This window comes from Saccostrea echinata, unplaced genomic scaffold (genome assembly GCF_033153115.1).
Source record: "Saccostrea echinata isolate AGI-Se365-2 ecotype Australia unplaced genomic scaffold, CSIRO_AGI_Sech_v1 ptg000032l, whole genome shotgun sequence".
In the NCBI taxonomy this organism is placed as follows: Eukaryota; Metazoa; Mollusca; class Bivalvia; order Ostreida; family Ostreidae; genus Saccostrea; species Saccostrea echinata.
This window is the reverse complement of record NW_026889781.1, coordinates 533,550-605,638: the sequence shown is the minus strand read 5'-3', so window position 1 is coordinate 605,638 and position 72,089 is coordinate 533,550. Positions and strand designations below refer to the sequence as shown.

The following is a 72,089-nucleotide window of genomic DNA, read 5'->3' as shown; positions in this document are numbered from 1 at the left end:
TTGCTTAAAAGTTCCTTTATTACATATAACAGAATGAAGACCAACTATTCTCATAAATCCATTCATTAATTTCAGGATATCCGATCCTCAGCCAGGAAGGATAACTCTAAAATTTATTATTTTATTCAAAAAGTCTCAAAACGAAGCTTGAAATTGAGATCTTTTCGTGCAACAATTTTCATTTTATGCATTTTAATATGAATCAATGTTCTTAGTCTTAGAAACGGTCTTGTAAAAGGTTGACATTTGTACCCCATAAAAGAAAAAAAAATGAATTATTTTTAGAGAAATCGAATTTCCTTTAGTCTAGCATTAAATATCATTGCTTATTAGTATGATGCGAAATTAGATATGATATGTGACGTCGAGCAATGACAGCACAAGATCTCTACCCTATGCATTATTTGAAAATTGAAGTAAAAAGAACTTAAATACTGTATAGACATAAAAAAGATGCAATTTTCTCCAAATGCCTTGATACCTATATTTTTCTATCCTAAATTATATTTGTTGATCAATTTTCAATTAGAAAATGCTTAGCTGATGTTTTTATTCGCATTTCCTGAAGATATATTTGAGATTTGATAATTTTCCCCATAAAAGATGATTAAATATAATGATGAACTTTGAAGAAATTACATGCGTAAATTCACGTTACTATATGAAATCAGAGACATTTTTGTAAGCATTTTCAATTACTTAAAAGCTGATTTTCAGAACCTTAGGATCGGACTACCTTAAGGATAGAAAACAATTCCTTACTTTTGTATTATTTTAAAATAAAGTATAATAAAATGTTACTTAACCCAAAATTAATTTAAACTGTTCATAATATGATTAGCTTTATTTTTAATCTTCAGCGTATCAAATGAAAGAGATAATGAGAAAGGTGAAGATAACTATAACAGTGATCGATCTATAAAAAAATCTTTATTTTAAACAATACAAATATCTGAAGAGGGTATTAAACACGGAACCCCTGGAAATTCCATAGGTGGGATCAGGTGCCTAGGAAGGAGTAAGCATCGCCTGTTGACTGGTCAGACCCGCAGTGAGTCCTATGTATTAATCAGGTAGACGGAACATCCCGTAGTTAAATTCAGAATAAAAACAAAGGTGTAACAATGTTTTTATGTTAAAACAAAGTATGTATAATTAAATGCCCAAGTTCGGTTTATTTACTTCAAGGAATATTCTTTTAAATTTAGAAGAAAATGACTCTATTTTACAATATTTTTTAAGAATTCAGCAGCGAAACGAGACTCTCCACTAACGGAAGAAAATGCAACATGATACTTTTCTTTTAAATTATAAATTAATTGTTTATTTATTGATAAAAAAAAAACAACAATTTATAAACAAGTACTTAAAGAAACTGATTTTTTGTTAGCAAAAATTGTTTTAATGCATTTGCAGGAGCATTTGTAAGTGCCCCAGCTTCACAACTAGGTTATGGACTCCCGTATTCACGTCAGCTTATGCAGAGGATTCTGGAAAACTATTTTTAAAAAGCAATACAAATGAATCTTGATGAATAAATACTATATGTTCTTTTTTATACACACTCAAATGCTTTCGTTTCTCATTGACATTGTAAAGATAAATGAATGTGCAACTTATGTTGCCATAAGAGTATTTAGCAATTATGCTCTTTTTGCAGATTTACCGAGAGACGAACCTTTGACATTTTGAAACTAGAAAGATAACGCTGTTAATTAGGTATATCACTGCATATTTAATACATTGAAAATTATGGGGTATAATTTTACATTTAAATCCTGCAAGCTCAATTAATAAATAACATCAAATTGATTCTACATGACTAGCTTCCTAAGTTAGGTATCTCTGACATTTTCCATAATACAACCGTCGTTAGAATCGCTGTATATAAATAAGTCAATTCCATGTTACATGTGTCAATATACACATAAGAGACAATGATCAAGATATATGCAAGATCCATAGTGCCATGTCTATTAGAAAATTTAGTCTTACTGTTATTGTCATTTGGGTGTTGATTGATAAGGGTCATTGGGAAAGTTTATTTTTACTTTTACTTTTTTCATATAATAATCTTTTTAAAATGCATTATTTTACAAGTACAACCGTAGGAAAGACATGTTAATGAGCTTCGTCATTAATTAAAACATATTTATTTCTTTAGGCCCATTTGCTTATTACATAAAACAATAAAGTAAAAAAGTAACTTATTGCATTTTTAGCAATATCAACGTAGGTATAAAACTTGGTTAATACTTCAAAAGATTAGTGGGATTTTTTTTTAAATTTAGAATTGTTGATATTTGCTTTTTAACAAAATGGAAATACATGCAGATCAACTGTAGATCACCAAATTTTGCCGACACCTTATTTTTACAAGAAAAAAAAATGTTATTTATTAGCGATAACAATTTTTTGCTTATTTTTGTACAGCATTTAATGTTAAAAATATACGCGAGCAGGAAATTTTCGAGAGCACTCCGTCTCACGTGTTCACGCAAAAAATGTTCTTGCGAATCAATAAAATAACACGAAAAATACCAGATTTCGTTCCTCTAGTTGATTACATCCTACAAAAAAGACGTGAAATAAAAGATATACCTCTCTGGCGAGTTCTAACAGTTTTCTGCCGTAGACGTTAACTTGCTTTAATTAATCTAATGACAGGCTTCAAAAACTATGCTGATTCTTGAGACACCAATCTTCTTTTCTTGTGTGTATACTATTCAAAGACGGAAAGCAGAGTAACTGTGTATGGACGATCTCAATGCCGCAAAGAAACAACAGCAGAAATTGACAATCGTCAAATTTGAAAAAAAAAATGTAAAGTTTGTATAACTTTTATTTTTCAATCAATAGACTGGTTACACATGTAAAGTGGATGGCAATTTGATTGAGAAATATTATTTTATTATTATGATTTAAGGCAATTCATATCATTAAAGCATATGTATAATTTTACCACAGAATTAAGACAGATGCCTATGTTTACAATGTAAAAGGGTCTTCATAAGGATAATATCACGTGATATAAATAAATTATTTTCTAAAAAAAGGATTTTGTTCTACAAAAAGGTCTAAACCTGATTCACTCTATGTGATATGCTGAAAAATTTACATAGTCCATTTACCAAACAAGCATGTTAAATAGATAATGGGAAAAAAATTCCAAAGCAAGTTTGTGGCCTTCAAATTTGAAGCTTCTAAAGAAAATTTAAGACTGATAAAAGAGCATACCAGCAAAACAAATTTCATTATTAATATGAATGAAAGGCCTGGAATGACTTAATTTGACGCTCGATATCAAACTCTATGAATCACTCCTTTTCATTGCATGAAAGTTGTTGAAAACTGTTAGAATTTTATTCACTATATGATTTTCTTCATATGTAAATGGTTTTCTGCACATCTTCAGCATTTCAATAGGCATATTGGCCGAAATTGCTGCAATTTTTTTTTTTTTTTTATTAATAAGATTTTTTTTCTAGCTAAAATCTAGGGGTTAAAATCTTGATATTTTCATAATCAGCCTTTGGTTTATCATATCAAAATTCTACTTAGCAAGCGCCTTTATCTTCGGAAGCTGATCACTTAAATGATCATGGTTCTATTTTTTTTTATACATGTACCAGACACATGAAATCTCTAAAGGTTAAATAAAGGTAAAGTTTTTTGTTTGTTTGTTCGTTGTGTATCGTCCCTCTCGAGAATTTTTCACTCATATGGAGACGCCACCATTTGCCGTCGGAGGGGTTCAGATTTATACAGTCCCTGAAGCGTTCTACATTCCCACTTGAGCGGTGAGCGAACGCAGAGCGAACGGTGAGTGAACGATGTGTGAACGCTGAACGCAATTTGGAGAACGGTTGGTGAACGGTGAGCGAACGCAGAACTCGAACGGAGCGCAAACGCGAGCGCACAGTGATCTGTGAACGAACGGTGAACGCAAGATGAACGATTTATTCGGAATGTCTCCGATCTTTTACCTGCATTGTATGCATTCTAGTTTATTCTATTGTTAGGTGCAAAAACATCAATTAATTTTGGAGTGCCGACATTAGCGTACCATATTAAAAATTATTCTGTACAATTCCAGAACAAACAAACAAAAAAAAAAATAGATAAATAAATGAATAAATAAATAAACGTTTCCACATTTTTGTAAGAAAATGCACATTAAGTACGCCTATTAATTTTGTTTCTCACAATATTTTCCGCATACATATATCATGTTTGAATTCAGCTGTTTAGTCACAAAATATTTATCCCTGTTAAACGTTACTAATATAAAACTCTGTAGTCAAAGTAGAGTAAATTACAAGGATACGTGCGTTTCCATACAGAGGCGATTCCGTGTAAAATAATAAAAGAAAAAGTTCACAATTAAAATATTTTGCAAAGGTGTGTGGCTGTGTTACATAAATACACAGGTATTCAATACTTCTTGCAATTATATTTTTACGTGATATTTTTATTTTTAATAATTTTTTAGCAAACTTCTGCTTTAGACACCCCCTTCCCCGTTGTGACATGTGGACTCCAAGAGGCATTCCAAGAGGCATTCATATTATTTGTTATAGATTTGAATTTCAGTAATTGATATTTTAGTAATATGCTGCCATACTTAAATCAGACAAATGAGAGAGAGAGAGAGAGAGATTCCGTCTTAGCCCCCCCCCCCCCCCTCAAATGCATGTACCTGTATCAAGCAAAATTTCCTAAGAGTTTTTTTAATATATCAGACAGTGAAAAACACAATTCTTTATCAACAAATCAATTTGTTTAGCAGTCATACTCGGTTTTTTTCCTGTTTCAGGAGTTCGCTCGAAGTCCACGTGCTTGTCCTATCAATCAAAATCATTTGACACTGTGCTGCTGTAAAAGTCTTGTCACGCCCAAAGCAAAAGATCTAGTGTTCCCAACGAGTTTAAAACACTTTTTTGATCATTTCTAAATCTGATTCAAAACATTGCTCAAGAAATAAATAAATAAAATGCATTGGACATAAACGCTTTGAAAAATTAAGCCGCATGAAATGATCCTTGCTAATTCAAATACCACTGTCGGCACGAGTATTTTGAACCACCATTGCTTAAGGAATATCTTAGATGCATGATCATTTATAAACTGAAATTCTAATGTCACAAAATGCATTGACTTCCTTTTTAATGTGAACTAAAATATACTGAATTCGAAAATACTGACAAAGTGGCAGATTCAGGAGGGGGGTTGTCTCTTAACTGTATCGTATGGTAAACATATATACAGTTACAGTGATGAAGGGTTTTTTCCTCTCTTACAATAGAGTAGACTTTGACTATATCTGTTAAGAAGAAAATCTTGTACCCTTCCAGCTCCACCAAAAACTGTTTTTATTTACTTATTTTTAATGTATTTTAGTGTATTAGAATTTAAATAAATATTTTTTTTAACCACAACAACAATGTACATCGCTCCGTAGATATTTATTCCGTAATACTTTCTTTAATTCTCAGAAATAGTTGTAACGTGTACATCTATTTCTATAGTAATAAAACGAGAAAAAAATGTGTTAAAATGATATTTCGGTAATTATTCAGCAGTTGGTTAATAAAGCGAGTTGGATTATCATCTATCTATCAATGATTTGTGGTCTTTGACATAATATTAAAATGTTGCAGCGCCGTATCCCTGTATGCATGTTGCTTGTATTTAAATTTTGTAGCATGGTTGTAAAAGAAAATACTTCCAACAACATTTATTTTCAAAATTAATTTAATAAACAATCAACAGGTTAAAAAATAATAATAAAGATTGGATATTATTTCTCCCAGAAAATAATGATACTTTAAACCAGTAAACCCTTACTTTCAAGCTCTTTTTCCCTTTAAAAAGATAAGTCCTTTCGCTTTGGAGTTTCGAATGACAATGACGACTGAACGATGAGTGAACGTTGAACGCAAGGTGAAGGTAAAGTGAACGAACGGTGAGTGAACGGTGAAAGCTTTGTGAACGGTGCATGCGAGCGCACGGTGAACGCTGAACGCAAATCTGTGAATGAAGAGTGAACGGTGAACCCACGCTGAACGAATAGTGAACGCACACCGAACGAACTGTGAACGAACGGGGAGCGAACGGAAAAATGGGAAAGAAGAACGTTTCAAGGACTTTACCTATACACGGCACTCAGGGCCATTGAGTATTATATTGAGGGACTTTTTTTCCTGCCATCACCAACTGCGACACGGAGTAGATTCGTACCTGCGACGTAATGATAAACTCTTTACTGCGCGACTCTAGAACAGACGCTCTAATCACTGTCCCACGCGGGCGACTTTAAACGTTAAGAATAACGAATAGTGATCAGTCACTTATATCCAAAAAAAAAAGAACGACATATCGTGAACAAAGCAAAAACACGGACCTCCCACATACCAAAGATGGGATGAAGTGTCTAGATGGAGTAAGCATTCCCTGTTGACAAGTGAGCCGATCAAATTAAAACAATTAACTGATTCTTTTATTTTCTTTTGATGCTTTTCACCACATTCCATTCCCTTTTATTATTTACATTATTCGCAAAAGTGCACATTTCTAAAAGGCCCCTTTCTTACAAAATATTCACCACTCACATCCAAACAATAGAAAACAGCTGTTTATAAAAGGCGATATCATTAAACATTCCTATCTCGACTGTCAATGATTCTTAATTATGATTCAATACTGAAAAGAATGTACAATTAATTGATAATCATTCTACCTATAATATTTAAATTATTGGTAAAAATACAATTCAATAACAAAGTGAAAGAGAAAATACCAATGCAATAGCGTCAATTTTCAAAGCTTGAGTCGGCAAAACGAATTTGCCTCAGTATGAAATTAACGCTCGAAAGGTAAATATCTAAGCCTTGTTGCTGTCATTGAAACATAAATCATTTTCATATGGTTTAATTTATTCCTACATGTTAGAGGTAACGTAATCTCTAAAACTTTCAATTTTTTGTGTATACCGCTGAGACTAACTGATTAAGCAGTTAAGTTTTGAGTCGAGGAAAGAATGATTCCGATCCTGATTGCACCCAACTCAATATTTAGATTAAAAAAAGAACAATGAAGTTAAACTATCGAATATGAATTTTATCGTTTTTTTAAATTGTATTTCTGAACCGGTCATGATAGCCTAGTGGTGGGTCCTTCCCTTCGTGATCTGGAGGCCCGGGTTCGATTCTCCTTTGCCTTGTTGCATCAAATCTAAGACGTTCACATAGGTAGTGACTGTTCCTTCCCTAAGCATCAGGTATTTGAGATGGAAGGCACGAAACTTTCGGATGAGACCGAGGTCCCGTGTAACGGCATGCACCTTGCACGATAAGGAACCCTAACTGTTCAGTGGCCCTGGGTACCGAGAAAACTAATTCTGAAGCTCTTCACCGGTATATGGTGATTTCTCAATATGAATGAAAACTTCTCATATGGAACATAAACAACATACAATCATTCTATCAATTATCTTTATAGCAATATAAAAATTACGAAAAAGAAGTTAGAATGAATACCAATATTCAATCAGCAGGGTAGCAAATGACATTGATCTGGCTGTAAATTATCTCTTTTTTGTTACACTTAAAAGCGAGTTAAAATATCCCCGCCATTGCAAGGTTATAAATAGACTTTAGAAAGTGCGATATACTTGGATTTTATTTTATATATAATCTTAATCACGAAACTAAGTCATACATACATGTACAGTCCTTCTCCCATAGCAGTGTGAAAACATGTGGAATGTTTGATTTTGAGGAGCAAGTGTTTGTATGAATGTGTATTCTAAGTAATCCATTCATCTTGCTTGTTTACTGTTGATTAAATCTAAAATGAATTTAGCAATGCTACCGTATGATTGATATTAATATTTATATAACCAGTGGAAATCAGAATGCAGAAACCTTTATTTTGATTTGATTCCCCTAATAAGTCGTGTCCAAATTAAATGGAAATCAAATGCTTTCCTCTTACTGTAATCTTTTCTTCAGCCTTCTTTTCCGTTTCATTATATCCATGTCAGTTTTTCAACAATAAAATTGTTTCTTATTCACTTCCTTTCATAAAATCATGTAAAAGATTTAATAAGTCTTAATATAATCTACTTGTGTGCAAAGTTGTATTGAAATCAGACAAAAACTGCAGGAAGTAGCATTTTGAAAAATTGTGAACAGACAGACGGACAACTAGACAGCTAGACGGACGGACGACGGACACCTTACTATTGCAAAAGCTCTTCTGGTCTCTGACCAGTAGAGCTAAAATTGAATGTGTAGACCTCCCCATCGTAAAGCAAACGAGTTTTTTACCAAGCAAGACAAAATATTCGTTCTCAATTAGACAGTTCTAGAAAATGTTCTTTTTTTTAGATACTTATTGAGACTGTCAACACATCAATTGGCAATAGAAACAATCCGATACAGTAACAAAAAACAGAAAACATAGCAATTTAATATGTTCGAGTTATGTTGATGACGAATATCATTCTACTTAAATCTGTCCTGCTTATGAAATCCATCGTAAAAAATAAATATAATCTTACACAAGAGAAAAAATGTTAATTTTTTGAAAGTTTTTGATGTTAAAAATGTGAACGAATTATTATTTAGGTAAATTGTTGAAGTAAGCATTTATTGTATATGTAGACCTACCTGTAGTCATGCTTATTTGTAATTATTTGCACTGGTGAGCTGCAAAGCTTATAAATAATAAAGACCTGGGAATAGCATCTCGTTCAGGATCATTGTTATTACATATCAAGTGTGAACACTTAAAAGGCTCCTGCATGTATTTAACATTTATTGTCAAATAACACGCTAAAATTATGGGAAATCATCGTAAAAGAATGTATCTTCAAACATTTTTGAGTTACCATTAATGACCCAATCTGCCGAAAGCAAGTATTTGAACAGGGAAAACCTGATCTGTTCTCAGGTTAATTTAATTTCTGACACATGGAGGTCGCAATACAAAAGGCTACCGGTTACAGAGATGAATGGTTAACTAATTTACTGAAGCTTGAAAAAAAAAGTTTAGCTGGAAAATGTCGGAAGAAAAAGGCCATTTTTCGAAGATTTCTGAAAGAATTCTAGCTGTAAGTATTTTCTTATCTGTTATTCTTCTAAACATTGTTTTTTAAAGATTTTGATATGAATATCAAATCAAATAGTCGGCAATGTGATGAATAATATGTAAATATGAAATTATATATCATTGTGAAAATAATATCTTTTTTTTCCCTATACATTGAGAATATTATAAAAAAAGATGACAAAATTCAGATTTTTCTTCAAAGGAATGCTTAGCTTTTTAGAAAATCCACTCTAACTATTGTATTTATTTTTTGTGAAGAATTTTTATCTATTAGATCAGTTTCATTCAATGTCGCCCGCGTGGCGCATTGGTTAGAGCGTCTGCTCTAGAGTCGCGACGTAAGGAGTTGATCCTTATGTCGCGGGTTCGAATCCCTATGTGGGACGTGGAGACCGGTCCTTCGGATAAGACCGTATAAACCGAGGTCACGTGTCGCAGTAGGTGCTGGCACGAAAAAGATCCCTCACTGCTCAATGGCCGTAAGTGCCGAGTATAGGACAAAATTTGCAGCTCTCCACCGGCAAGTGGTGGCGTCTCCATATGAGTGAAAAATTCTCGAGAGGGACGTTAAACAACATACAAACAAACGAACAAACAGTTTCATTCAAAGTGGAACGCAAAAAAAATCGATGTTTTGAATAACGAATAGCTAATAAAAAATCATGTTCTTCATTCATGTTCCTTAGCTAAAAATAATGTCCCATGTTCATTAATTCCTTAATTTTAAAACCTGTCAATCCTGTTAATTATTTCAGTCACCAAAATATTGTTGAAATATTGCCGACTCGGCCTTAAACAATTATAATCAATCAATTGATTCAAAACAAAATAATTTGATGTTTAAATCAGACTTTATTATTAAGGTTGAGTGATTTGCAAATATAAATGCACGGATAATGCAATGTAGGAAATAGAATTTGTTAGTAGATATGGTAGATATTTAAAGCAAGTTTTTCTTCAATTTTCAGCAAAATGATGTTACTTGTCCATGGTTTTCAACTTTTATTTATTTGTCTTATATTATCAACTTACAGTTGAAACCCATATTTTTGAATTACATTTTGTGCTAGCATTTTTTTAAAGAAACTATTAAGTCCTTAAGTATATTGCACATATTTAAAATGAAATGAGACACAAAAAGTAATGCATTTACGCTTTTAAGCATTTGAAAATCAAACTGTTAGTAAAGACAGGGGATTTGAAGTTGAACAAATACATGAGATCTTTTTGTGAACGGCTGAAAATATTAAACAAGGTTTGACACAAAAAAATGCCTTTGTTAAATTTTGATATGGATGTACACATTTTGCATGTTAAAATGTTTTCTATTCTTTTATGTTTTTTTTAACGTTTGAGGCAAAAGATTTTTTTTTTCATTTTAAAGTTATTCCATTAAGAAAAGCGTTTCTTAAAAAAAAAAAAATTAGTACATGTATATTACATGTGTTAGGGGAAATGCTAATTAGTACTTAGTGTATTCGACATTAACGTGTATTACTAAGTACTTTCTTACGTATAATAAATGTCTAGAATTTGCGCTCCCAAATTTTCTCACAGAAATTTAGCTTCAAAATTTAATTGATCTGTGTTAAAATATATATCCTGAAAGAAAACGAAATCCAAGGAAAATGTAGCATAATGTAACGAGAGTCCAATCGGAGGGTAATACAGGCTCGCCCTAGCTTGCTAAACTAGCCTGAAATAGATTGGGAATCTACCAAATGCAATTCAATTTATTCGCTCAAAACCATGTAAATGGTACATGAGTTACATAAAGATATAAAAACGTATGAAATCAAAAACGTATTACATTCCTTATGACCACCGTTTAGGCAATTTTGTATATTTACTGCGGATGTACCGCGGTAATTTACCATTCTTTGACTCAAATGAACACACTTGAATTAAAAATCCAAGTAAATTAGATAGCGATCACGTGACCAAGTGACGTCAAAGGCGACCATGTCTGATCAGCTCTTTCCATTAATCATACAGAAATATATGCGATACAACCTGAATTTTCTGCATTATGGACTACCAAATCACTGATTTTGACGAAATGAAATTGAATATTAAACCATATATGTTTGATTTGTCGATCAGCAAGAAAAAAGTCTGAAAAATCTGTAAACATTGTAAAAAAGCAGCGACGATAGCGAAGGAGACGCGACGAAGACGAAGAAACTCGCCATCACAATATATTTGATTTGTCATCTTATCACATGTATTAAGTTAATTCACAAATTTAACATTATATAACTTTGTTATTCGTCGGTTTTAACCTATAATTATTTTATGCAAGTATACTTTCATATATTTTGTAAAGGATGGCGGTCTTTAAAACTAATTTCCTGATCGACAAACATTTCCGTAATCAGATCCCAGATTCTAAATGTTTGCAGTAAAAACGAAAATATCTCAAAGGCTTTATGCCTTACAACTAGCTGATATTTCTATGGTATGTTACAACGCGAAATGTAATAACAACGCAAAATGTAATAAACCGGGATTATTACATTTTGCGTTATTACATTTTGCGTCGAGATCAACGCAGAATGTAATAACGCAAAATGTAATAACACGATTTTTTGATTATTACATTTTGCGTTATTACATTTTGCGTTGGGATTAACGCAAAATGTAATAATACACTTTTTGGTTGTTACATTTTGTGTTAATTAATTTTTGCTTTGGGGACAACGCAAAATGTAATAAAACAAAATATAATTATTTTTTTGCATTGTGTTCAACGCGAAACATAAGAAAATTGATTTAAACGTATAACAATAGGGAAAGTCGCTTTACTAAATAAACAGACAGACCTATGACTATGAGACAAATGTTTCGGCTTTTACGGACATTACTAAATCTAATTGTTTATTTTTGTTTACTCTGTTTCTAACATTTTTATTGAATACTGATAAAACATTAACTTAACTTTGAATGACATGTCTATTTATAAATCATTTTGTATTTTATATCCATTACTGACATTCTAAATTACCAAAGATTGACCATGGGTCCATGAAAAGCTCTTGATATGCATGTGCGACGTGCATGTGTACATTGGTTAGCAATTAGGAGTGTATGTGTATGTGTCTGGCGAGGAGAAGCGGGGGGTAAGGGGTTACTTCGTTTGTTGATCATTGCATTTTTATACGCATGCAGAAATCTAGAAACTATCCATTTTTTATTGAAGAGAGAGAGAGGGAGAAAAAAAATATTTTTGCTGGTCTGCAATGCACATGGTTTGTAAAACAGTATGAAATCTTAATAGTCAAGAAACCCCCTTCCCGCTAAATTTACACTTGCCAATGAAATTAGGTTTCTTTTTCTAAATATCATGCACGTGCCTTTCAAAAGTAAAGCAAACTGATACACTTGATCAACGAAATAACCCCCCCCCCCACACACACACACACACTTGTGCACGCACGTTACTAATTTGCCACACCAATGATTTGAATATCAACTGATTTTAGATGGCTTATGAAATCAATATATGATGAAATCAGATCTAATGGAAGAATTAGCATATATTTATTTTTCCTTTTGTTTTATTTTCTTTCCGTACATTTTCTTCATCCACTACTCAATTGAAAATTAGTCTCAGCCTCACTGACCAAAAAGTGTGTTATTACATTTTGCGTTGTTGCATTTTGCTTAATCTCGACGCAAAATGTAACAACGCAAAACGTAATAATCCAAAAATCGTGTTATTACATTTTGCGTTATTACATTTTGCGTTGACCTCGACGCAAAATGTAATAACGCAAAATGTAATAACCCTAAAACATTTGTTATTACATTTTGCGTTATTACATTCTGCGTTGATATTGACGCAAAATGTAATAACGCAAAATGCAATAATCCGGGTTTATTACATTTTGCGTTGTTATTACATTTCGCGTTGTCACAATGGTAATTAAAATTCACTTTATGCATACCCTTTTCAGCATTTTCCGTAATTAAGCTGCATTTGTAGTTGAAAAATCCGTTAAAAGTGTGCAAATTCTCATCGCTCTATCACTGAATTTTCACTTTTGATGTCAGAGCAGTATTTCGCCGAAATCCGATTGAAATATGCCTATTGCTGTAATTAAATTTCAACTTTCAATATCTCTTAAGATATGCTTTCAAAAACGTTTATTGTATTCAGTATTTTAATAAATAAGGTTGTGGGTAATATTTTTTTATAAAATTACGATTTTTGAAAAATCATGCGATAAGTCTTTAAGGTTGTGATCGATGAGCAAGGGAGGCATAGGAAAATAATGACTGGACATTTGATATCTCTTCTGGCGAATTGGGGGGGGGGGGGTGGTAATATGTCAAAATCAAATGAAATTTCATTTGTAGATCAACCTTAGATAATGATTTTGAAAAATACATTTTAACAAGGAAAAGAATTATCAATTTCTCTCAATTACAACTCGCTGCACGTTTTGTCCTTAACCTAGCTGCAATAATGTAGCCTTCTCCGATTTTTTTTTATCTGATATTTTCTGGAGAGGGCTACAATTCCACAGCATCTCTGTAATGGTGCAAATATATTTTTTAAATACAGGCGACTGCAAGCAAAATAAATTGTTTTTACATTCAACTTACTTCTAAAAAGGCGAAATTTTTATTCACTGTCAACAACATAGCCCGTTAAAGGCGAAAACCAGATAAAATAAATCTACTTGTTTACCAGTCGCTCTCATCAGAAGCCATGGCAGTTCTCGCGTGATGCACTGAGACTTGCGATTAAAAATTATAAATTACTTTGTAAAGTAGATTTTCAGGGTTACTAAATGATTGTGCTGTATGGCATCACTAAATATTGATAAATAAAACTATTCCATGTGACATTTTTTCGTAAACAGCGATATTTATGCCTAAAATAAGGTAATTCGTACAGAGATCCGCTCCCTAGAGATCCCTAGTCTCATTGGCTGTCCCAAAATAAAATCGATCAAGGTCAGTAAACATGGCGGATAAATTCAAGTTGTGATGTTGACATACACGAAAAATAACCGATATATGGATTGTTCTGTGTATGTTTGGACTGATTTATGTTTTGCATAACTACATTTTTGGAGTTCAGGTAAGAAATGTTAATTAAATAGCCATTTACTGATAATTTAAGCCGAAATCCGTGCGGGAGTGAATCACTCCCGCACTTGCACCATTACGGAGATCCTAAGGAGTTGTAGCCCTCTCCCCCCAAAAAAAGGGAGAGGGCTACATTCTTGCAGCTATCCTTAACCCTATATCTTGCTTGAAGCATAAAAAAAGAGATTTTGCAAGTGCATGTCCTGTGGAAGAAATAAAGGAGATTAACATGTATTACAATCCTGTGATCCGTTAGATAGATGCGCGAATTTGCACAAAACGACCGTAAAAAACATGGACATTATTTTTGGTCAATGTATTTCCGTGCCCAATGACCCTGGATCTTTTTTTTTACTTTGATTTTATTATTATATATATATTTTTTTACCATTATTATTATTTTTTGTATGAAACCTTTCGTCTTCTTTTTAATTTCTAGACCGTTACTTGTTTGTTGTACAAAAAAAATAGAGCTGATAAAAATTTCGCATTTAGGCTCAGACAAAGAACTAGGAACGATAGTATTGTTCTGCCGCCTACCCCCAAGTCAATTTTCAAAAGTTGCTATATTTGAATGATTTCTCATCATTATGTAGATATTTATGTGAATTTTCATAACAGATGATTTACTTGGGTAAACAAGGAGAGATAACTCCACAATTTTGGTAAAACTTATGTTTTTCTCTATAGAAATCAACGGAAAACGGAAATTATTTTTAAACCAACCCCCCCCCCCGTGAAACAAAAATTCCTGTTTTTACAGGTATTGTGAATTGTTATTTCTCAAATTCATATCAACACGTTTAACGGGGGTGGGGGGGGGGGGGGGCATATGATTCAGGACCAAAACAGCAAACCTGGTGTTTTTTTTAACAATTTCAAATGAGATTACAAATAAACAAATGTAATTTATGAAACATATTTGTTGAATTTTACATAGATTAAACATACAGAAAGATTAAAAGGTTATTTATCCATTTTTACAAGTATCTGAAAACCTAGTGATGTTAAAAATCCCGATTTTAATGGATAAAATTTTCGAACCCCCTTCTGAAAAACCTGTAAAAAAGAGCAATTTACTTTTTGAAACTCCTTTGAAAATTATTAATCAATGACTAATGAACTCTTCTTTGCATTCAAATAAATTTTAATGACTAAATTGCCATTTATATTGAATTTAATGGGTTTAAAATGTAGGCGAGAATCGAGAGTTAGCGTTCTTAGTTCTTTCAGTTTCCTTCTTTTTTTTTCTTGTATGGGGGGAGGGAGGGACTTATCAGGGTCAGACCTAATTGCTTAAGAGGTTGTTTCAGATTTGTAAAAAAATTTATGAGCTATAAATAAAATTTACACATAAAGGTAAAAAAGGAAATATTGTTTTAATTGCTTAAGCGTAATTACAATAATAATTCATGAAATGCTTTACAGAAAAGAAACTCACCTGCAGATTTGGTGAATTTATTAATACTATCATTTTATTTTATTTTTATTCAATTTATCTTAGCAGATTTTATATTTTAAGGGGGAAAAATATTAAAATTGTAAGCACCAATTTTCTAGGCCCTTTAAAAAATAATATCACACATTATACTCTTTGCCTGTTTGGACATAAAGAACATTTAATGATTTTTTTTTAAAATATGATAGATATATACTGCACGTACAAGTATATGCTGATTTAAAACATGAAACTATACGTGCAATACTCAAATCCAAATCACTTAATATAAGTGTACATACCAAGATTATCTTCACTGCACGCGCATGAAAGATGTAGATCATGTACATGTATTTTCCTGTTTCATATAGTTGTTCGCCAGAAAAATGCCTAAATATGATTATTTAAGATGACAAAATACAATGTACAAGTAGTGTGGTATATTGGTAATAGAATATTAGTTTACGTGTTTCACAAGCTCTTCATAAAAATGTACTTTTTATTGCCAAATGTACACAGAAAGCCAGTGCATTTGCTTGGTATTGCTCCAAGTGTATGGCATGTACTACATTTATTTAGATTTTTTTAATATATATTCACATTGCTTCATGATATACTTTTTTAAATCACATTTCAGAAAGAATTCAATAAAAGAACTTTTCAAGCGAATTATTATGCTGACTTTGATCAACCACATTTTGAAGTTCCGGAACCAGATTATGGCGAAACACCTATTAAAGTATGTATATGTAAATAAATTAGAGAAAAAAATGACAAGTAACTCACTGTGAATAGCCATCATATAAGAGAGGTTTTATTATTATTATTATTATTTTATTTTAATTTATGCCACAAGTAACTCACTGTGAAAACCCATCTTAAAAGAGGAGTTTCATTCATATTTTTTTTATTTGTTTTATTTCTATTATTATTATTATTATCATTGCTATTTTTTTGGAAAGAGGAGTCTTATTGAGACAAAAACTTTAAAATGCATATTTCTTTTGTAAACCTACAGCATGAGTTTGTTTTATTTTTCCAAGCATAAAAGTTTTATTTAAAAGATAATTTACTTTGATTTATAAATACTTAATTTTTTTCTCTATCCAATGGACCAATTTTCTTTTAATGAATATGAAGATATATTTAACCAAATAGAACGAAATTATTTCAGCATTAGACTATTACTAATTTCTTTTCTTAAAGAAAAACCACATAGACGCTGAGCAACTGAAAAAGAGAATTTATAAAGAAACAATAACAAAACTACCTGAGCCTGATTATGATGCAGCTAATGACGTAAATATCTCTCTGTCTCTCTCTTCCACATCTCTCTCTTTCCTTTCTCTCTTCCTCTCTCCTCTCTCTCTTCTTTCTCTCTCTTCTTTCCCTCTCTCTCTCTCTCTCTTAATTCTCTCTCTTTCCTTTCTCTCTCTCTCTACCCAAAGGAAAGTTTTTTTCCTACTCTTCATTATCAAAATAATGAATATACAGGCGATGCAAGCATTGCTGTCAACTTAAGAAATGCTCTATGTTTTTAACGAAGTATTATTTAGTCCTCCTGTAACTTTATCCCAATATTTATTTCTCCCCTCCCCCCCCCCCCAACCTTCCAAAAAAGTTGATACAAATAGATGCCTTTAAAATTAGCTTACTACGTATAACACGGGCTGCTTACTCCTCCAAGGCACCTGATCACACCTTTGGAATTACTAGGGGTCCGACTGTGCTTATGCCCTACTCACAGAATTAAATTGTTTGTAGTCTTCATGAGATCGATCCTTTTCTTCATCTTTTTCATTATTACTATCATGTTACTTTGATTACTTTATTATAATTTTCATCAGAGTAATGAAAGGGACGGCCTTAAAGCAGAGGAGGACCTTATTTCTGAAAAAGCAGCTAAAGAGCTACCTGAACCGGATTATGATGATGTAAAAGATGAGGTATGTACAGTGCAACCTGTCTAATCCGACATGCACCTGAAGACAAACTTTGTGTCGGAATAGACAGGTTATTGGATTTCACAATGTAAAGAACAATTAAAAAAAGGTAAAATTGGAAAACACAATAAAGATCGGAATTCAAAGTGAAAGAAACTGCACATTGTCTGAAAGTTTTCATTGTTCACACATTTCTAGTTTCTTTTGTTTTTGTTTTCAGTGCAGACGGAATACTGTAAACAAATTATTATACGCAAAATATTTTTATTCTCGAATCACCAATGAGAAATTGGCCCGCGATGATTAATATCCGCGACTGAGTTTTCCTATTTTATAAACCTTTTGAGGTCTTTCATTTTATTTCTAAATCTTGTCACAGGGTCATCGTTAAAGAATATAACGCTGGATTCGGATTTATGAAGTTTTAATGAGGATAACAAAGAAATGAAACCTAGAAAACATAGAAAACACACTCACAACACACACACATTAACAAGAGACAAATACAGCACATTAAACAAAATCACAAATTACACAACATGAAAATTCACGTCGCTGCCAATAAAGATAAATTACGTATTATCGAAATTGGTTTAATAAGTATTTACATCATTAGAAATAAATCTTACCAGGTATCCAGTATTATAAAATATGAAATATAATTATCACATCATCGTGAAAGTCGATGACTTCAAACATAAAGGTTTGGACCTCTTACACCGTAAAGGTAGAAATCTAATAGTTATTTGATTTGGCGGGATAAGCGCTTATGTAGTGCACGAAGTTAGTATACATGCATATTAATTATCAAATAGTGGTCTGTCATTGGTCCACTGGTCGTATTCGTATACCTGGTCAGTTTGTAAACTAAAAATAGAAATATCACGTGACAAAACAAAACATTCACACATGGCACTCATTCACACAGACGGCGCTATGTTTGATTAGCAATGCGCGCTAATCAAATATAATATATTAACAAAATATTTAATTAAATATCAACTGTGACATTCTCCCCTGCTAAGGAAAATGGCTCCTGACATTACAAATATATTCATATAAATAACCCTGTAAAAAAAAACAAATTTTAAATGCAATACTTAATAAAATAAGTAAGTATATGTACATTAACACAAAGTTTGTGTGACATTCTCCCCTAAATATCTTACACATAGTACACAGGAGTTATCTGATGGCTCACCCATTCACCATACTTGTTTGGTGGTCTCACCTGTCTGGTAGATCTCCTTGGAACTGGTGATGTTCTAATATTTACAGAGGGAGAATTTGATACATTACGATTCAATGTCGAGGGATTGTAAGTACTACTGGCGTCAAATGTTGAACTAGTATTATAGGTACCAGTATTGCTCCAATTGTCTGAATGAATGGAACTAAATGGTGTAGACTTACCATGAATACCTGATCCAGGATTTACCCGTCTCTGTGGTATAATATAAACATTACCACCATCAGATGACCCAGAATCTGAATCTTCTGACTCAGACTCAGAACTAGAATGAATAGATTTACAAATACTAGTATTATTATCTACCTTAGGTGGTTTTTCTGGGTTGGGTTTTTCCTGTTTTTGATCAATGTTTTTGGGCACCTTTGGGCAATATCTGCTCTGTTCAGAAAGTTTGGGGATATATGATATGGGCAGTAGCATATTTCTATGCAAGGTCTTAATTTTCTCTTTCCCATACTCTTTCTTGACTTGAAATACTGGGATGTCAGAATTGGGCTGATTGATAACAATATAGGTATCTCTGGCCCACTTATCTGCCAGTTTATTTTTTCCCTTTAATCCAACATTTCTAATGAGAACACGGTCTCCAATATGAACTGTAGCTTCTCTAACCTTAGAATCATAATGTAATTTATGACGAGAAGCACTTTTCTCAGCTTCACGTGAAGCTATCTTGTAGGAGAACTCTAGACGCTTCTGGAGTTTCTTCGCGTAATTGTTGCGACTGCGAATGTTTTCCGTGTCGGAGTCTAAGCCGAGGTAAGCATCAATAGCTAAACGCGGATGTCTGCCGAACATGAAAAAGAAAGGCGTATATCCGGTACTGTCATGTCTTATGGCATTATACGCATGCACAAGTGTACTTACATATGATTTCCAATCTTCTTTTTGCTTGTCCTCCAGTGTACCAAGCATTTTGATCAAAGTCTGGTTGAATCGCTCAACCATCCCATTCCCCATAGGGTGATAGGGAGTGGTTCGCGACTGCTGTACACCTGCTAACTTACATAACTCTCTGATAACATTGCTTGTAAAGTTTCTGCCCTGATCACTGTGTAATCTATTTGGAAATCCATAATGAACTATAAAATTTTCAAATAATATTTTAGCAGTAGTTTTAGCTGTTTGATTTCTTGATGGAAAAGCTTGAGAGTAACGAGTAAAATGATCAGTAATTACTAATATATTTTCAAAGCCACCTTTGCTTTTTTCCAATGATAAATAGTCCATACATACAAGATCTAAAGGTTGGTAACTTTCAATGTTGACAAGTTCTGCAGAAATCTTTTCAGGAGTTTTGTACTTCACACATCGGTCACACTTCTTGATTCTCTCTGTGATATCTTTGAACATTCTGGGCCAGAAAAATCTTTCTTTTATGAGCTGGATGGTTCTGTCGCGTCCATGATGACCAAGGTTTGTATGTAAGAGTCTAAAAGCTGTTTCTCTGAAATGACTTGGTAAAACTAGCTGTTTAATATTTTCATTCTGTAAAATAGTTTTTCTGTACAATACACCATTTTCTAAAGTCAATTTGTCAATCTCTCTCAAATATCTACAAACACTATCTGACTCTTCTTTTAGATCTTAAAAACCCTTGCTCAACAAGTTGAATAACTCTTTTGATATCTCTATCAGGTGATTGTTCCTTAACCCAGTCAATGTCTGAGAAAACACATGCATCATCAGAATGACACTCGTTAGCTTCACAAGTAAAGGAATCTGATTTGTCTAAAACGTCTGTATTCATTAGTACATTGGTACTTACAGTCATATATGATAATGGATCTTCCTCTCCAGTTAGGAATACATTTTCAAAATAGGGGCAACTTTCACGGTCTGCTACGTAAGCACTGCAGATAGACTGGACAACATTGGGATTGACTTCCACCATCTCATTTGGTCGTCTAGACAAACCATCTGCATCAGCATTGTTTGTACCTTTCCTATAGTGGATGGAAAACTGGAAGTTGCTGAGTGCTGCAAACCATCTGTGGCCTGTAGCATCGAGTTTCGCTGTGGTCAAAATGTATGTAAGAGGGTTGTTGTCCGTCACCACTTCAAACCTGTTACCATACAAATAGTCGTGAAACTTATCGGTAACAGCCCATTTTAAGGAAAGGAATTCCAGCTTGTGTGCTGGGTAATGTCTTTCACTGTTCTTTAACCCACGACTCGCAAACGCAATAACTCTTTTCTCACCATTCTGGATTTGGTAGAGTACAGCACCCAAACCATTGCATGATGCGTCGGTATGAAGAATGAAAGGCTGGTCAAAGTCGGCATAGGCAAGAATAGGTGGAGACATCAATTTCTGTTTAATGGTCTCGAACGCCTTGGTCTCCTCATTACCCCATCTCCATGCAGGTGCTTTTGCCTTACTTGACTTACCTTTGTTCGTGGAATGGCCTTTAAGTAGATCATTAAGAGGCTTTACAATTTTTGAATAGTCACGAACATACCTCCTATAATATCCCGAAAATCCTAAAAATGTTCTAAGAGTCTTGATGTTGGTAGGAATCGGCCATGTTGAAATCGCTTTCGTCTTCTCTGGATCTGTTGCTATGCCTTTCTCGCTAACTACATGCCCTAAATAACTTACACTGTTTTTGAAAAATTCACATTTCTTAGCTTTAAGTTTCAGACTGTGTTGTTCAAGTCTTTGGAACAGCTGTCAATCTGTTCATGTGTTCGTCAAAAGTCTTTGAAAATATCAGAATGTCATCTAGAAAAACCAAACATTTCCTTAAGTTTAATTCACCCATACAACTTTCCATGACACGTTGAACCGTAGCCGGGGCATTCGTCAACCCGAAACCCATTCTATTATATTAAATACAGCACATTAAACAAAATTACAAATTACACAACATGAAAATTCACGTCGCTGCCAATAAAGATAAATTACGTATTATCGAAATTGGTTTAATAAGTATTTACATCATTAGAAATAAATCTTACCAGGTATCCAGTATTATAAAATATGAAATATAATTATCACATCATCGTGAAAGTCGATGACTTCAAACATAAAGGTTTGGACCTCTTACACCGTAAAGGTAGAAATCTAATAGTTATTTGATTTGGCGGGATAAGCGCTTATGTAGTGCACGAAGTTAGTATACATGCATATTAATTATCAAATAGTGGTCTGTCATTGGTCCACTGGTCGTATTCGTATACCTGGTCAGTTTGTAAACTAAAAATAGAAATATCACGTGACAAAACAAAACATTCACACATGGCACTCATTCACACAGACGGCGCTATGTTTGATTAGCAATGCGCGCTAATCAAATATAATTTATTAACAAAATATTTAATTAAATATCAACTGTGACAATCTTACAAAATGTAACGATTTTATTTGTTCATTGGAGCAATGAAAATAAAGGCGATATTTGGTCAATTGTTCGTTGAATTGTGAACTCTTACATGTAGCTTCATTGTTTACACTGGTTGGGTGTAAAATAATATAGTCCTGTAACTTCCCTGAGTTAACAATTTGCAGGGAATTAATTATCTTCGAAATAACAGCGAGCCGGTCAAATTAAAACAATTAACTGATATTTTTTTTTATGCTTTTCACCACATTTCATTCCTTTTTATTATTTTTATTATTCGCACATGTGCACATTTCTAAATGGCCCGTTTCTTACAAAATATTCACCACTCACATCAAAACAATAGAAAACAGCTGTTTATAAAAGGCGATATCATTAAACATTCCTATCTCGACTATCAGTGATTCTTAACTATCATTCAATACAGAAAAAATGTACAATTAATTGATTATCGTTATACCTATTGTATTTAAATTATTGGTAAAAATACAATTCAATAACAAAGTGAAAGAAAAAATACCAAGGCAATAGCGTCAAATTTCAAAGCTTGAGTCGGCAAATGAATGCACCTAAGTATTAAATTAACGCTCGAAAGGTAAATGTTTAAGCATTGTTGCTATCATTGAAACATAAATCATTTTCATATGTTTTATTTCATTCCTGTATGTTAAAGGTAACGTCACATAATCTCTAAAACTTTCAATTTTTTGTGTATACCTCTGAGACTTCCATTCACTGATTAAGCATTCAAGTTTTGAGTCGAGGAAAGAATGATTCCGATCTTGATTGCACTCAACTCAATATTTAGATTATAAAAGGAACAATGAAGTTAAACTATCGAATATGAATTTTTTCGTTTTTTAATTTATATTTCTGAACCGGTCATGATAGCCTAGGTGGGGCCTTCCCTTCGTGATCTGGTTCTCCTTTTGCCTCGTTCATCAAATCTAAGACGCTGACATAGGTAGTGACTGTTCCTCCCCTAATAAGCATCAGGTATTTGAGATGGAAGGCACAAAACTTTCGGATGAGACCGAGGTCCCGTGTAACGGCATGACCTGGCACGATAAGGAACCCTAACAGTTCAGTGGCCCTGGGTACCGAGAAAACTAATTCTGAAGCTCTTCACCGGTAAATGGTGATTTCTCAATATGAATGAAAACTTCTCAAATGGAACATAAACAACATACAATCATTCTATCAGTTAACTTTATAGCAATACAAAAATTATTAAAAACAAGTTAGAATGAATACCAATATTCAATCAGCAGGGTAGCAGATGACATTGATCTGGCTGTAAATAATATCTTTTTTGTTACAATCAAAAGCGAGTTAAAATATCCCCTCCATTGCAAGGTTATAAATAGACTTTAGAAAGTAAGATATTATTGGATGTTATTTTTGATATAATCTTAATTACGAAACTAGGTCATACATACATGTACAGTCCTTCTCTGTGTGAAAACATGTGGAATGTTTGATTTTGATGAGCAAGTGTTTGTATAAATGTGTATTCTAAGTAATCCATTCATCTTGCTTGTTTACTGTTGATTAAATCTGAAAGGAATTTAGAAATGTTACCGTATGATTGGTATAAATATTCATATATCCAGTGGAAATCAGAATGCAGAAACCGTTATTTTGATTTGATTCTCCTAATAAGTCGTGTCCAAATTAAATGTGAATCAAATGTTTTCTTCTTACTGTAATCCTTTCTCCAGCCTTCTTTTCCGTTTCAATATACCCATGTCAGTTTTTCAACAATAAAATTGTTTCTTATTCACTTCCTTTCATAAAGTCATTTAAAAGATTTAATAAGTGTTAATATAGTCTACTTGTCTGCAAAGTTGTATTGAAATCAGACCAAAACTGCAGGAGAAGTAGCATTTTGAAAAATTGTGAACAGACAGACGGACAGCTAAACAGCTAGACGGACGTCTTACGGACACCTTACTATCGCAAAAGCTCTTCTGGTCTCTGACCAGTAGAGATTAAAATTGAATGTGTAGACCTCCTCATCGTAAAGCAACGAGTTTTTGACCAAGCAAGACAAAATATTCGCTCTCAATTAGACAGTTCTAGAAACTGTTCTTTTTTTAGATACTTATTGAGACTGTCAACACATCTACTGGCAATAGAAACAGTCCGATACAGTAACAAAAAACAGAAAATATAGCCATTTAATATGTTCGAGTCATGTTGATGACGAATATAATGTACTTTAATCTGTCCTGCTTATGAAATCCATGGTACAAAATACATAAAATCTTAACACGAGAAAAAATGTTAATTTTTTGCAACATTTTGATGTTAAAAATGTAAAAGAATTATTATTTAGGTAAATTGTTGAATTAAGCATTTATTGTATATGTAGACCTACTTGTAGTCATGCTTATTTGTAATTATTTGCACTGGTGAGCTGCAAAGCTTATAAATAATAAAGACCTGGGAATAGCATCTCGTTCAGGATCGGCGTTCATTGTGATAACATATCAAGTGTGAACACTTAAAAGGCTCCTGCATGTATTTAATATTTATTGCCAAATAACACGCTTAAATTAAGGGAAATCATCTTTAAAAAATGTATCTTTAACAATTTTTGAGTTAACATTAATGACCCCGTTTGCTGAAAGCAAGTATTTGAACAGGGGATCTGTTTTCAGGTTCCTTTAATTTTTGACACACGGAAGTCGCAAAACAAACGGCTACCGGTTATAGAGATGAATGGTTAACTAATTTACTGAAGCTTGAAAAAAAAAGTTTAGCTGGAAAATGTCAGAGGAAAAAGGCCATTTTTCGCAGATTTCTGAAAGAATTCTAGCCGTAAGTATTTACTTATCTGTTATTCTTCTATACATTTTTTTTAAAGATTTTGACACGAATACCAAATCAAATAATCTGCGATGTGATGAATAATATGTAAATATGAAAATATATTTCATTGTGAGAATAATATCGGGGGAGGGGGGGGGGGGGGTCATACATTTAGAAAATTATTAAAAATTTGACAAAATTCAGATTTTTCTTCAAAAGAAATGCTAAGCTTTTTAGAAAATCCGCTTTGATTAAAATATTACTATTGCATTTTTTTGTGAAGAATTGAAAACTTTTGGATTAGTATTCATTAAAAGTGGAAAGCAAAAAAAAAAAAATCGATGTATTGAATAACGAATACCTAATAAAAATCACGTTTTTTCATCCGTGTTCCTTAGCTAGAAATAATGCCCTATGTGCATTAATTCCTTAATTTTAAAACCTGTCAAACCTGTTAATTATTTCAATCGCCTAAATATTGTTAAAATTTTGCCGACTGGGCGTTATAGTCAATCGTTTCAAAACAAAATAATTTGATGTTTAAATCAAACTTCATTATTAAGGTTGAGTGATTTGCAAATATAAATGCACAGATAATGCAATGTAGGAAATAGAATTTGTTAGCAGAAATGGTAGATATTTAAAGCAAGTTTTTCTTTAATTTTCAGCAAAATGATGTTACTTGTCCATGGTTTTCATCTTTTATTTATTTGTCTTAAATTATCAACTTAGAGTTTAAACCCTTATTTTTGAATTACATTTTGTGCTAGCATTTTTTTAAGAAACTATTAATGTTCTTCAAGTATATGGCACATATTTAAAATGAAATGAGTCACATAAAGTAATGCATTTGCGCTTTTAAGCATTTGAAAATCAAACTGTTAGTAAAGACAGGGGATTAAGTTAACAAATGCATGAGATCTTTTTGTGAACGGCTGAGAATATTAAACAAGGTTTGACACAAAAAAATGTCTTTATTTTATTTGGATATGTATGTACACATATTACATGTTAAAATGTTTTCTATTCTTTTGTGCTTTTTTAACGTTCAAGGCAAAAGATTTTTTTTTTTCATTTTTAAGTTATTCCATTAAGAAAAGCATTTCTGGAAGAAAAAAAAAATATATACACTGATTTTGACGAAATTGAATATTACACCATATATGTTTGATATGTCGATCAGCAAGAAAAAAATCTGAAAAATCTTTAAACATTGTAGCGAAGATAGCGAGGGAGATGCGACGAAGACGAAGAAACTCGCCATCACAATATATATGCTTTGTCATCTTATCACATGTATTAAGTTATTTTGTTCACAAATTTGACATTATAATTTCTTGATCGACAAACATTGCAGTAATCAGATCTCAGATTCTAAATGTTTGCAAAAAAAAAAAAAAAAAAAAAAAAAAAAAAAAAAAAAAACGAAAATATCTCAAAGGCTTATGCTTACGACTAGCTGATATTTCTACAGTAATTAAAAAGCACTTTATGAATTCCTTTTTTTTCAGCATTTTCCGTAATTAAGCTGCATTTGTAGTTGATAAATCCGTTACATGTAATAGTGTGCAAATTCTCATCGCTCTATCACTGAATTTTCAACTACGACGTCAGAGCAGTATTTCGCCGAAATCCGATTGAAATATGCATATTGCTGTATTTCAATTTCAACTCTCAATATCTCTTAAGATATGCTTTCAAAAACGTTAATTGTATTCAGTAATTTAATAAATAAGGTTGTAGGTAATGTTTTTCATAAAATTACGATTTTTGAAAAATAATGCGATAAGTCTTTTAAGGCTGTAATTCATGAGCAGGGGAGGCATAGGAAAATAATGACTGGACATTTGATTTCTCTTCTGGGGAATTGGGGGTAGGGATGGTAATCCGTCAAAATCAAATGAAATTTCTTCATTTATTGATCAAAGTTAGATAATGATTTTTAAGAAATACAAACAAGGAAAAGAATTATCAATTTGTCTCAATTACAACTCGCTGCACGTTTTGTCCTTAACCCTTCGTCTTGCGTGCAGCATAAAAAAAGAGATTTTGCAAGTGCATGTCTTGTGGAAGATATAAAGGAGATTTACATGTATTACAGTCTTGTGATCCGTAAGATAGATGCGCGATTTTGCACAAAACGACCGTAAAAAACATGGACATTCTTTTTGGTCACTTTATTACCGTGCCCAATGACCGTGGATCTTTTTTCTTTCTTTTTACTTTGATTTTATTATCATAATATTTTTCACCATTATTATTATTTTTTGTATCAAACCTTTCGTCTTCTTTAAATTTCTAGACCGTTTCTTGTTTGTTGAACAAAAAAAATTAGAGCTGATAAAGATTTCGCACTTAGGCTCAGACAAAGAATTAAAAATTATAGTACTGTTCTGTCGCCTACCCCAGAGTCAATTTTCAAAAGTTGATATATTTGAATGATTTCTCATAATTTTAGATATTTGTGTGATTTTCATAACAGATGACTTACTTGGGTAAACAGAGATAATTCTACAATTTTGGTAAAACTTGTGTTTTTCGCTATAGAAATCAACGGAAATCATTTTCAACCCCCCCCCCCCACCCGTGAACCAAAAATTCCTTTTTTTACAGTCATTGTGAATTGTTATTTCCCTAATTCATGCCAACGCTTTTTGTTGTTTAACGTGTTGGGGGGGGGGGGGGGGGCATATGTTTCCTGACAAAAACAACGACCTGGTGATTTTTTTTAACAATTTCAATTGAGATTATAAATAAATGTACTTTATCAATCATATTTGTTGAATTTTACATAGATTAAATATACAGAAAGATTTAAAGGTTATTTATCCATTTTATGAGTATCTGAAAACCTGGTGATGTTAAAAATCCCAATTTTAATGGATAAAATTTTCGATCCCCCTTCTGAAAAGACCTGTAAATAAGAACAATTTACTTTTTGACACTCTTTTGAAAATTATTAATCAATTACTAATGTCCTCTTCTTTGCATTCAAATAACTTTTAATGACTAAATTGCCATTTATATTGAATTAAATGGGTTTAAAATGTAGGCGGGAATCGAGAGTTAGCGTTCGTAGTTCTTTCAGTTTCCTTCTTTTTTTTTCTTGTATGGGGGGAGGGAGGGACTTATCAGGGTCAGACCTAATTGCTAAACAGGTTCTTTCAAATTTGTAAAAACAATTATGTGCTATAAATAAAATTTACACATAAAAGTGAAAAAAGGAAAAGTTGCTAATTTTTTAGTAGGATATTTAGAAAGAATATTTTTTTAATTGCTTATGCGTAATTGCAATAATAATTCATGAAGTGCTTTACAGAAAAGAAACTGACCTGCAGATTTGGTGAATTTATTAATATTATCATTTTATTTTTATTTTTGATCAATATACCTTGGCAGATTTTAATATTTTAAGGGGGAAATAAATATTTGAACTGTAAGCACCAATTTTCTTATGTATATTCTTTGCATGTTCAGACGTAAAGAACATTTAACGATTTTTTTTTTAAATATGATAGATATACACTGCACGTACAAGTATATGTTGATTTAAAACATGAAACTATACAGTACCCGCATCGTTATTCTTTACAAGATACACGATACGATAGGATACACGCACGATACGATAGGATAAACGCACGATACGATAGGACACACGCACGATAGGACAGGATACACGCACGATAGGATAAACGCAAAACACGATAAACGCAAAATACGATAAACGCAAAACACGATAGACCTGATAAACGATCTTCACGATAGGATAAACGCAAAACCTGATAGGATTGTTTCAAAATGCGAAACGTTTTTTGACAAGACGAAAAGTTTCCTTTTTGATATACTGTAGTATGATAATTTTAATTACTTACAAAGCCGCAATTCGAAATGATAAAACATTTTAAATTTATCGTGATAAAACATTTGAAGTAATGATGCTTTGTAAAAGATACGGGGTTTTTTTGTCATAAAATTGATCGTCATCAAATTCAGACTGTAAATATTTTAAGATTAATTCCACTCTATGATGTAAATTAGGCGATTTTTTGTGTAATTATTATAAAAATGCCGAAATTCCATCGAATCGTTAAATTTGAATTTTGAGTCGTTTAATTACGGAATTTTTTAATTTGTTAGTGTCAAAAATTCCGTAGACTAGCGATGTTTTACACCCAAATGCAATAAATTCACGAAACGCTATAAATATATTCATTATTTTAACAAATAAATTATGAAATTCATAACAAATATTGATTATTTTTACGGAAGAAATGTAAAAAAAAAAAAAAAAAAAAAAAAAAAAAATATTTGGATTCAATATCTTTTGCTAGAAGTCTGCGATGTATCCAAAATCGGCTTTAATAGCTTATATTTAAAAATTCAAATTTTACGAAAAAAATTACTAGTCATAATTTAGAGGGGAAAAAATGAAAAATTATTGTTATAATTAATTAAAAGCTAACGCTTTCTCCTACAAGTTTTTACGAATTTCCTTTAATTTATATTTTATATAAATTAATTTGATATTTTTAAACTTGCTGAAATTGCTAGTTGCATTGAGACAGAATGTGCACTGGACTGTGATTAAATAATCTATCCTATATAAAATACATATGTCACACATATCCCGTGCACATATACATGTAGAAATTATTTATTCCAAGTACATACATTGTATATGTATATATGAGGAAGGAGACCGGCCGAAAGAAATCTAATTTAATAAAAATTAATGAACGTCACAAGATCTGTCATCATCTATTAATAAAAAAAAAATCGCATTTCCATTCTTTTGTATTTATTCTGGTATTTTTAATGTTATAGGCATGTAAGATTAAGAAGGGAGCATGCAGTCGTATACCAAAAAATGATACAGTGTACTAACTTGTGTAATATACAGTAGAAATATAATGCTTATATAATATTGCCCATCTACAATAATAAAGTCTTTAGCCTCTTTTATTTGCTTTTCAAAACATTTCTTTTTAGACCCCCCCCCCCGGCCCCCAAATGAATGGTATTGCTTTCTACGCGTGCTTGTGTTATAAGCATTTACAATAACAGAATTTGTATCTATATAGACACGTGTATGCTAAGCCTACAATGTATGTGAATATATTTATTGGGTACTTAAACTTTGTATTAATAACATTGAATGGTTACATACACTTGTTTACAACATACTAGAACACACACAAAAAATAAATAATAAATCAATTTCCACAATATGAAAGTGGACTTTCGGATTGAATAATTGTCAATTATTGCTATTAGACTTTGTATTGATTGTTACAAAACTTATCTTATATAGGACAACATCGGCAAAATTAGACAAAACTTGGTAAATTATGAAAGTCTTAACCCCACTTAAGGCACAGTCAGCGGAGAAGGGAAGGGGGACCATAACCATTCCAAAAAAAAAAGAAGGTCCGATTCAAAAATCAAAATCTGACTTCTTCAATATAGTCATGTATTAAATGCAATCGATATATAAACACTAAGAAAATGAAATTCAAGGTATTTACCAGTCTTGAGTATCACGGCAGAACCGAGCGATTTCTTTTCTTTTTTTATTTATCTCTGAGACGCCTTTAACAACGACAGACAACACAGAAAACCCGAAGATCCAGAAGTGCTGTTACAGTACCATGAGCGCAGTTTTTTTTTAATTTGATTACACCAATCACTTTTATGACTGTAAACCTATAAAAATTACACAAAAGTATACAAATGAACTAAATCAACGGAGTTTGGGGGACAAACCTCGCCTATATTTTATTTGATTCAATTATTCAATTTTTGATCTGTAACGGAAGTGTACATTTACCAGTTTTCTTAGTATAAAATCCTTTATTGTTAATTAAGTGTTCTTCATACAAATTATGAACAATATCCAGAAAATAAGTAGATGTATTTCATTGAAACCCAGTAGGAGTCAAGGTAAATACTTGACACCAGGTGAGAGAGGAGTTCAGGTATGTCTACGTTGAATACACACGGGTCAGTCATGTTGGGGAAAGGGGGGGGGGTCTTGACCTGACAAGAAGACCGTGTACTGATTAGGCAGGTACATATACAATGTAGGTGTCAGTTCTCTTGTCACGGGGCGCTTCCACTTGTCATTTAGTTAGGTATATTTTAGTTCATTTCCAAGTCGAAATAGGTAAGTTGTATAATAAAAATTAGTCTGGTTTTGTTTATCTATTTATTTATTTTGTTTTGGTTTTGTTTTTTTTAATCTCTAAGTGCAGTAATTAAATATGAATGGCAAACATCTATATTATAACATATAATTATCAGATGAAGACTTGAATGGAGCATGTTCATGTCTAATGAATTGTCATTAAACTTGTAGATAAACATAGAAACAAATGAATAAAAAAAAATAATAAAACGGAACAACAAAACTTGCGCGCATAGACAAAATTTATGTTTCTGTTATTGATAAAAAAAGGATGAATCTAATACAGATGCTGCTATTTTCTTTTTTCATTCATAATTTTTTTTTTTTTTTTTTTTTTTTTTTTTTTTTTTTTTTTTTTTACATATACCTAATGTTTTATGTTTCTATAATTATCAAAACAAAGTTAATAAAGATCTTGCTTTTGTGACTCTGACTGTGTAAAGGGATTTATTTATAATATATAATATTTTATTTATTTATTTATTTTCTTAAACAAATATACCAGAGTTAGAGTATTAATTTCTCTTTTTGTTCAACAGTTAAATTGATCCTAAATAAATTAACAAAACGAAAAATGAACTCGAGATAACTCGGGTGTTTCTTTTCAAGGTAAAGATAAAAAGCGAGGGTTTCTGAATGCACACGATAAACGCAAAACACGATACACGATAGAACCTGATAAACGATCTTCACGATAAACGCAAAACCTGATAAACGGAAAACACGATACGATAGGATACATGCACGATACGATAGAATAAACGCACGATTGGACACGATAGAATTGTAAAGATTAACGATGCGGGTACTGTACGTGCAATACTCAAATCCAAAGCACTTACCATAAATGTACATACTAAGATTATCTGCACTGCACGCGCATGGAAGATGTACATCATGTACATGTATTTTCCTGTTTCATATAGTTGTTCGCCAGAAAAATGCCTAAATATAATTATTTAAGATGACAAAATACAATGTACATGTAGTGTGGTATACTGGTAATAAAATATTATCTTACGTGTTTCACAAGCTCTTCCTAAAAATATACTTTTAATTGCCAAATGTAAACAGAAAACCGGTGCATTTGCTTGGAATTGCTCCAAGTGTATAGCATGTAGTACATTTATTCAGAATTTTTTTTAATACTTACATGCTTCATGATATACTTTTTTAAATCACATTTCAGAAGACATTCAATAAAAGGACTTTTCAAGCAAATTATTATGCTGGCTTTGATCAACCACATTTTGAAGTTCCGGAACCCGATTATGGCGAAACACCTATTGAGGTAAGTTCATGTATATAAATAAGAAAAAAAAGACAAGTAGCTCAGTGTGAATAACCATCATAAAAGAGAGGTTTTATTATTATTTTTTTTTTAATTTAATTTATGCCACAAGTAACTCACTGTGAAAACCCATCTTAAAGAGTAGTTTTATATATTTTTCAATATTATATATATATATATATATATATATATATATATATATATATATATATATATATATATATATATATATATATATATATATATATATATATATATATATATATATATTTATGCCTCCTCTTTTCCCAACTGCTATGAAAAAGGGACAAAACACATATGTATATTGAAGTTGTGTTTTATTGATCAAAGTAAAGATTTTGATCAATCAACAAAAATGTAGTTAATATAAGCATCAAAGGTTTCCAACAAATATGGACAATTGTTCTTTACACATATAAAATATTTCTTACATACATGTATAATAATAACAGAACACAAACTCTATATTAACTACTGTTTGCCAAAAAACTATTGTAAAAACATGTATATACAGTTTTCTTCATACAAAATCAAAACAAGAATTTAACAGGTAAATACAGAGAGTATACAATGTAATTTTTGTCTTAAATCTTCTAACCTTGGCAAAGGTGGGGTCAATCATCCACCAGTTGAGAAGATCATGTTCATGATGATCTTTGAAACGACCCCAACCGATATATATATATATATATATATATATATATATATATATATATATATATATATATATATATATATATATATATATATATATATATATATATATATATATACCTGGTCCCACCTTTGGAATTCCTGGGGGCCAGACTGTGCTTATGCCCTGTTCACTGAATTTGATTGTTTGTCGCCTTAATGAGATCGATCGGGGTACCTTTTATTCATCTTTTTTATTATCACTAATCAAGTTACTTTAATAACTTTATCATAATTTTCATCAGAATAATGAAATGGACGGCCTTAAAGCAAAGGTGGACCTTATTTCTGAACGAGCAGCTGAAGAACTACCGGAACCGGATTATGATGATGTAAAAGATGAATTATGTACAGTGAAACCTGACTAATCCGACATGCACCTGAAGACAAAATTTATGTCGGAATAGACAGGTTATGGGATTGCAAAATGTAAAGAACATTAAAAAAAAAAGTAGAATTGGAAACGACGATAAAGATCGGAATTCAAAGTAAAAGAAACTGCACATTGTCTGAAAGTTTTCATTATTCACACATTTTTAGTTTCTTTTGTTTTTGTTTTCAGTGCAGACGGACTACTGTAAACCCATTATTATTATACGCAACATAATTTATTCGCGAATCGCCAATGATAAACTGGCCCACGACGATTAATATCCGCGTCTGAGTTTTCCTATTTTATAAACCTTTTAAGGTCTTGCGTTTTATATCTAAATCTTACAAAAATTAATGATTTTATTTGTTCATTGGAGCAATGAAAATAAAGGCGATCTTTGATCAATGGAGCGTTGAAGTGTGAACTCTTAGTTTCATTGTTTACACTGGTGGGGTAAAAAAAATATAGTCCTGTACCTTTCCTTGGTTAACAATTTGCAGCTAATTAATTATCTTCGAAATAACAGCGAGTTAACAATTTTCTTTGTCCAGTTAATTGGTATTTAAGGACATAATTTACGAGTGGTTTTATCATTGCTTATACGTTTTACGAAACCTCATTAGGTGTCGACAATAATAAAAAATTAACATAGGTAATCAAAGATTACGAAGCTCACCTCGACGAAGGTTATCTATAAGGAAGGCAAATCTCACATCATATTTTTTATAGTTAGTGTTCATCCCAAGATCAATATCCATAAAAATTTGGTTTAAGAAGGATTCATAGTTACTTGGAAATAGACCTGCTCAAAACTCTTAACCTGTTTACTAATCAAGAAAATTTTGGTCAGTTCCAACATCCAAAGCAAGTCTAGAATATTTCATCCTTAGATGCACCATCCATGCAAGTTTAATCATAACATGCCAAAATATTATATAACTACTCCAAAAACATTGTTTATTATTATAGTAATCTTAATCAGGATTTAATACAAGGTTAAAGTCACCACACACTATGACATTTTCACAATTAAAGTCATTAATATGTTCATGTAATCTTTCATAAAAATCAGGGTTTTAATTGTTTTGTCAATATATACAACGTAACAGAAACCTTTTCTCTTCAGTAATAAAATTTAAGAGAAGAAAATTACCACCCACATGTCCCTCTTCCTTAGACATTTTAACATCAAAGTTGTTATTAAATAGAATTGCTATACCTCTTGCGTTTGAGGCAAAAGAACTAAAGTAACACTCAAAACCCAACATGCTTCTGATATCATTTTCTATTTCAGGTGTACAATGTGTGTCCTGAAGGCAGTATATATATATATATATATATATATATATATATATATATATATATATATATATATATATATATATATATATATATATATATATATATATATATATATATATATATATATATATATATATATATATATATATTATAATTCATTCCTCTCAGATAATTAAAACAACTCTTCGTTTGCTGATATCCCCAACGCTTGAAAGTTAGCTGATTATATTTTCAAAGACATGATTGATAATTAAGAAATTTAACTTTGACAGAACCTGCAGCTTCTTTGCGAATTTTTGAATTGGAAAGAGAAAGAGAGTGTAGAAAGGACAGAAATAGTAGAACAGGAAAACGTTTGTAAAAAGCATTCGAACAGTTCAAAAGTTGGTGAGCTCGAAAAATGTCTATGGGCCATTCGCGTACAGGCAAAAGTCACAATTGGAATTTTAATTTTGAATACATGTGATAGTAAAACTTCGTCATCAATAGAATTTAAAGTTCCGGAATGTTCAAATGAATGGAATTTAAAATTCTGGGTTTTCTTAATTACACTTTTTTTTATTTGATTTTTTCTTCAAGATTGCCCAACAAGTCAAACTTCATTCTCTTACAATTGCCTCTCCATAAACATTACCATTGAAAAACCACGCATTGTCTATTTTGGGGTGGTCTTTTAGTCTGTTGATCAGAAGCCCGTTGCGAAGCGATGTTAAAATTGCAGTGCACTCTGTGCCTTCACTTCTCTGAACTACAAATACATGACGTCATGATGGAAAATTACCTCAAGTTAGTGAATGGCGATTATGTCTTTCTCTTGAATTCCCACAACGCACCCGTTTACTCGCACATTCTGAACCACTTCTATGACATTCTCTTTTCCTTCTTGAAGAACGCCATTGATTTTCCTCGCATATTGGACATTACGATTAGCAGTCAGATATGCCTCTCGAGCGAGTTGTTTAGTGTCATTCAGTGTCATTTAGTGTATTGTTTTTTATGGTTTCATTAAATTCCTTCATTTTATTTTCTAAGATTTGAGAAACAACATTTTGCAAAATGTTTTCTACTACCTTTTTAGGTCTTTTTTGGTGATAATGTCAGATTTAAGACGTCTGATTTCATCCAATAAGGATTTGGCTGTCTTCTTATTTTGAGCACTCGATTCAGATTTAACACTTTGTCTGGTTGATCTTTCAGACATTGTAACGGACATGAAACCGATAATATTTCTTTAATACCTTGGGCTGGAACAGGTATATAGGTTCACAGGATCGAGTGTCTTTTAATAGAAACACTGCTCATAAAAAATCTCAGGCTGAAAACAGGTCCAGAATAATCCGTTCTTCACACTTTAAAAAAAACAACTCTTTTTAAGTTCTCCTGATTCAAGTTTGGAGGACAACTTATATTTTGTCTACATATGCAGCATAAATATGAATGACTGCACTTTTTCGACCCATGACACCGGAGTCAAGCTCAAACGTCTTCCACTACTGGCGCATTTTTCAACTCCTGTATTAAAAATTTATTTTTAAAAAAACACTTTTTATCAGTTTTCATGGCAACATTGGCCATTTTGAAAATTCTGAAGAAAGATTCCGCATCTTTAATAAGTGATCATTTTGACAGTGGAGTTTCATTAAGATTGACAGAGCAATCTTTGAGAAAATGTGCGGACAGCGTTTTTGGTCGATCAAAAGCAATATGTCTCCCATACTTCGTCCGGGGTAACATAGTAAGAAACAATAGAGTCACTATAGGTCATCCTTTGAGAACGGAAGACCTAACTAGAAAATCAAACTTCGTTTGGGGAACATAAATATTCTTAGTTTCATTGCTAATGAAAAGGACCAAGCTCTGAATAGATCAAACTGTTTGAGGTTTTTTCTTACCAACGCCAAGCATATCCTTACAAAAAATTAAATGCACCTTTTCTACATCAGAACATCTGTGAAACCCCCAAACATGGCATTCTACCTTGTTCAGCAGCATGTTTCTGCGTTTTTTAAATTTTTCCATTTAAGTTAAATAAAGTACCTAAATTTTAAATTCATTTACAATTTCTAATTCAGCATTTTTATAGAACTAGGATTCATTATTACGTAATTAACATATACCACCACTTCTAAAGACGACAACCTTAGTTTTTGATATATTAACATAAAAACTCCATTCTTCAGTATAAATGCATAGTGTAGATTCGGCAAAAATAACCATGCCGTCTGCATAAATTAATATGAATAAGTTTAACATCTTTAAATCGATATAGGGGCAGTTTTCAGATATACAACCAACCTTGAAATCATTTACGATTAGTGAAAATAATATTGGTGATAATGTTTCTCTTTGCATAAGACCAATGTTGTTGTGGAAGTAATCAATGAGATAACCCTTGTATTCAACACAACTTTTTACATTATTGTATAGAGACTTAATTATCCTTAGCATTGTACCTTGGATGCCTAAATGAAATAATTTCTGCTATAATTTTATTCTATCAACAGAATCAAAGGCTTTTTGGAAGTTTAAAAAACAACAATATAATCTTTTCTTAGCAGAAAGGTACTTATCTATAAGAGATTGCAGAATAAAAATAGCATTAGTAGTTGACAATCCCTTACGAAACCCGATTCGTTCATCAGACAATATATCATAGGAATGTTCCCATTCTAGTATCCTATTGTTAAGAACACTTGTAAATAATTTACCAAAACAACTGACAATAGATATACCACGATAGTTATTAACGTCGCTTTTATCCCTTTTTCTAAACAATGGAGTAATGAAACATGTTGACCATGATTCAGGGTAAAAACCGGAGTTAAAAATATTGTTTAAGAATTTCTGCAAGAGTGGCAGCAATTCATCGCGGCATTTCATGAACAATTCGTTAGCAATACAATTTTCACCACAACTTTTATTTCTTTTTAAGTTTTTAATTGTTGTACATACATGTATTTCTTCAAACTGATCTCTGAATCCAACTCATTGTACACGGCATCCGAATAACATTATTTTTTTATGGTTGTGGTCTGTGTTAGAACCGAAGTTTTTAAAATGAGCAAAGAAATCTTCCAAAGTTCAAATACAGTCAACATTCTATGTCTTTTTTCGTTTTGAAAAGTTTAAAGAATTGTTCTGAATTCTGTTTCTTCAAAAATGTTAGCATATCGCCCTCATGACGTGTGTATTGTCGTGTAAATTTATATTCAATTTTTTTTAAGTTAATTTGGCATTTCAAAGAACTTCTCTATTTCCTGGTGTTTTATTTTCATTGAACTCATTTAATTTTTGTTTACACTCATTAAAAAGATGTTTACATTTTTCATTGAACCACGGCTTATCGTCGTAAATTTTTTAAAATAGTTTTGTACTTAAGCCTTGATAGGGTTTAGATTCGAGTACATCACAGAAAGGGAGTACGCAATAAGCATTCTCGATAGAAGTAAAATCTACGTCAACGATACATTTAAGTTTGTGTATGTTATTGTTCAAACACTTTAACAAGGCTGGAATTTTCGTCCTTCCACTTGCCTGACCTTGCAGTCACTCTACCGTAACAAATTGTTTACTACGTGGAAGTTATTCTGAATGGCCAAATCTCTCAATGAAGCATAAAGGAAACTGTAAAATTACCTGATTTGAACTTACTTATACCGGGATAATTGATTTTTTTCAGACAATATGTAATCAATCAAACTAAAACTTCTTTCACCATATAAAAAGTTAAGTTACCTGATTCGTCGCCAATTATTCTGCCATTAACTATTCGAAAGCCTGTAGATTAACAAAAAAAAAAACCCTAAAGTTGTCTATCCAAACCATTTGTACATTTATCTATATTATTACGCTTTATCAGAACCTGATCTTCATCATAGTTATCTCTCAAAAAATCTGAATGAGTACCGTCTGGTAGTAATTTATCAAATCTATTAAAGTTGTCACACTAAGCAGTTCTGGCATTGAAGTCTCCAAAAATATACAATGGGTCATCGTTCTTAAATTCAATATATGATTCCTTAAGTAATTGAAATTAAAAATGACATCGAGTTTTTCATAAAAGAACTATTTTAGGATGGAATGTAACAAAAAAAATCAAAATATTGGGGTTTCACATTCAACGTTTAAGCAGATTACACTATCAAATAAGTTTTAACCAATTTTATCTTTGAATTTAAAAAACTTTTTAAATAAATTACAATTCCACCACCTTTTATCATTTTCTGGGAACAATGAAATGTCTGTAACCTGCTAAGTGAAATTCATCGCCTGGGTTAATCTAGCATTCACAAAGACAAATGACGTCGTAGCTGGCAATCAGTGAAACAAATTCAGAAAAAGACAATTTTTCAGATAGAGATCTTGTTATACTACTATATAATACAGAGATTTCACTGCGCTCACTCTCATCGCGTCCATAAGCGTTGCCACTTGAAGTTGGGTCAGGTGAAAGCTCATCAGTTCTGACTTCCATCTCCTCTGGGTATTCATCTGACTCGTTAGGAACGTGAAGCTTGTCATTTGCAAGACGTTTGTCTCTAACAAGTTTACCCTCATCACCGAGTCGGTGCATAATGGGGACTAGATGTCTCCTTCGCTCACTCATATCTGCTGGTATTTGCTCCTGAATACCGTAAGGCTTGTTTTTTAACATGAATGCACGGTCCTTCGCCATAGCTCTATCTTGATTGTAAATAAATTTGGCCACTATTGGTCTCCTAGCTCCCATAATAACAGTAATTTCCAAAACGATGTACGTTCCTGAATTCAATGAGATTCTCGATGTTTAAATCAATACGGAGGAAATATCTTATTTTGGCTTCAGCATCCTCATCTCTCGTTTCATTGCCTAGCCCAGTAAAGACAAGATTGTTTTTCATTGAATATCACTGTAGCTCTGACACTTTCTCTAGTAATCCCTCCCGTGAATGCCTAAGGTCCTAAACGCTTCTGTGTAAACTCTCGATCATCTTTTTTTGTCTCGATAATGCACGGTCAACTCCTGTATTAGGAGAGGTTTTCTCCTTTTCAAATTCGTCGACTTTATGTGACAAAAAGTTTAAAGATTCTGTATGGTCGTTCGACGTCGATTCAAGGACCTTGACTCTTTTTTCCAAGTTAGAAACCTGTAAAACCAACTTCTCAATGACATTTTGAATATTATCTAACTTGTCTTCTTTGCTTAACACGAAATCTAACTTATGGTTTGTCTCCATTTCAGTACTCATTATATATGTTGATTGTTATTTTCTTTTTTTCTTCAAATTAAATTTTATCCAGGTTTTGATAGCTTCGGGATTTATATTCAGGATGGGAAAAACTCTAATTGCAGTACTCAGTATGGGAAAATCTCTAATTGCAGTACATCACATTTACCACTCCAATACAAGACAGTAGATTTTACTTTAGGCAAAATCAGTGTAATTTTTAATTATTTTAGCTATTTGTTAATTTTGAACGTTAATAAAGATATATTTTGAGAAGAAAAGGTAACATCATTTCTTTATTCTAAGGACACGCAGCACAGTTAAGGCTGCAATAAGGAAGCGGGGCCTTATTTTTACGGGAAATGCTTACTGACATCACACAAAATCCGATGTTCTTCAAATTACCACAAAATGAAATGATTTGCTATTTTAAACTGTTGGATAGCTTTAAACTACACCAAAACTTACTATTGCATGCATTTTTGTCGTTGGTTAAATCCCACACAGCAATATATAAACAATTCATTAATCGCAATGCACTTGTCAATGTGACGTCATATCGTAAAATTTGACGCAGTTTGTATGCAGTGAAAGGCGGATCAAGTTATATTTTATACAATGAAAAATGTATTTTGTAATTAAATAAACTATATTTGCAGATATTTAAGAGGCAAATAACTTGGATGCGATGTATATTTTATGATTTTATTCATATACTTACATTTCCTAGACAAGCGATACTGCCGAATATTTCTATGAAGGGTAATAGAAGGGTCGTAATAAATCGATATATGGCAAGGGCATACCCTCAATGAACAAGCATTTTGAGAGTATTGCATTAGCAATACAAGTCCCCTACCGGCAAGTGTAATCTGGTTCCCGTTAAGAATTGAAAATGCCATAATTCCGTCAAAAATCAATGAAGCGGGACGAAATGCAAACTTGATCTATAACTAATCAAGGTAAAGCCACATACCAAAAATCAGCTCAATATCTGAAAGCGTTAAGAAGAAAAATGAGGAAAACCCCTAAAAATTGAAAAGGCCGTAATTCCGTCAAAAATCAATGAAGCGGAACGAAATGCAAACTTGGTCTGTAACTCATCAAGATACACTCACATACCAAAAATCAGCTCAATATCTGCTAGCGTTTAGGAAAAAAGTGCGGAAAACCAAGTGGGACAGACTGACAGACAGACAGAGGGACAGACAGACGGACAGACGGACGGACAGACTCAGAGGAAACCTATAGTCCCCTCCGGTTTCACCGGTAGGGGACTAATTATGACAAGCTTTTACACATAAACGCAAGAGGTATGAAGATATTTGGAAAGTGCTGCGAACCTGATGATATCTTGCAAATGAATTAATTATATCTATACTTAATGTACTTGACCAGCAAAATATTCAACATACAGTCTAACAAACGTAATTTTAGCAATTATGTAGTAGAATCTATATAGGTTCGCAGCACTTTTCACAAACTACAAAGAGTGCTGAAAATAATTATAAATTAAGCTAAGATTTTTAACTTGGTTATGCCCTTGCAATATTAGAATTTATAGATGACCTCAATACTGCAGGTATATTTGATAAAATCATGTGACTGCCACATTACGGCACACGTCTAGATAAGAAATCTAATCTCCCCAACATGTAGTTTTCAACCACATTACATTTGTCCGATATTAGTAAAGCCCTAAAAAGAATCGCCCATCCTTGTAAAGAATGTATTTTCTATATAAAAAATTCGCCGATATTTCCATTTGTCACCTTAACTGTACTGCGCAGGAACTGTTTCCGCAGCCGCCCATCACTGTCCTACAAACGATCATGATATTTACATGAATGAAACATGGCACAACGAATGACTGGTTCGCAACGGTAAAAATCCGTGAGCTAGAGTTGCTTGCGGATCTCGCGGATATTTCTCGCACGCGTATAAAAATTGGTTTACAGTATTGAATTGTTTACGATAGAATACTAATTGCAAATTTTACATATTTTAATTCTCATAAAGAAATTAAATGTCCGCTGGTTATTAATTTTCCCCCTAATTTCAGTTTGCATATTTTTATTTTTCAGAAAGAAAAAGATGGAAATCACAGTTTTAAACCTTCGTCAGAAAAAATAGAGAAAAGGGATTCAACAAGACAGAAAGTTAAAAAGGAGTAAATACTCGCTGTATAGAATGTTCTAGAACTTAACCTTTGACCCCCTTCCAAAAGGATATATCTTTATATTCTACTTGTTTGATCTTAAAACAAGAAATATCAGATGTTTGATGACACAACCTGATAGGAATGAAACATTGTTTTCGGAGTACATTCATTGATATATGTCATAATCATAATATCTTTAAAAAGGCTAACTAGCGATATCTGTCATAAGCTATATAAAACTTTCGTTAACTCTCTCTTTGAAACTATTTTTTAGATCATGGGATGTTTTTCGTATTATTGAGAGAGACGAAAAGCGTCGAGACGTTCATGCGCATATCAGCTTTCAAATCATCAAAATACTCGCATACGCCATGTTGTTTGGTTTGATGTTGACAAGTCTAGTCACCCAAAAAATTACCCTAGTCATAGCTACCTCAATGGTACGGTCGGAGAGGAGTTCACTGGAGAGCACTTCCAGTAGAGGAAACACAACTTCGTCAAGTAGCAAAACCGTGCGTTACAAAACTTAATTTATTTAAGATATTAAAAACGTTTAGCATCTAAGAGACGATAGTATTCCATGCATTGCCTGTGATTTTTAAATTTAAGAAATGTTTTGAAAAACTTCAATAATATTTTCAAGAAGAACATACTGATCACACTTAAAAGTCTTTTTAAAATTGTTATATAGAACTTACATTGAGATTAATTCTGGATAAAGTCCAATCGAGAAAAATTAAGAAAAGTATTACGTTTCTTCTCAGATTTCATAAAATCTTGTAAAAAAAATTTATTTATTTATTTATTATTATTAGGTTTTGCAGAAGTCAGAACCCGCTGTACATAGCTTTCTCCTTCTCATATCTATGTGTACTCCATATATTTTCACCTTTCTCTCAAGTGCTTGGAGAGTATGGTTTGGAAATATAGAAAGGCCAAGTATTACCAGCATAATTATGGTAATTATTTTTAATGTTTTAAAGCATCAGCAAAGAAAAATAATGCATTTTTTTATCCTTCAAAAAATTTTAAAAATTAATACATGTATAGAAAGCGCATTTTAAGTCATGGATTTGCACATGCGCATTCCCTCATTTTCAATGGTGTATCTTTTAAACGCTAATCACACTTTCATTATGTTTAATCTTTACATAAAAAAATTACATGTTTTTGTTGAACATTAATGATGCTTATGATGTTTATCAATTCTAGCCAATAAAAAATATATAAACACAAAATAAATTATACCTAAATGATTTCAAAAAGGGCATCTTCTAATTGTAATTTTTCAGGACAAACTTATCTTTAAACATTATGCTTTTAGGCATATTTGCGCAGTTGATTCAATTGTATAAATACTAGCATACATTTACATTGTTGAAGCAGAAATCACGCCTTAAAATGTTAGCAATGAAATGATATTCATTATCTATTTATTTTGTTTTCATCTAAGAGTACTGCTGTAGAAGTCCTTCATTCTATCGGACTCTCCCTATTAGTCTTTCACTTGCTGCCAGACTTGGGACCCATTCGAGGAATATGTATACTTAGTGCAACTTCCATCATTCCCGGTCTTTTAAAACCATTTTACACATTAGAGACGAATTTATTCCAAAGAAATAACGAACAACGAAAACGTATACTTATATTTGTTTTGAACATGGTCGCTTTTTTTCTTCAGTTATCTGTGTTGCCATTTCTTCTTGTTCCAAACACTCAGTATGTAGTTAATAGCGAAATTTCCCCCGTGTATATGAACGGAGAGAATGCTAGTGTGTATATCCATGATGTCTGGGATATCGACGCAGAAAAAGGTTTTAAATATCTGTTTTCACTTCTGTTAACGTCGACTCTGTGGTGGGAGAATTTTCTGGATAAGATTAATGGAACCGGAAAAATCAAGCAGTTTCTTTTGAAAACAAGATATGAAATCGAAGAAAGCAGGTCTTATGTTTACATTTGTGTGTCCATATTGAAACTCGTGACTTCAGTACTATGTGCACATCTTATAGTTGGAGAATCATTAAATATTTTCACAAACCAATTCTGGGAAGCATTGACAAAGAATCAAACACTTAGTGATTATTCGGATAAACTTATTCTGATCGCATCCGGTTTCGTTGGATATTATGTTGCGTACACATCCTGTAAACTGCATATGCAAATATTTTCTTTTTCCCTTCCCTGCCTGTTATCTACACCAGTTGCAGTAATACTTATGTCAGTATACTGCCAGAGCAGTTCAAACCATTTAACCTCCATATTGAATTTTGACAAAGAAGCATGCTGTTATATTCCAATCTACAGTCCTTGGTATCACGTGACATTTGCCTCACTCTGGCTTCTTTCCTTATACTGGGTTGGACAACACATATGGACTCCACAGCAAGAAAGGCTTGCAAAAGTAGAAAGGTGAATCTTTTTTTTTATTTTAGTATTTATTCATTATGTGATAAGTTACGCAAATCAAGGTAGATAATGGAAATATTTGCAGTCTCTCTACATCCACGAAGCTACCTGCGTTGACGACCTTTACATTTACAAAGATAATTTCCCTTAACAGGAACAGTATGGAGTCGATTGACTTGACCCGCTTTTCCCTCCATTGTATTGATAACTTTATGGGGCAGTGTCCTACCAATTAAACATATACGTGTATGCTCATTATGCTTTCTTTTATGTCCCAAACTTTGACTATACAGGGTGGGTGCGAAACATTCCGTAAGCGTGGAAAGATTTAAAATATTTACAGGTGAGTTACAGAGTAAATGTGCATTCCACCACAAAGGGATATTACTCTTAAGATTGTGAAAGTTATTTCATAAGGATCAGAGGAAAATAATTCTTTTTTGAAATGTCTGGTCTTCCAAACACGTCTTTCTCCCATGTCTTTCTTTTAAATATGAAACCTTCTCACTAATATGTAACTTTATAGAAATGTACATGTATGAATTTTTCTCTATTTTTTTTCCCGCAGAATTATGCAATTTTTTGGCAAAAGTATGCACAGCTTACTTCAAAATATAAGTGTTCTGTTTGAAATATTTTTATGAGGAAACACGATAGAACATATATATATATATTTGCTTGCATGTACTTGACTCTTTTTTTTCCATCAATAAAGATAATCTTGATTTTGAAAAAAACATCAAGATAAATTCACAATAAGTTGGAGAATTTGTAGTTTAAAAAATATGCCTCAAACATGTATTCACACAGTGAATAGCATAGAAAATGTAATTTTCTCGAGAATTTTTTTTTCACTCATATGGAGACGCCAGCAATTGCCGGTGCAGGGCTGCAAAGTTTAGCCTATGCTCCGCACTCATGGCCATTGAGCAGTGAGGGATCATTTTTCGTGCCAACATCTACTGCGCCGTGGGAAATCGCTTTTTACAGTCTCATCCGAAGGACTGGTCTCCACGTCCCGCAGTGGATTCGAACCCGCAACGGAAGGATCAACTCCTTACTCCGGGACTCTACAGCAGATGCACTAACCACTGCGCCACGCGGGCGATCACCTTGAAGTAGAAATATCAAAAATCAATCTTAGAGCATAATCAAAATTTAGGAGTTTACATATATTTATAACTTTTTTGGTTTGTGACTGCTTGGGATTCAAATCTCTACTTGCGAACTTCATTTTATTTGGAAATATATATGTAAAATACGAGGGTTGATTCAAAAGTTCGTGGAATTTCTTTCTAAAATTTTATTTTGGTGTGATTAAAGCAAACAATAGAAATATAATGTTTCGTATAATAAAATTGTAAGCCTCAAGGGAAAAATACTTTTTGGCCAATTTCTATTCATTAAAAAATTCTTTTATACTTTAACGTTCGTAATCTTGATCTGCCTGACGTGAGATAAGACCTCAGGTTTTGAAGACTTTTCCGAAGGACCCGCGCCTTTCACTTCAAAATGCTTAGCACTCGGCGAAGGAACATTTGCTACCAATTTTTTATCGACTTGAGTCAGGCGCGGCCGGGGTTCAAACCCACGATCACGGAAAATTTTAGCGAGGATTCATTTTGGCATTTTAAGCGAGGGTGGTGAGAACGCTGAAATTATACCTCACTAACAATTCATTCTGCATTAGAGGTTACTGTTGTCTTTTTAGGCATCCATCATTTAATCGTTATAATTACAGATGTATTGCTCAGTAAAAATTTATAATGATTTTTAAGGAAAACCGCTTAATTTGTGTACTGATTAAAATTTCATTTATATGGTATTAGATTTGTACATTAAAATACACTGGGGATGTTTTTTCAAAGTCTTCTCTCAAGAACAGCAAGAGCATGATTCGTATGGAAACATCCTCAAATAGTTTTTAAAAAAAAAAAAAAAAAAAAAAAACACGTCTGTTCCAATTATAATAAGAGGCGTATGTTTGGTCAGGATGAGAGTAAAAGTGAAAAGGATCATAGAAGGAGAAGATCTTCTCAAGAATATCGAAGTTTTGTGAATACATATTCGTTTGGAGGTATTTCCTCGTAGTGTAGATTCCGATTATGACCAAACGGGTTGGGGTTGCTACAGTTTGCAAATCAAAGATTTACAAAAAATATTTCTCTTTAAAAATCCACTAAAAAAACAGCAAAGTTGTATTCATATGAAAACTTGTCAGGAAAAGTATATTTAATTTTCTTTACATCTTAGCCTTTTTAACAGAGTGGGGTAAACGGTACGGGATCAAAATCTTAAATAGTATATTTTTTTAGAACATGATGTTCAAAAATCTTTTGAAGGATACTAAAGCCCAGATTAGTTATGGTATACTGAGACACTATCTTGAAGAATGCATTCAAGGGGTATGGTTAGCCATGAAAGGCGCAATTTTACTAAGAATTAAAGAAAAATCAATCTGCAGATGAAGAAAAGCAAAGTCATAGTGACTCAGTTGAGCATTGAGGTTTTCTGCCTCTTTGTATTCCTATTGAATATTTTTTAATCTATAAAATCCAACCAGTTGTGGCAAACCACTTTATTTTGTAATTTCTGTAATTATATGAAAAATTGAACCGCCCCTTCGTACAATAGAAGTCCCTTAAAGAAGAAGGTTCAATCCTTTGAGACCTTAATTAAAAAAAAATTAGTAAAAATGATAAACTTTTTCAGTAGGATATTCTTATGCTTTTAATGATTTAGCTATGTAATGATTGATTGAATGATTGTTTGACTTGCAGATTATTTGTCAATCCCTTATATTGTGGAGTACTACTGGAGCAGAACTTGATTTTGAACAGAAAACGTAGTCATTTGCAAATCATCAAAAGAAAAAAAGATGCAGGTTCCCCAGAAAAGGAAAATAATATGATGGAAAATAGAAGTCAGAATGAAAACATAGTTTACATGTAAGCATGTATCTTCAAATAAAATTTAAAAAATCACATCATCAATGGTTGTAAAAAAAATTCTGATATAATTACGCTGTAAATTTTTTCATGTAAATATTATTAAGATAACTATTATCATCATAAAGAACCATTTTTCCCTTGAGAAGTTGTCATTTCTTTGACTTGAAAGTTTACTTAAAATGAAATACGTTGCGTTTAGTTTTAAATATCACACATAATAAAGATTTCTTCATTATAAAAGGTTACAGAAACAAATTAAAGAAGACGAAGATGAAAAATTTCCATTACAGACTCCTCCCTTTGTTTACGCATGCGCTACTATGTGGCATGAAAATCGTCTAGAAATGGTTCAGCTTTTGAAGTCGATTTTTAGGTAAGCGATAAAGATATTTAGATGTTCCCAGTTACATAAGATCTTTCTTTGCAGTTTATATAATTTGCACAGTAATGAAACTGTGACTGACTAACGACTGAATGTTCAATGAATGGCTGAATGACAAAACTCTGCCATTCAGTCACTTTTAAGTAAACTGAATAGGAAAGGTCCATCCATTGTTGTAATTTATTTCAAAATTTAGGATTATCTTCCTCATGAATAGCTCCGATTTTTCGACGTATTTGGCTCCAGGTTTTGATACCCCTTTTTTCAGCTCTTCAAATTTGTTTTTTTAATTCAAATATTTCAAATTTCCAACGATTCGGCATGAGCATCACTGACGAGACATAATTTGTCAAAATGCGCCTCTGGTGCATCAAAATTGTTACCGTTTATGATTCACAATGTATATAACAGACAGATTTTATTTCAGAATGGATGAAGACCAGTTTTTAGAGGAGAAAGAATATGAAATTTCTAACAACAACCGATATCCACATGATTATTACAAGTTTGAAGGTATTTATAATCATTGGGTTTATCAAATTGAAAAACAAGTTCTTTTTTTTATAAACTGTGTATATCTCCCTTTCAAAAAGAAGTCAAAATTGAGGCTCTAAGAAGAACCACGTTTGCTAGCCCAGAGATCGACCATCGTTCATGCTATAAAATATAAGACATATCTCTTTTAGCCCACATCCTTTTCGACGATGCATTTCAAAAAGGAGATGTTAATGAATATGTGTATACATTTGCTTCTGTTATGAATGAGGCTGCAAGGTAAGAATAAGACGTCCACATGTTTTTGTCTATTAAAAATAGTTTATTTTAGAATTTACATTTATGTAACTATTTGGTTATTGTTTTTATTTTGTTGTTGGTTTAATTGATTTATCTTGAAACTTAATTGTTTAAGTAGGTTAAAAAAACACATATTTTGTGTAATTTCTGTTCGTTATCTCCACATATTTCATTCTTCCCGTCATGTATTTAATTGAATATAAAACAATTATTATATTTTTATGGTTTGCCAATAAATACGAGAAAGAATATCTATGTATATCACTTTACTTTATTTGTCATAATAAAATTTATTTCACATTTCTTGCAAATTTACTGTGTTCAATCTAATTAGTTAATAGTTTTCTTTTTCTTTTCAGCTCTGTGCATTCTCGTCCAATACAACTTGAAAAGCCAGTTATTATATCGACCTATTATGGAGGGCAGGTTATCTTCAGAATGCCAGGAGAGAATTTCCTGTACATTCACCTTAAAGATAAAACAAAAATTCGACACAAGAAGCGATGGTCTCAGGTGCATTCTTTTATTCAAAATCTGTCAGATATAATATAGGAATTAAAAAATCACATTTTTGTTGTCATTAAACATGAATACCGAACATGAATTTTGTCTGCAAAATCTAGGTGATGTGCATGTATTATTTATTGGGATACCGGCTCACAACCGAAATACAAAGTGAAATGGAAAAGAATGCAAAGAAGAAAACAGAAAAGGAAAACACCGAAGAACGTTTCAAGAAAAAGGTAAGAGTATGGAAAAACCTTACAAAAGATTTTGTTTTATTATTATTTGAAAAAATCTTAATGCAAAGGGTATCTACCTTAATCATGTAAAAGAACAAGTTACTGTTTATATACAAATCTATCCTGTTTTACTTCTAAAATATAAATGGACGTAAGAAATAAGATCTCATGTCTTCTGAATTGTTTAAATTCCATGCAGCAAGATTAAAAAAAAAACATAGTTTTTCTCATAAGACATCCTATTGTAAATGCTAATTGTGACATTATGAACTCGTGCATTTCCTGTATTTTCTTAAGAAGTTGCAGAAGACATCAATTTTCAGTATTTTTTTTATATATCATATAGAGCGCATTCATTGCTCACAAAACCTTTGCGAAATTTGATTTTTCAAAGAATGTTACACAATATATAAAAAAATTGAAGTGAACGACAATTGAGGACATTTTTGTTAAGGAAAATCACTCCTGAAATTAATCATTTTGAGGCTTTTCTCTGATTAAAACAAAGAAATGTACCAAATAAATAAGGTCTAAAGTCAAATAACAAGAATTTTCCCCCTTTTTTCCATATTCTTTCAAGGTTTACGAGTTCATATACCGAACTAATATTCAAGCCAATTTCAAATTAAAAAAAACAAAACAAAACAAAAAGCGAAAACGGTACTTACTTCTTTCTCAAATGGCTATCATTATTAACAAATTGCTTCTGTCCCTTACCAAATTCTTTGTCGTCATTCTTGATGGATATTCATACTGACAAAGAATAATACATATGCAGAGTTTTGCGAGGATAAAACAGTTGATCTTATTTTTCGTTATATTAAAACCTGTGACAAGTTTGTATTTCATGAAGAGAGTGCACTTCCTAGTTTATATATACACTGTATAATTTGAATTTCTTACCAGCTGCAAACTATAAAAGTTACAGAAACTCCGCTGAGTCTTCTTTTAAAATGTATATGCATCCCAAGGAAAAATCACACATGTTCAATATTATATGTATGTATATATATTTATAAAAGCATAATTGATGACATTCATGCACTTCTGTTTCAAAGGCTGAAAATACATTCCTTCTTGCATTGGATGGGGACGTAGATTTCACTCCTGGCTCTGTTAGAATTCTTCTCGACCGAATGAAAAAAGATGAGAAAGCTGGTGCTGCGTGTGGAAGAATTCATCCAATAGGCAGTGGTATCTGAAAAAAAAACAAAACATATATATATATATATATATATATATATATATATATATATATATATATATATATATATATATATATATATATATATATATATATATATATTTTTTTTTTTTTTTTTTTTTTTTTTTTTTTTTCCTTGGCTTTGTTTTTTTTAAGGAAGTGTAGTATTTAAAACTATAAATATATTGCATCATATCACTTTATACTGTATTGCAAAGGTCCGATTGTCTGGTATCAGAAATTTGAATACGCGGTGGCACATTGGCTTCAGAAAGCTACTGAGCATGTACTTGGGTGCGTTCTTTGTTCCCCCGGCTGTTTCAGTCTTTTCCGAGGATCAGCTTTGATGGATGATAATGTTATGAAAAAATACACGTTATTACCATCTGAAGCGTCTCAGATCTTAATGTACGATCTAGGTAAGTCTGAATATAAGTTCCAAATCATGAAATTAACATATCTCAGCTAGAAAATGCATAGTGCATGTATATACCGGTATGTATATATATATATATATATATATATATATATATATATATATATATATATATATATATATATATATATATATATATATATATATATATATATATATATATATATATATATATATATATATATAATCTGCAATACATGTAACAATATTCAAGAACATTGTGATATTATATGAAATATCTCTAAATACACGAAAAACTGTTTAACTGAAATGTGACAGGAGCAAAAATGGACAATGTTATACATTAATCTAAAGTGTTAATCCCATGTTTCCTGATTCTAGGGGAAGATCGCTGGCTCTGCACGCTGCTTTTACAACAGGGATACAGGATAGATTATGCTGCCGGTGCTGATGCCTACACTTATGCTCCAGAGAGCTTTAATGAATACTTCAACCAAAGAAAAAGATGGACACCGTCCACGCTTGCCAATATCATGGCTCTACTACAAAATGGGGAAAATACAGTAGAAGCAAATTCAAATATAAGCTGGCTTTATATAGTCTATCAAGGTTCGGTTGTCTTCTAAACCAACACGGAAATTGATATCTTTATATTATATCTAAAGCATGCCATATGCGTAAATGTATGAAAGATTAACCAATTTCTTTGAAATTGAATGTCTTACTGACTCATGGACCCCGGGTTTCATTAAACAAGTACATTCTATGTATAAAAGTAGGTGGGGAGGTCTTCTATAGTCTGTATCACGGTACCAAGGACCTCACTTTTCGCCTCATATCTCAAAATGTATAAATACCTTGGCCTTCAAACAAGGTTCGATCGATAGATCATTTTTTTTCCAAACTTCCTGCATTTATCCGAACCCTCGAGTTCAACCAGTGCATTGACATGGCGGCAAATTCAAAGTCTACGGGGATTTAACATTGCCAAAATGGCCGCCACTTCGGAAGGGGATCCATCATTATTCGTGATTTTCCGTACATCGCCGTCAGTGACATAATTGACGTAACACACGTTCGGGAATGCTCTGTGCCTACCAATGTACGGAACGCAATATAGCCCGAGACTTTCCAAGTGACCAATAAACACAGATTTATTAGCGAAAAAATGTGCAAAACAGTGTTCGACGTGCAAGTCAACAAGTGCTTTTAAACACTACCAAGAAATGAGGTAAGATTCAACTCATATCTACTTCAGAAGTCATAACTGACAAAAGTAATCTCAAATGGAAAGAACGATCGAGGCCACAACAAAATTCAACCAAGTGACATCATTGCTTTACCAACACATAGCATGATAGATCTATCTGTAATCGAGTATTAATATGTTCTAATAATTAAGATTTCTAATAGATTACAACTTTACCTTTGCCTCGTAAATAAATCCAACACACTAGACAGTATACTATAGTTTGTTGTAAACAGGGTTAAACAGTTTGTGAAACATCACTTCTATCATGAATTCACAATGTTTCCTGGCTTTGTTACATTTATAACTCTCAAGCACATAAAAATCCATGTTTATACATTTGAATCACTGTGCAAAACAAGATCTAGGCCTACATGTTGTCTGCATCAAACTACGTCATCAATAGATTTTGACCTTGCCCTTTGAAAACTTCTTGTATCGGCATGAAGTAAATGCAGGCCCCGAGATTTAAAACAATTAAGTATTCTTAATAAATTTTTTTCCATATACAGTTGTATGTAGCAGTTTTAATGCCAAAAATAAAATACGAAGATAGTAATCACACAAACCCCAGAACATGAATGGAATACAATTGTACATTTTTTTTTAATTTATTAAAATGTATTTATTTACACTTTTTTTATATAAAAACTTTGTGGCAGAAATTTCAATAATATTACAAATCAGTAAAACTGTTGAGACCAGGCCCCAGGATCATGAAACAGTCTTAAAGAACTCGACCCACAATATGCCTTATATGGCCTGGCAAATATGAAAAAAATAAAGAGGGCTTTAGAATAAATGTTTTTGGTAATTCGCACCCTAGAACATTGACACATTTCACACGTGTAACAATTCCGTCGAAACCGGATATTAATGATGTCAAACTAAATTCTTAACCTCACCATGGTTAGAGGTTTTCCGGGAAAATGCCGAAAATTGCACAGTTAATCGTGATTTACACATAGGGCACATTCTTTGCGGCAAAATATTAAAACAGAAAAGTAACAATCACTATTCGAGAAATGTTTTCCAATGAAAATATTTACCCGTAACGAGTGTGCTCTTGTTGAAAAAAGAAAAAAATCATATTCAGGGGTGTGCAATTAAAAAAATTAAGTACTAGCCCACGGGCTAGTGGAAGCAATAAAGTTACTAGCCCCAAGTAAAAAGTTACTAGCCCAAATGTAGGGGGGGGGGGGGTGGTAACAACTAATATTAAAAGGAAATAGTTTATTGTTGAAATAGTCAGGGTTTAAAATAAATTTGATTATTTTTAATTTTCAGTAGTAAAATTAAATCATATATAAATTAATAATTATGATAGAAAATAAAAATAAATTCAAATAAATTATCTTATCTAAAATGAAATGACAATCATTTTTTCATTTTAAATCATTAAATACGCTGGAAATATATTTTATGTAAACCACATATCACTTATTTTCAGTTGATTGAGTGATCGTAAAGAATTTAATGAGATATCTGCAGGTGTATTTACCATAAACAGAGGAATAGAGGAAATTCGGATTAGATAATAACGATCGTTTTTGGAAGTAAATTACTTCAGGTAGCATGGGCGGATACAGGATTTGTGAGTAGGGGGGGGGGTGGATAACTTTGTTCAGGCAGGGGGTCTGGGGGCCGCCTTAAGGCCCCCAGTGGGTCCAGTGCGGAGCCCTGTTGGGGGCCCAGGGGGCGAAGCCCCCGGAAGCTCCTGGGTTTCCGTGTATTTTAAGAGTAAAACCAGGCACAATAATAGGGGTATTGGTTAGTTTATATGTACCAAAGTTTGGCATTATTAATACTAGTCATATCGTACTTTGAATAGAGGGGGCCCAGGGGGCGAAGCCCCCGGAAGCGCCTGGGTTTTCGTGTATTTTAAGAGTAAAACCAGGCACAAAAATAGCGGTATTGGTTTGTTATATACCAAAGTATGGCATTATTGATATTAGTCATATCATGCTTTGAAAATTTTAGGGGGGGGGCGTGCGCCCCCCGCGCCCCCCCTTAAATCCGCCAGTGGGTAGTACTGCAAAATGGATAAGATTATGGAGATTTACGAACAATAGGAACATGCTGCCGAAAATTGTTCATTGCTTGAGAATTTAATAGCAAAAAATGAGTGAAAATACCGATAGTGATTTTCATGTATTACATTGGTAGTTTTAATTTTTACTAGCCCAAGGGGCTACCTCCGTGCACAAAACTACTAGCCCGACCCAAAAAAATGGTAGCCCCGGGCGTCGGGCGATGCTAATTGCACACCCCTGATATTGCGTGTGAAAGAGCTATCATGGCCACAAACTATCATATACATGTATTTCTCGTGTTTTACACAAATTTAAAGCATCGATTCAAGAGGGGTATTATATTTACTGGGTAAGTGGACAACACACTTCTATCCCACATGTAAAAAAAAATGTTATATGATGCGCCGATAGGCACATCTGACGATTAGAACATGTGATGGTTTCTAAAATGCGATAAAAAATGTCGATTTTTTGACAGATTTTTTTTTGTCAAAGACGAGGCCACAGGCAAGAACAATTGTCATACTTACAATCTGTATAAATACTACAAATACAAATGTACATGCCCATTATTTTCGTCGGTCCTGATTGTGGCAAATACGAAATTTGACTTTATATCAGTTTATTTTGATGCCTTCAAGAATCAATAATATATTGTTGATAATCAATCCTTAATGGGTGCTTCATATTACACTGAAGATACATAGATAACACACATGATAGAGAAGCGCTCGATTGTTTGTTTCATGTGCAGACGATAAAGTGGAAACAGAATCTATAAATTACATTTTCTGAAATCGAAATTGGAAAAAACTTATATTATGATCATGCATGTTGTATGTGACGTTACTCATTATATACGTCATTTGTGACGTCATAAAGGATGTAGTCATTGTGGTTTTGCTAAATTTAAAAAAAGTTTTCTAATTCTTTTATGGACCTAGCTTGCTGTTGTTTTGTTAAATGTATTAATTAGAAAGAGGAAAAAAATAGTTTAAAAAAACTATAAATTTTAACATTGAGATTTTCTGTAAACTGGATCCAAAATAGAACTCATATGCGGGTGCGTAAAACGCACATGTCTTTGACGAATCCACATGTGGAAACAAACAGAAAATTTGTATAAACATGTAGTCGCAATCAATCTTTATTTTTGTACCTACATGCCAATCAAATAATTCTTATGCACATGCATATAAAAGCGTGAAAAGTAATGTTCATCCTTTTTCAAAGGAAGGATACTTGTCTGGTTTCTGACTAAATAAAATATTCAAAGTATATTTGCTCGTATATCGACAGTATTTGTTTTGATACACGTATTTTCGTTTATGCGACATACTTCAAATGTGCTTCCAGAAGCAAAATGCATATTTTAGATATGTGTCCCTATGGAAATTACTAAAAATATTCAGGCATATGGGGCATCGTTTTTTTTTTTTTTTTTCTAAGAGGTGGGGGTGGGTGTCAGTAAGAAAAAATGAGATGACGAGCAAAAAAAAAAAATGTCATACACTTTGAAAAAATTCATAATTATTCAATTTTCAATAACGAGTAAAATCTGTAGATCTATGGTAATTACCGCAGTCTTATGTATTAATTGTTCTTGTCAAGTTTAATTGACCAGTACAACCCTCGTTACAAATGACTGTACACTGATTAACATTTTAAGACAATATACATGGCCGTAGGAAATTAGGAACCGGGGGAGCATGCCCCCCCCCCCCATATATAGATTACTATAGAAAACCTAGCTTCTATATGTTTGTCCCCCCCCCCCCCCCTAAAAAAAAAGTCTGATGACTTTTTTTTGCTCTTCAAGGAAATTTTGGTAGTTGATAGTGCCCCCCTCCCCAAACTGAAAATGTATGGCTGCCCCCCCCCCAACTGAAATTGCTTCCTACGGGCCTGATATACATAGGATGGCTTAATTTTCAGGCACGTAGTATTCGAAAGGGGGCATTTTTCTTAGTAGAGTTTTTCATTCGAAATCCTATTTTTTATTTATTTGTTTGTTTATTTTTTTTTGGCAGTATGATTGAGGCATTTCGGTAAAATAAAAAAAATGTTAGAGTCAACGATGGGTCCATGGATTTTTTCAAAGGGGGTAGGAAGGTGTGGGGGAACTAAACCAACTCCAAAAAAAATCCGACTTAAATTTTTTTTGACAAGGGAAAAACAGTTTCAACGCGAAAAACCTAAGGGGGGGGGGGGGGGGGTAGGACACTTCTCATTGGCAAGCAGTCTTTATATTCACGTTTCTTCTGACCAAATGTGGTCACCTTTGGGGTGGGGTGGGAATGGGGGGAGGGGTGGCAAGTTATCTTTTTTTTCTTACTTTACATTCAATTACTCTGAAATCTTAACTCCCACTGGATCCGCTACCGAGATTGGTTGTTTCTCACCACACAATGAGAAGGGGTGTGGTGGGGGTTTACTTTGCTTGAAATTAAATCATAAGTGCATTACATATGCATGCAATTTTATCAGCATTGATTTGAAGTATGGGAATTTTTTAAAGCTACAATTCATGACTATATTATTAACTAGGCACCGGGAGAGACTCTGTGTTTGTCAACTCAAATCTATAGTCAGTGCAATGTAGAATATGTACAAGACAACCCCTGAAATATGTTCCTGAACACATGTCTGCAAGTTATTTACAGCTATTTTTGCTGCAACGAAATAGAAGTTAGTGTGTGTGTTTGTGTTTTATATTACACCTCCCCATCCCACCTTACATCTGCCACTGTTCACCACAGAAATATTCCCTATTACAGGAACAATAGAGATTGTTTTATCCTCTTCTCTTATCATGCCTGTGGTAGGGCCTTGTTCATGTAAAATCAATCTTGCGCCGAGTAAGTAAAATGTTCTTGCCTGTACATGTATTTCAATTACTATCTTGACATGTATATCTATAAGCTTTGGTTTACGTACGCAGCACTGCTCTATTTGCTGCTCTATAGAAAATATTTCTTGAAAAGAATATTTTTAAAGATTTTTTTCTATATATTCCTATGTAAAACTTTGATGCCCCATTGTGGCCCCACCCTACCAGTGATTTGAACAAACTTGAATCTACACTACCTGAGGATGATTCCATATCAATATGACTAATTGTGGCTTTGTTGTTCTTGAGAAGAATTTTAAAGAATTTTCCTATATATTCCTATGTTAAACTTTGATCCCTCATTGTGGCCCCACACTACCCCGGGGATCATGATTTGAACAAACTTGAATCTACACTATATAATGAAGGTTTCACCTAAGTTTCAACTTTTCTGGCCCAATGGTTCTTGAGATGAAGTTTTTTTAAAAGATGACACCAAATTTTCACCAATTTTTAATTATCTCCCCTTGGAAGAGGGCGTGGCCCTTAGTTTGAACAAACTTGAACCCCCTTCACCCAAGGATACTTTGTGGCAAGTTTGATTGAAATTGGCCCAGTAGTTCTGGAGAAGAAGTCAAAAATGTGAAAAGTTTACAGATGGACAGACAGACAGACAGCTAGATGGACAGACGGACAGAAAGACGACAGACAAACTGTGATCAGAAAAGCTCATTTGAGCTTTCAGCTCAGGTGAGCTAAAAACAAAAGATAAAACTAAGTTAAACATTTTATTTTGAAACAAGAATTTAAATATTAGGATAGAGAACAGGAAGACAAGCAGGTACATAATATTAATTCATTCTTAAGTAGCTGCAGAAACATGTATGTAGCTTTAATTTTTTTTTTTTTGGGGGGGGGTGTCTAAAGTCATCTGTGAGATCATTTTTAATTTATGGGGTCAGGCCCATGGGAAGCAATTTAAGTGTGTGTGTGTGGGGGGGGGGGGGGGGGGATGGGGCAATCAAACATTTTCAGTTCAAGCTTGACAAACCAAAAAAAAAATAATCATAGTGTTCATATTTATCATATTAATTAGTCAAACTTTGTTGTTAAACCTCATCCTATGATGGGACTGATAAAAACTTCCTAGATATTTGAGTATTCAAGATATCAAATATAAAATATCGTACTTCAAGAATATTCAAGTGGTTGGGACTTCAAAATAACTTTGATATGAGATTTCAGTGTTCAAGACACCAAGTTTCATCATTTATAACTTCTGCTTTGCAATTTAAATACTGTGAAAATTGTTATAAAAGTTGAATTACAAGTTGTAAAAATATCAAATCTCATACTATTACTTAAATCTTAAATTAGTGAAATTAGAGGTTAAACACTCAACATACTATGTTATTTGAAATTTTGTCTGAACTGTTTTCTTTTCAGCATTTTAAGTAATTTGAAAAATATTCCAAAAGGTAAATGAATTGTCTTTCCTATATTTATTAAGATTATCTTATAGATATTCAGGCTGAAGAAGAAATGAAAGTAAAATGCTAATAGTGCTGCAGGTGTCCATGGTTTGAATGTCAATTGGTACAAAAGAAAAGTTTTGACTCATATTGGACATAAAAACATGAAGCCGAGGAGAGAAACAACATCTATGAATGGATTAGAAAGTGAGTATTTTTCTCTCCATTATATCACTGACACTTCAATTTGTGTCTGGCTCATCAAGTGATCACTACTGGGCAAACTATCTGGTAATCTTCGGTTTAGACTATTCTTTGGGCCTGTAAAAGATGACAATAATACACATATTAACATATTAACTGCATATTAACTGTCATGAAGATTCTGGTGAATAAAAAATAAAAAACTTTTAAGTCTTTGTAATGTGAAATTAAGGAATTATAATGAAAATTCAAATGATTTCATTTGTACATGTATCATGATAACATGAATTCTTTCTGTACATATGAAAAATACATGATGATTTTTTTTTTCAGATACATTGTACCTGGCCAAGTATACACTTCAAAAATTTAAAAAAAAAAAGAAGACATTTTCTTTTATATTCATATATGTACTTACTGCCCAGACCATCCAGAAGAATGTCCTGAAACTTGTTCATGTATGTTTCATCCAGATGAACTCCAAACACTTTATTCTGAAAATTTGAGTGGATTGTCCTTTACACGCATGTGCGCCTTCTTGATGTCTGCTCATCATAACAACGTATTTCAGTTACCTTCAAAATATTATTTTGGTTATTAATAAAGACATAACAACGTAAATGTTGCTTCTTTATTACAATTCTTTAATCAATAATTAGTCCTTTAAATGGAATAAACTGAAAAAGGGACACAAACTTGATCAGTGATGTGCCCATTTACAATTTAAATGATCTCTGATTTTTGACCTTTATTAAGTTAGTGTTTCTTGACCTTTTATTTATTGTGCTAGAGTACTATTCATAGTTAATTACATGAATGATGAAATTTTGTCTATGTATTGTTTGCTTTATTTTCTTTTTGCATATAAATTTGGGTGTTTGAACAAAATGGGTCTACTATGGGGAATGTAAGTAATAAAGTTAATGACTTTAAAAAAAAAATCTACATGTAAAAGAAATTATGAAAGATGATTTTTTTTTATCAATACTTGTTTAAGTAAATAGAAGTCTTTAGTGTTGTATGTCTGGTAAACTTACATTATGCTTCGACAATAAAAAATTCTTGAAATAAAAAAAAGTAATTTTTTGAAAAGCTATATAAAACTAGAAAAATTATTATACATTAAATTGAACATACATGTAATCACAGAATTGAAAGGGAATTACATGTATATATAAAACACTGAGAGACAAAAAAATCACACATGAGAGAATTTGAATAAGGTGAGACGTGAATTGTGTTAAAGATTCATTCACTGACTGATTGTCCTTTATTTAAAAGTGACAGAATATTTTGAGGATAATGGACATTGATAATAATAATAAAGTTTATCAAATAGTGGAAAAAGATTCTGTAGATTATGTCAAATAAAGATAAATAAATGCATTGTTTATTTAACTAGAAATTTACCTGACATTTTTAAAATGAAAAATAATGCATTCAGTACATTAAATGTGTTACCTTAAGCACCCCCCCCCCTCCCTAAAAAAAAATAGCTGTAAAACAGATAAGGTGAATCTCCAATATGTGTAATTAATGTTACAAATTTATATTTTTGAATAGAATGTCTTAAATGCAGTATAATACAAATAATCCTTATATGGTATTTACCATATGTACTTGTGCCTAGGTAAATATTGCATCTTTTGATTTTCATGCAATTTTATCAATGCAAGTATTTTATTGGATAATTATGTTGTCATTTTCCTCCATCATATATTCATCTTGGGCAAAGCATACAGTAAATAAGTTAACTCTTGAAATATAGTTAAATCTGGACTGCATCAATCAACATGTAACATTTATTTATATATTTATACACCTAACAATATCTGATAACCCTGTATGTTAAAACACAAAAGACACTTAGAACTCTGTCCTGTAAAATTAAAACTAAATAAAATTTATAAAAAATCTTGAGTGTCCAGAATATTTATATATATAAACAAACTGCATAGTGATTCGTCAAGGTGCTGACACTTCACATAAATGTTAAATTTTGCTTTCTGTGGATCATGTAGGTAGTGACTGCCAAATGCATGAAGTGTTCAAAGTGAAAGTAGATCGACCTACAAAGCTACATGATCATGCATTTAAATGAATAAATAAAAATCTACCAGCTTCTAATAAAAAAAGAGTCATTGTCATTATAATTGAAAGGTGTATTTGTATGTTTTCTTTTTCCTAATAGTTTTATTATTTGAAATAAGTTGATAAAAATGTCAGTTTTTTATTTTTTGTTTTCTGTTGTTGTTTTTTTTAATTTTTTATTTATTTATTGGACATGTAACATATTATCATAATTATGGGGCACTTATGCGCATTTTTTGACTTAGTCTTAGTATTTGAAATAGTTCTTTCTTGGGTGTATGTAGGTATGAAATAAAGAAAAGGACAACAACTTACCATTTTGCTACGTTTTCAGAAAATGAAGCTGTAAACAACACGCACCAGACCATATCAACATCCGTTTCTAAAGGAAATGCGTGACCTCAATATCCACAACTTGTACTGCATTGAATTCTGATAATTTTCTCTCATTTTATGAGAAAACTCGTCAAAAATATATTTGAATGCAAAACAATACTTATATTATTTACCAAATCACACTGAATTACTTTCGTTGAATTTTAAAGATTTTTTGTAATTTTAATTTCGCAAGAACGACTACTCCCTCGAAAAACTGGTTTCCTGCCCCGTGATCTGGACGCTAATGGACGAGTTTATCATGTTAAATCCTCGTAGACTTTGAATTTGTCGCCGTGTCAATACACCGGTTGAACTCGAGGGTTCGGATAAATGCAGGAAGTTTGAAAAAAAATGATCTATCGACCGAACCTAGTTTGAAGGCCAAGGTATTTATACATTTTGATACATGAGGCGAAAAGTGAGGTCCTTGGTACCGTGGGACAGACTATAGTTAGGTTTACTGCTGATCATACCGACATATCTAATTGGTCATAAGCTTTTTTTTCACTCTTTCTTGACAATTTTGTAAGCTGTAAAACAGAGTAAAATCAAACCATACGGTTTTCATAATTCAAGAGCCATTACTAACAATGCAATTACATGACGCCATTTGATTAAAAAATAGCATAGCAAAGATTGCTTTTGTATGTTAACGGACATGAAAAGAATGTTATTTGTTTTATAAATGTGTATATTTAATTATTTTCTTTTATTATCATAAAATACATTTATGTGAATTCATTCATCATAGAAATTCAAAACGGTTGCTTTTTTTTCAGTTTCTCTGATGGTTGCAACACTAATTGGTCCAGCAACAATTCTTATGATGATAGCCGGCGCCTTTGTTGCCGTTTTCGGTGTGAATCTTATGATGTCATATATCGCCTCTTTACTTCCGGCTATTGCATATTTTATCATATGTCTCACATTCCGCTTAAACGTTCAACTTTTGATTGCTCAAATTCTAAGCGGATTTTATATATTAATCATGATGGTTGTTTTTGTTGGTGTTATAATCACAGCTGTTACAGAATCTCTGTTCCATCCCAGTGTTATTTTCATCATGGGACTAGTTGCTGTTTTCGTTATTGCTGCTTTACTTCATCCAAGAGAATGGGGCAATATTATATACGGCTTACTCTATTATGTTCTTGTTCCGACAGGGTTCTTACTTCTGTTCATTTATTCTTTGTGCAATTTGAATGATATTTCATGGGGAACTCGAGAAAGTGGTATAACAAAAGAGAAAAGGGGAAAAAGTGAGGGACTTCTGTACAAAATATTCTCCCCATTTAAAAAGATGAAGACTAATTTGTTGAAACCAAACCCTTCAGAAAAGGACGTGCTTCTTAAAATATTAGCGGCAGTGGCTGATATAGTTAGATTCAGGAAGGATTCTGCAATGAATCATCAAGAAAATGAACATTTAGAGGAGATAGTAACAGAGACGACACCACTTCTAGATTCTCATTCTCAGGAGCAAAGTAAAGGGAGTTCAGAAAAAGTTTTCATGGAGAAGGTATACGAATATAAGAACATATCAGACGAATGTGTGAAAACTATTGATTCTTAATATGATGCAACATATATAGAAATGGTTGACATTCAATATAATCCATTTTTTCCGAAAATGAAACAACCTTAAAATATGTTAAGGACAGATAATATGTTTCAACAAATGTATTCAGTTATTTTGTCTACTTTGTGCTATTTATTTATAATCAAACAGGTGTCTTGCGATGAAAAACCATCGTGGGTAAATAAAGGTCCCTTCTCAGGAAGATATGTTCAAATGAAGGAAAAGGAACGTGAATTTTGGAAATCATTTGTTGACAGGTACAGGGTGTTTCACAATATTATGTCACGAATCTAAAGGCAGAAAGAAAAAAATTACATCTATATACATTTTATATATCATTTTAATCAGCGGGTATCCAAAATTATTATTTTAAGTCAGAAGTATTCAACATACTCAGTTTCTATGGCAACGATTTCCTCAAATGATATTTTTCAGGTGTTTACCTTTGTTCTGAATAACTGAAGAGACCCGTGTTCAGGAATTTCTGACCAATGCTTTGCACGTTTCACAGAATAGTGACAGATTTCTTGTTTTACGTCTGGATCTTTTTAGAACCCCCAAAGTGCATTTTTTTTTTTGGATATGCATTTAAATAAATATGTCATTTCAGAACTACCGGTATGTGCTGCAATCCACTTCTTTGGCTTGCAAACCTCAACCAACTCTTAATGTCATTTGGCTTGAGATACTGCAATGCTGAAATCTTGTATGCATGTATATTCAAACCAAATCGCAGATTTCTAAATACACTTGAAACACTAAAATTGTCACAACCCGTCTCCATAAGCTCAGCACTAACTGATTTTCTTGATGTTTTCTCAATGATTGACTTGTCTCCCGTGCGGCACAGTGGTAGAGCGTCTGATCTAGAGTCGCGGAGTTAGGAGTTGATCTTTACTTCGCGGGTTCGAATCCCACTTTGGGGCGTGGAGACCGGCCCTGTGGATAAGACCGCAAAAACCGAGGTCCCGTGTCGCAGTAGGTGCTTGCACGAAAAAGATCCCTCACTGATCAATGGTCCTGAGTGCCGTGCATAGGTCAAAATTTGCAGTTCTCCACAAGCAAGTAGTGGCGTCTCCATAAGAGTGAAAACATTCTAGAGAGGGACGTTAAGCAACAAACAAACAAACAATGATTGACTATACTTTGACAATGTTATCGTCTCATTTTGATTTTTTTGGGGAAGTCCAGGATATAACGGTCTTTCATCTTTACATCAGATTTTTGTTAAACTTCTTAATTATCCTGTAGATGTGTGCCATATATTATGAAACACCCTGTGCTTCAGATATCTACATTTACAGTAAATGATATATAAACAGTGTCCCGTGCCGAACATCGACTATTTCTCTTGTTTTTCATTTGTATAATATTTGTCATCTTGCTATTGATAGTTTTCTGATGTCACTTTATTTAGTAACATCACACTGAGTAAACAGAAGCATTCAAACTTGTCTCATTATACCGGATATGCATCTATCTATGATTCCTTGTAATTAATGGTGAAAAAAAACTAGAAATAAGTATGCTTTTTTTTAATTTATCACAGTTGGGCTCAGAAATGAGCAGATTTGACTATATATCTCTTTCTTTTAGATATTTGAAACCTTTAGAGAGAGATCCTGCAAAAGAAAATAAAGTTAAGGAACAGCTGAGGGAGTTAAGGAATAATGTTTGTGGAGGAATGGCTCTTTTAAACCTACTTTGGATTGCAGTGAACTTCATGTTTCAGTTACGAAGTCCTGCTGTGATAACATTTAAACTTCCAGTACGAAATATGATAGAGATATGCTTCAACTTTCAGTTAAAATTCTTCTAAACAAACATTTCTCTAGTACCACCACCTCATTTTTATTTTATTTCAAATCGTTTTGTCAATATGCAAACTGTTAAAAAATATCAATAACTCCTTTTGGCTCATTATTATGTTTTCTTTGTCATTGATGAAGTTTCCATTTCGCGTTGAAAATAAACAAAGGTTTTCGAGGGGTGAAAATTTTCAATTTTACACTCAACTACATGCAATATTTATTATACCATACTGAATGTTTAATACAAATACATATTAGAGTGAATCTTGCGCGCATCAATTCTGCGCAGTCAATATTTCTTTTGGAATAACACCCGTCGTCATGCAATGTTGACTGTTGCTTCGCTGGAGGGCGTGGCTTCATCATTCAGCGGGTAATAGTGTTTTATAACAAATGTTTCTCGACGAATCAGATTCAACTCATTTACATGAATTTCACTTCTCTTCAGAGATATATGATTTAAGTGAAATGATTTCATTTCATAACCTTTTCTTCTGAATGTAATAACATCACTTTATCAGATATTGTATCTGTTTAACAAGCTTTAGATAAACCCATTGCCGTTCTTTTAGACAAACAATGATGATGACGAAGATCAGAATTATGAGATGAGAATTGAGCTTCTGGGTGTTCTGTTTATTGCCTTCTTCCTTATCATTCTTATGATACAGTTTTCTGGCATGGTTATGCACAGGTAAAAATGGCACCTCAGTAGCAAACAATGTGAAACACATACTATATTCGGGGTTATTTTCGCCCCATCTTATTTTCGACCTTTCACACTTGCAAGTAATTTTGCCCCATTTTAAATTCGCTAAGTCACAGTTTTGTTTAAAATTATTCTTTGTTTTATGAATTCGTCCCGACTTAAATTCGTCCATCTGTGAGTAGGACTAAAGGGGGAAATAAATTGGCGGCGAGAATTTCCTTGTATACAGTAAAGCATCAGACATTATAAAAAAAAATAACTATCGTCAATATAAAAACACCTGATATGCTTTGGCACTATCGAACAACTACATGTAATAGATTCAATCATAGACATAGCAAACAAACGAAACCATTGTGAAGTTGCTGTATGCTCGTGTGATTATTTTTCCTTTAGATTTTGATTGTCTTTTTAATGTCTCTTGCTTAAAACTGCATCACTGACATCGCTCTCTCTCTCTCTCTCTCTCTCTCTCTCTCTCTCTCTCTCTCTCTCCTGCTTTTACAGAAGTTTTAATATGATTAAATTTCATTGTAGATGGGGTACATTTTTGCATCTTGTTGCCATCACAGAACTTCCAAATCCCTTTAAAAGAAAAATGAAAAGGGACCTACATTCAAATATTTTAGAAACGTATGAGATTGCAAAAGAGGAAAATCAGGAAATGCAAGAAATACCGGAAGCTGATAGGCAAGAAGAGGAAAACGCACTTTTAAGACAAATTGAACATTTACAAGAAACAGGTTCTTTAGAAAAAAAATGTTTTTTTTATTGTTCTTTATTAATAGGTAGTTTTCGATAGACACGATTTTAGAAAGAGTTATTTCCCTTTGGTCGCCATATTGGAGGTATAGAAGCCCGAATTCCTTCATTTTTCAACCAATTTAAACTTGTCATACTGGAAACTTGGGAAAAGATAATACAATACTTCTTACGAATTTATGTTAACACAAGTTTTCTTTCATTCGTAAGTTTAGTATTTTAAATATTTTTACCCTTATATTTATGCCATACAAGTTTAAAATATGTCGTTTAGGCCACTCCAATCTCATTTCTTGCTCGTCGGAGATTTGATGAAAAAAGTACTAGCGGGCAAGCGGTTATATAATAATATTATTACTTTTTGTAGCCAATTTTTTTTAGGCGGAGCATGAAAAAAATTTGAGCGGACAATTACATTTTTTTCTGATTTGCAGAGTAAGCAGATTCAAAATACGAAAAATAGAGCGGAAACGGAATAGAAAACAGCCCAGAATTTCCATGGAAATTAAAATTAATATTATTTGTATAGTTTTGCTTAAATACGAGCGCTCGGGTCCGACGAACAAAATATTTCATTGGCGTGGCCTTAAAGAAGAAAATTCGCTAGTAAGACCTCCGAGATGGCGGCCAAGGGAAGTAACTCGCAGGGAAAATACGTCTATTGCTAAAACTATCTATTATCTTAATATCTTTCAACATAATGATGTCCTAATTCTGGTTATACATCTATGTTTCAATCTGTCCTGGTAATAAATCTTAAGTGCCCACAAGATATTTTTTTACAAAACATACTCTCCAAATTATGAAAGTCTCATTTCTGTCAATCATAATACTTCATCCAACATTTCAATTGATGATTCTTATACACTCTGTACATTGTATCTACTTAAGCATTAAATAGCGTGGATTAAGTCCTTCTATGCGTTAAATAAATGAAAAAGAAACTCTTAAAGCGACTTACCACATAAACATCAAACTAAAAAATCGTTTACACTGTATGCCGCTTTGTTCTTAATATGTTAATTCTGTAAAACTCTTTGTATTTTCGTAGGAACCAGATATTATTCTGACTCATCTTCAGGTGGAACCACTTCAACCAAGTCAAAACGGAAGTCCATTGCCTACGAACCAATCAACACTCGTGCATTATTCCAACAGTACAGGCAAAACACTTTTCATCGGATCAAAACCAATGACGATCGAACAAGGTATCCAAGAAACGAAAGAAAGCGATCCGTTTTCAGTGAAGTAATGAATAATAATCAGCGATATAGCTACCGTCAAAATAGATGGACAGATGGAGATACAAGTAGTTCAAACCAAGGAGATGAGACCAAAAGAGAAGGAAAGAGAAGCAGGGATTTTCATTTAAGAGGGGGATTAATGGAAAGAAAGCTATCAATATCTTTAATGAAATATCATAACGAATACGACGACTGCAGATAACAATTGCCATAATAACAACACACACACACACTCACACACACACATCATCATCATCATCATCATCTTGTTAGATAAATGTAGATATCTCATAGCATAAGATGTTGGATTTTTGTTTTAAAGAGAAAAAACAATGTTTACAATTGACTTCGAAAGAAAGATGTGCATGAAAGAAAACTGTGGTACCTCAAGTATTGAGAAGTGGGACAAAGTATGTAATAGGATTTTTCCCATTTTTCTAAATAAAATTTTGTATTAACATGAGGCATCTTTCAGTAAATGTGTACATTGATGCTTAATTTTTTAGTGGGGCTCGATCAATTCATTATATTATTTTTTTGATCTACTAAGAACAATGATCTCTCTTGATTGTCTTATAAATAATAAGGTAAAATACATGTATAACCAGAACTGCAATAAATCAAGTGATACAGGTTTTGTGTTGTCAGCAAGAAAGCAATTCAGAGGTGATTTTGACTTTTTAATGAATCAAAGTTAAGTTCAAGACTAATTTTTAAAATAAATCTTCAAGTCATAAACTCAGATTTTTATACTTGAAAAATCTGAAAGCCTTGTCTCCACTACACAAAAGAATAGTTGCCCGGGTGCTACAGTGGTTAGAGTGTCTACTCTAGAGTCTCGGAGTAAGGAGTTGATCCTTGGGTTCAAATCCCACTGCGGGACGTGGAGACCTGTCCTTCGGATGAGACGGTATAAATGGAGTTCCAGTGGTACAGTAGGTGCTGGCACGAAAAAGATCTCTCTCTGCTCAATAAACCTGAGTGCCGAGGATAGGTCAAAATTTGTAGCCCTCCACCGGCAAGTGTTGGCGAATCAGTATAAGAGAAAAATTCTCGAGAGAGACGTTGAACAACAAACAAACAAACGTAATTGGTAACAAACCAATCGTGTAGAATCGTTCGTGAAACGTGCGTGATTGTTCGTGTAACGTGAGGTATCGTACGTGTATGAGGTTTATGATCGTTAGAATGTTATTTGTTGAACAAACATTTTGCTTGTCTCTAATTGTAGTCTTCTCGAAATGTGAGATTTGCACAGTGGAATGAAATAATTTGTGCTAATTAGTATCGCAAAACAGCAAGTCGTACCATACTGTATTCTCTTAAATATTGTAACTGTTGATGATAAAATGCATTCAAGACATTTAAAAAAAAATTTCTTCTGATTTTAACTATGTTTACTGCTAATTGTAGTCTAGATATTTTCATATCAATACATCAAAACAGTATATCGCTAAAACAATTAAACATATGAATATTTGGTCGGCATTCGAATATAAAGGACGTGATTGCCGCGGTTACTTTTATCCTGGATATTTACTTTATTTCAATAAATTTTACAAATGAATGAACTATTTATAAAAATTGCTTATATTTGAGATGCACAAATGAAAAGGTTTATTTTAAATCAGTTTTTTTATGCTAGAAAAATCCTTCAATATTATGATCTTATATCTCATCATCCCCTTACGACATTATAAAATCCAATAAAATCAAAACTCAGGACCCACTAATATCATCTGATGTAATATGAGGCAATCGATTAAAAAATACACATTTACGTAATAAACAGATGAAAAAAAATTTTTCCAGGTTTCCTAAGTTGGTAAATTAAATAAATAATTATTGGCTATCTAAAGTAGCTATTAAGTCTTAGTGTCCAAAATTTCCACTTTTTAAATATTTTTTTTCTAAGTCGGTGAATTACATAAAAACGATTAAAAAAAAGAAAGAAATTATAGTCACTATCAGTGACATGTTGAACAGTTTAACCTTGTTTTGACGTCTTTGCTTCATTGCAGTTACCAACTGTAAAACAACTGTGTTTAATAGGTAATACAAAAGAGGTTCACTGCAAATCAAAGTTTTAAAATTTCTATGTTTCTAATGGAATAATAAGTTTGAACTAGAGCAAAGCTCGTTGCAAAGCAAGTGTGTCTTCCTTCTTAGCGACTATCTTGTAAATTGATGTAATAAATGACTTTTTTTTAAAGAGTATTACTAGATAGTAAGTAATCCAAATGTGTTACTGATTGATAGTTTCCATTGTTTGACAGTCAGCAAGTGGAAAATACCCTGATAAGGTATCCACAGGGATGATTTCTAGTTTTACCAGAGGGGGAATCAATATCAGTAAAGATTTAAAAGGCAAAGTCGCAAAACCAAAGTATCATGAAGACAGTATTACTTGTGGATATTTTAACATAACCTCTTTCTTAGTTGGAACTTCATTATCTCGAATACCGATATCTAAGTTACAGGGATATCAGATATCTTGAAGTTTAATCTTGGTTCTGTTGTGTTCGAAATAACAAGGTTTAACTGTACATTTTGTGTGCATTTATTTAAATGTTTTACTAGGAAAGAAAAACACACATATTTAATTTTTGCGAATTGTTTAAATAATTTTTACATGTATATAACAAATATATTCCAGTAAATTCGTCATCAATATTAACTTAAAATACCTGAATCCTTTGAAGGTGATTGCAGTAGATATAATGTGAAGAAACACGTAAACCTAAGACACGGCAAAAAAAAAATCAAATATTTCTTGTTTCATTCTTTCCTAGACTTAGTAATTGAGATGCAACTATTTCTGTCTTGTCCATGTGTCCTGTTTTGTCTGTCTATCGTACAAAAAATATAAACTTTGATAAAAGTTCTGACCAAGACTGAAGTTTCTGAAAACTTCACCAAACTTCAAGATCAAGGTCATGAGGTCAAATTTCGTAATACAATCCCATAGGCAACAAATAAGCACATGTGAAAAAAGATACAAATGCCCTGTCTCTTCTGGAGCAAAAATTATAGCAAAAATTAAAACTTTCATAAGAAGGTAAAACCTCTTGGTCAAGATCATGAAGCTTCTGAAAGGAGTTATCACGTGTAGTTTATGAGAACACCCTAGCTTCTATCATTCTAGGTTAACACCAATATTAAGATTTCATGTTTTTTTTAAGTAGGTCAAACCTCAACGTCCATGAGATAAAAAATCATGATATATTTGGAAATGTCATATCTTGAAATCAATATAACCAACATTGCCCTGCTGTTCCTAAGAAGAAGATTTTTAAACATCTTTCTAATACATTACCCTGAAACTTTTAGCCCCTTTTGAGGCCCTACCCTATCCCTAGAGGCTATAATTTTAACAAACATGATTTTAAAATTTTTCAGGAATCGTTCACACCAGTTTCTTCTTCTATGGCCTAATAGTTCTTAAGAAGATTATTAATGACCACATTTAATTTTACATTATTTCTTATTATCTCCCCTTTTAAAAAGGGTTTACTCCTTAAATTGAACAAACTTGAAACCCTTTTACGTATGGGTGCCTTGAGGCAAGTTTGTTTGAATTTGGCACTGTGGTTCCTGAGAAGAAGTTCAACCATGGGCCTATCATCAATGGTTGTCTGTGTCCTTTTGCTTTGTTTAAAAACCCTTTTTAATATCATAAAAAAATTAACGCCACATTGTGGACCAATACATCACCCTAAAAAGTTATGAGGCCATTCCAAGTTTTTCTATGTTTAGCGACTGCGGAGCGTTTGGTTTTGAGGTTCTGATATTAAAAACAAACACAGACTATTAATCAACAGATACAAATCTTTGAAACGCAATTTACACTGGATCGGTATCTCCAAGTCTTTTTTTAAAGAAGTGTACCATTTTTTTCAATAAGTACAGTTTACTTAAGTTAAAATTCTCAAATAAATTCTCAAATGATGATGGGAAATTCTAGAATTGTGCTTAAAAATCTTGTTTCTTCTGTTTGTTTTTTTTTTCAGGATAGAAAGACAGGTTATTGAATTAAGGGTGGACGCTAAACAAAGAAAAAACTTGGAATTGATGATTCTATCAAGGTTGAATGAACTCAATATTTTACCCTGGATATCTCGAATCCTCGGATATCTGAATTTTTTTGGTCCCATTGAATTCAAGATAATGAGGTTTGGCTGTATTTGTATATGAAATAGCTCTCCCTAAATTAAACTGTGAAAATAAACATGTTACAAGCTCTTAACGTATTAAGGCCTAATTTTGCCATAACTATAGGTGGACTTTTATCCTCGTGTGATTGTTTAAATTTCACTATGCTGCTTATTCTGCATGTTCTGTTTCATCTCCCAACATGTTCTTCTGGCAAATCATGGGCATGCTTGGTATCAAATTTCACATTCAGTTTTCAGATGACAGTCACACCTATCAAAAAGAAATTTCTCATTTAAGGTAAAATAAAAGAAATTGATATTGTGCAACATATAAATGATAAACCATCATGTTGAATACAAAGATACTGTTACATTTTCTGATTATTATTTGTTAAAGTACTCTGTTTTTTTTTTTTACATGCAATCAATTAAGGATGTAATAAAAATAAAATCTA

The 72,089-nt window shown here is 32.5% G+C and overlaps 1 protein-coding gene across 1 annotated transcript; it reads left to right on the top strand.

The window, feature by feature from the left end:
- The first annotated feature begins 24,928 nt into the window (after nucleotides 1-24,928).
- On the top strand, nucleotides 24,929-68,027 carry LOC133197840 (chitin synthase chs-1-like). Its single transcript, XM_061334029.1, has 22 exons — nucleotides 24,929-25,011; nucleotides 32,379-32,480; nucleotides 33,440-33,526; nucleotides 42,161-42,246; nucleotides 42,512-42,749; nucleotides 43,053-43,196; nucleotides 43,691-44,649; nucleotides 47,427-47,594; nucleotides 47,839-47,970; nucleotides 48,407-48,492; nucleotides 48,666-48,753; nucleotides 49,134-49,287; nucleotides 49,398-49,517; nucleotides 50,576-50,711; nucleotides 50,940-51,140; nucleotides 51,500-51,727; nucleotides 62,155-62,894; nucleotides 63,105-63,211; nucleotides 64,551-64,722; nucleotides 65,338-65,459; nucleotides 66,012-66,217; nucleotides 67,288-68,027. Exons 1-22 carry the CDS (start codon nucleotides 24,961-24,963, stop codon nucleotides 67,680-67,682), a joined length of 4,722 nt encoding a protein of 1,573 aa, XP_061190013.1. The 5' UTR covers nucleotides 24,929-24,960; the 3' UTR covers nucleotides 67,683-68,027.
- The last annotated feature ends 4,062 nt before the right edge of the window (nucleotides 68,028-72,089 follow it).

Bases quoted from the DNA above. Each gene is read 5' to 3' on its own strand.
- LOC133197840 (XM_061334029.1), top strand. From the start codon at position 24,961: ATGTCAGAGGAAAAAGGCCATTTTTCGCAGATTTCTGAAAGAATTCTA. The intron at 25,012-32,378 runs GTAAGTATTTAC...ATCACATTTCAG, and splicing joins TTTCTGAAAGAATTCTAGCC to AAGACATTCAATAAAAGGAC. The intron at 50,712-50,939 runs GTATCTGAAAAA...TGTATTGCAAAG, and splicing joins AATTCATCCAATAGGCAGTG to GTCCGATTGTCTGGTATCAG.